The 72,089-nt window shown below is 35.2% G+C and overlaps 2 protein-coding genes across 3 annotated transcripts; both read left to right on the forward strand.

Annotated features, from left to right (window-relative positions):
- The first annotated feature begins 2,022 nt into the window (after positions 1–2,022).
- On the forward strand, positions 2,023–3,143 carry LOC149796747 (uncharacterized). The gene is made up of 2 exons (XM_089960269.1): positions 2,023–2,969; positions 3,041–3,143. Exon 1 carries the CDS (start codon positions 2,180–2,182, stop codon positions 2,642–2,644), a length of 465 nt encoding a protein of 154 aa, XP_089816395.1. The 5' UTR covers positions 2,023–2,179; the 3' UTR covers positions 2,645–2,969; positions 3,041–3,143.
- Positions 3,144–9,206: 6,063 nt separating this feature from the next.
- LOC149796748 (annexin A5-like) lies at positions 9,207–56,759 on the forward strand. Of its 2 annotated transcripts, none has more exons than XM_089961397.1 (9): positions 9,207–9,330; positions 20,318–20,396; positions 28,712–28,806; positions 38,913–39,026; positions 40,543–40,633; positions 50,575–50,723; positions 50,945–51,122; positions 51,452–51,564; positions 53,254–56,759. In XM_089961397.1, the coding sequence occupies exons 1-9, from the start codon at positions 9,328–9,330 to the stop codon at positions 53,371–53,373; spliced, it is 942 nt and encodes a 313-aa protein (XP_089817523.1). In that variant the 5' UTR covers positions 9,207–9,327; the 3' UTR covers positions 53,374–56,759. The 2 variants fall into 2 exon arrangements, with proteins under 2 accessions (XP_089817523.1, XP_089817524.1); XM_089961398.1 differs by lacking the exon at positions 9,207–9,330 and adding an exon at positions 10,361–10,512.
- Positions 56,760–72,089: the final 15,330 nt, after the last annotated feature.

Below are 72,089 nucleotides of genomic sequence, written 5' to 3' on the forward strand. Positions count from 1 at the left end.
GAAGTCGAGATGGCCAGAACAAGAAGCCCAATTAGTCTCCTGTTTTGCCAAACACTTGGTCGAAAAAATGATGGAATTGATCAAGAAAAATTGTTATGGATGTCAAAACGATCATCCCAGTCAAATTCAACACGATAAATGCCTGATGTTAAGTCAAGAAGAAAAATTGGACGAGTATCTGGACGAAGCTTGGAGTCTCATCTCGAACAAAGACGTGTTGCACCAGTGGTATAAAGACTTGCGTGAACATTCTTGTCCACCATTAACCACTCAAGAGATCCATCCTATCGAAGCTCTCCTGAATCAGAGTGAGGAAACAGAACGAATAACCGTTTATTCGTCAGACATTTTCAAGCAAAAAGTCAGGATCGAATTGACGACTTATTATTACCTGTGAAGAAGAAGAATAAAACACAAAACAATGGATACCTGGGAACTTCATTACCTTTTGAACCACAGTTCGTATACGGCTTCATGGAATCCTGTCGTCTGTGCTAAAGATGAACTCCCTCATCGCAAACCTAAAGACCATCAAGCTTACGTGATCAACACGGACGACAGTCATCTCCCAGGAACCCACTGGGTAGCCGTCTACTTTCCTCAAGAAGGATGTGTGGAATATTTCGATTCGTACGGATTACCCCCTTTGGAAGACGATATCATTGACTTTATGAGAAGAAATGCTCAGATCACCCGTTTCAATAATGTGAAATTACAAGGCACAGATTCCTTGGTGTGTGGACAGTACTGTGTGTATTTTCTGCATCATCGCAGCCTGGGCTATTCCTTAGAACATTTAGTGACTCATTTCGATCCTCGTTCTTCTGCTAGAAATGATGTGAAAGTAGATCAATGGTTTTGTGACCATTATGCTTATCTTTTGTCTCAAGCTAGGAAACGTAGTGTCCATCAATGGCCTAATGATTTCCAACAGTGGAAATCACGATTTCATTCACAACGTTGTCAGCCTTGTTTAAAGTAGATTGTAAATTGAGAAAAAAATGTTAGTGATTTGAAAAAAATTGTTTGATGTTATAGTGTTGGATTATTGTTAAAAAATGTTAGAGTTGTTGTTAAGTGTTAAGTGATTTTTGAATAAAAAAATGTTGTGTTTTGAAAAAAATGCCTTTGTGGTTTGTTTAGCTATAAGAATGTTGGATTGATGCTCTTTTTTTCTTACTATCCCTCTCATGAACGTTGCGGCTCGAAAACCGTGTGGGGGATGTTTTCCTTCACGTCCGCGCTTTGACTTTAAGAACCGGTTTGTTCCCAGTCTAACCATCCATTGTCGACTCATCCTCCTACGAAGATGTGCTCCAAACTAGCTAAGCTCAACGAAGCCTACATGAATTTGCATAGGGTCAGACACAGTCTGATACCAAAGCCAGAAGAAATAGAGAATGTGAGAATGTTAAAAATCACTGAAGACCTAATAGAAGAGCTCTTCAGAGAAGAAGTGAACAGGGAAAAAGAAGAATGGACAGAGAAGTACAGACTTCAGAGACAGCAGCAACAGCAGCAACAACAGCAACAACAACAACAGCAGCAGCAACCTGAAGCTGACAGAGGCTTTGTCGATTGCCGTATCGACACCAAAGAGTTCTTCTTCTCTTTCCGAAGAAGCAGACCTATCGCCAGAAAGTCTATAATCAGAGGACATCGCATTCTTAGAAACTAAAAAAAGAATGCCATAGCAAACAAAAAAAACAGCCCTTTTCAGGGCTACCCCAATACTCTAGAAAAGAAATAACGATCGATTTGCCAATGTGTGTAGGTAGAGTAGTGTGAAAATAAACACTAACTCTTGCTTTTAAAAATGTGAGGGTATGTGTTGGTGTGTTAGTGTTAGTAAGTGATAAAGTAAGTTGGTATGGATAGTAGATTAAAATGATGTCTTTTTGGTGTTTGAGGTGTATATTTGGAGTTAGATTGGATTGCTTTGCGTATGTGGATAGTCGATTGAAGTGATTTATAAAAAATTTTAAAATAGTGATGGGTAGCATAAAAGTGAGTGAGTGTTTCTTTTAGGTCCGCGCGTTGTTGTTTTTTTGGTCATGATCTAGGTAAGATGAATTTTATGTTATTAGGGGGATGTTTTCCTTCACGTCCGCGCTTTCAGTATAAATTGAAACTCGTTCGGCAGTCCAGCTACCCTTGTTGATTGTTCAACACTAGAAAAATGAGCAGCAGACTGAGTAAATTGATGGAACTTCAGATGCATCTGGAGTATGCCAGATGCCTCCTGAATGAGCTGGCTGCAGAGGCCCTTGTGGAAGAAGCCAGGATAGAACAAGAGGAAGAAGAAAGAAAACTGAAAGAAGAGGAAGAAAAAAAGAGAGGGATAAGGTCTCACGTGTTGATGATAAAGAAATGTGAGGTGAAGCCCTGGGTGATGGAACCTCCACAGGCAATGACTGCACCACAGTTACAACCACAACAAGAGGTAATTGTTCATCCTCGAATGAGGAATAGAAGAGAAAGAAGACAAAGGGAAGAAGAAATGTTCACTATTCCGCAAACGGAGGAGTGGGATAGTGAAGCCACTCACCCCCCGTCAGCTCTTCCAACAACTTCAGTCAATTGGACCAATGACTGGAGTAGGCGTTGTGTCTGTGGTGCCAGACCCGGAAGGTGTCACCATTAGCCAGGTGCCTCTGAAGTTCCAAAAACAGTCCTTTTCAGGGCTACCCAATACTCTAGAAAAGAAATAACAATCCATTTGCCAATGTGTGTAGGTAGAGTAGTGTGATTATAAACACTAACTCTTTTTAAAAAAATGTGAGGGTATGTGTTTGTGTGTTTGTGTTTGTGTTTGTAAGAGCTCAGGTATGTTTGTGTGAATAGTAGATTATGGGTTTCTTTATTGTTTCTTAGAGTATGTGGAGAGTATAGTTTGGGTTTGATTATATGAAATGAGAAAAGTGGGGATGTTTTCCTTCACGTCCGCACGTTGTTGGGTTATGATCTAGGTAAGATCAATTTTATGTTTTTTAGGGGGATGTTTTCCATCACGTCCGCACGTTGTTGGGTTATGATCTAGGTAAGATCAATTTTATGTTTTTTAGGGGGATGTTTTCCATCACGTCCGCGCTTTAAGTATAAGAACCCACAGTATTCGTGGTTCAAACCATTCTGCAAAGAATAAAAAGAAGATGGCGTCAAACCAAATGGACAAAATACAAACCTTGCAAGACGTTTTAGACAACTTAGGAATAATGGAACAGATGCTATTAAGACTGGTTGAAGACCATTATTCCTATAGTCCCCATCGTGTGAAGATGGAAATTAATAACTTAAGGAAAGCAAAGGACAAGATTAGTGTTGTAATGAAAGAGATCAAGGAGGAGAAGGAGGATGAAGAGGAAAGAACAAGAATACGCAAATGGAACGAAAAAATTGAAAAAGAAGAAGAAAATGAAAAGAGGAAGAAAGAAGAGGAGGAAGAGAAGAAGAAAGAAGAGGAGGAGAAGAAAAAAAAGAAAGAGAAGAAGAGTGTAGGAGATAAAATAAGAACTTGGTGGAGGAAAAGAAGAAATTAGAAGAAGAAGAAAACCCAAAAGCCCTTTTCAGGGCCAGCCATATTTCTCGAAAAGAGATAGTCTTTCCATTGCTTACCCCTTCTTATATTTTATTTTTAAAAAAAAATAGAGACCCTCCCTGTTTCAATTTTACATAGACCCTATATAATCCCAGGGGTTTTTGGCTATGTTAAATTCCCATAGACCCTATATTGTCCCAGGGTGGTTAATGTTAAATTTACATAGACCCTATATAATCCCAGGGGTTTTTGGCTATGTTAAATTCCCATAGACCCTATATTGTCCCAGGGTGGTTAATGTTAAATTTACATAGACCCTATATAGTCCCAGGGTTTTTTGGCCATGTTATTTCCCATAGACCCTATATTGTCCCACGATTTTTCTCCATGTTAAATTTACATAGACCCTATATTGTCCCAGGGGTCTTTTTAATGATAAATCCCATAGACCCTATAGTATCCCACTTCACTACTCACAGTCCTAGAACAAAACAATGCATCACCCGTTGTAAGCCATTTCATTGGCTATACTTATTTTCTTACCGCGTTCGCTTCGAATTGACTCGAGTAGCTATTCAGACCGTGACGAGAATGGCCATGCTTTACTGGGTCTATCCTATAGGCGATTTATATAAAAAAAAATATTTTTTAAAAATTAAACTAATGCACGAACAATCGTACCATGGGCGATCCCATGGAAATTGTGTCCGTCTTATTGCAAAATACATCAACATTTAATTTAACCGTGCAGATCGCTAGAACAAACCTCTGATAATATGCATTTTGAAAAGTGTTGTGTGACACGGATCGCCATTGTCGCTTGGTGTCTGCTTTCTTGTTCGAAAAGAGATCGTTTCGTCTTGACTATAAAAATTTAACTTGACTAAGTTTTACGCACTACTTGAATTCATACATTTACGTTGTAGGTGTAAGCCGTCGTTCTCAGTTTTCTGGAAGTTCGTTTTTGCGTTTCTCAGATGTGATACTATTTTTTATGGACCGAACGAAATTTCTTTTGGCGTGAATCAGGACTCGTGGTTTTGTGGCAGGAATGGAGAGCATTGATTAAAGCTCAGTTATGTCGTCTTCGAAATCGCTGACACGGATTTGAACTAACACTTCAGGTTTTGTGTGAGGCGATACGGTACATCATTGCCTTTTACTTCCTCAATGAAATCGTTTCATCTTATTGCAAAATTACATTTGACTAGGTTTCATACGCAGCAGGTCCCTGTATATAAGGAGAGTGTCTTAGCGTCAGAGTATTCATTCCGCTCTCAAACGATCAAGAAGATGGAAGAGTCAGCACAGATCGACCTGCTGGTCAAATATTTGCTAAAAGTCATACGAAAGCATAATTCACATGCGAAAGTGGCAACAAAACTTACTCTTTTGGTCGTTGATTTGATGAGAGTCATACGAAAGTGTGTAAGTGCTAATGAAGTTTGCTATATCTGCAAAGGTAAATGGGTATTTGTCTCCAGAATACCTGCTTCGTCTAAGAAAGAGAGACAAAAGTCAAGATACCTAATATCGTTGTCAGGAGAAAGGACATTGGAATTCAGAGTGCCCTACGAGAAAAGAGAAGAAACAAAAAACAAGACGAAACAGAGAAGAGGGATTCAGAAGAAGAAGAAATTGAAGATGATGAAGAGCTTGTGCCAGTAAAGACATGGAAATGGAAAAATTGACAATGTGAGCCGATGCGTTGGCCCTGATGTGAAATTTCATACTACCTTCTAAAAGAGAATAGACCAGAAAGAAAACGTAAGTGTCTCTTGGTCTTGACATTGTATAATAAGGATGGCGTGTTTTGTTTTTACTCACACTTTATGAAATTGTGCTCTTTCACCTCTCTCTATCCCTCTGGATCATGTTTTAGTTAGAATTGAAATGGAAGGATGTTTTCCTTCACGCACGCTCTTTAGGCATGCAAGTCGGTAAACAATAGTCAGTCTATTCATCCATTATTTTGTGTCTTGATGTTTCCTAAATCACACACTGATGCCATAAAATAACGGGTTAAATGGGTTTTGTAGTGTTGGGAGTGGGGGTGGGGTGTAGGTGTTTGGCAGAGTTGGTCATTGCAGGTGAGGGCTTAGGTGCTTTCAAAAACCTTTTTCTTCTTCACTCTGTGTTGATGGAATATAATGGGTTATTTTCTTCACTCTCTGTTGATAGTATATATAAAGGGTAATTTCTTCACTCCGTGTGGATAGTGTATAATGGTTTTCTTCTTCTTCCCTCTGTGGTGTGCGTGTGTATGTGTGTGTGTGTGTGTGTTCGCGTACGTTGTGTAGATCGTATATTTGGTTGTTCATTTTTTTCTTCTTCCTCCAGAGTGTGGATAGTATATTTGGGGTTTGCATGCGTTAGCGACGTTGTGTGGATAGTATATTTGGGGTTTTTATGCGTTCGCGTACGTTTGTGTGGATAGTATATTTCGGGTTTGTACGTGTTAGCGACGTTGTGTGGATAGTATATTTGGGGTTTGTATGCGTTAGCGACGTTGTGTGGATAGTATATTTGGGAATTGTATGCGTTCGGGTACGTTTGTATGGAAAGTATATTTGGGGTTTGTAAGCGTTCGCGTACGTTTGTATGGATAGTATATTTGGGGTTTGTATGCGTTTGAGTACGTTTGTGTGGATAGTATATTTGGGGTTTGTATGAGTTAGCGACGTTGTGTGGAAAGTATATTTGGGGTTTGTATTATCTCCCTTCTGTGTTGATAGTATATCTGGGGTTTGTTTTTTCCTCTTCCCTGTGTGTGTATGTGTGTGTGTGTGTGCGTATGTCTGCGCGCGTACGTTGTGTGTGTGTGTGTGTGTGTGTGTGTGTGTGTGTGTATGTATTGGTCTCTGTTTGTCCCTATAAAACTCACTTTATCCCTATCAGATACACTTTACCTACCTACCTGCAGTATTCAGGTCAGCCACTTGCAACACTGTTGACATGTATCCCCTAGTGTTCAGTACAGTGACGTCACTGACGCTGGAAATTTCGAGACTATAAATATGGACTTGGGGATTTCCACAGGTTGTAGCTATACATATGTACTAGAGTTCATAAACAGGAACGTCACTCAAGATGAGGCTATAAAAAGATAGTGGGGTTTTCCAAAGGAATAACCCACAAGTTGTAGTATAAGTAGATAGTGGGATTTCATAGGAATTTTAGCTGATTATAGCTATAAATAGATACATGGGTGTTTATCCACGATCGTCACACAAGTTGATATTGTAAGTAGTTACTAATTTTATCCATTTTAGTCTAAACCATTGTAACTTAATTTTCGGGATATGTTTATTTTCCTTTAAATTCTGGGACAATTTCGTTATTTTAGCGTTACTTTTAGTCACATCCATTTTGTCGTTGAACATTTCCTTGATTATAGCTATTTATAGCATCATTACAATTATGCAAATTTTTGAACACCCCAGCAAGATTTCAGGTCTTGGTAATGCTTTATATATAAATCTCACGCTTGTACTAGTGTATGTATGTCTCTGTCTCTGTTGTGTTTGACCCTCTACCATCATTGTCCCTAGACAATCCCACCATGTTCAATTCCCCTTGATGCTATACAGACCCACCATGTTCAATTTCCATATGTTAAATTCCCCTTGACGCTAGACAGTCCCACGATTTATTCCCATGTTAAATTCCCCTTGTCCCTAGACAGACCCAAACTCTATTCCCCATGTTCAATTCCCCTTGAGGCTAGAGTGACCCAAGACTTTTTCCCCATGTTCAATTCCCCTTGAGGCTAGAGTGACCCAAGACTTTTTCCCATGTTAAATTCCCCTTGAGGCTATATTGTCCCACTTCACTACTTACATGAAATTCAAATCTCTACAAGGACAATGAAAATTTCAAAACAAAATTTTAAAGACAGTTGTTTAATATCTCTGAATTTTTTAAAAAAATAATATCCCCGTCGAGCCGCCGTTTTATGTTACGAACCTTTGCTCTTAAATGAAATATTATGTATATTTGATTTAATTTATATTTGATTTAATTTAATTGTTTGTTTTTTAGTTTTTAATTTTTTAAATTTTATTACATGCTATTGTAATGTAACTTTATTTACTGGATTTGATATTGCCCAGAATAGAGTTAAGTTCTGACTGATATTTTTTTTTATTGTTGACGTAAAGAACTTTATAAAGACATTGTATCTAATGCTGACCTATTTTCTGACCTTGATTCAGAACCAATGTTTTTGGTAAACACTTGGAAAAAAATGTATATTCTTTCCCAGAGTAAATGCCATTGATTTCAGTTAAGGCTATACTGGGAGTACGTGTTCCGAATGAATTCCAATACTTAATGTGCTGATGTACCAATAATCTTGAATAGGTTGAAATACCAGCAGTCTTGACGTATCACAATGATATAATCCAGAATGTCTTTGAATGAATTCACAATAATCACAAAGTAATGTTATTGTCCAAAATGTCAATGTTAATGAACCCTTTGTAATTCCAATGAATATTTTTTAAATAGATGATTCCTCTCAAATTATATTTGAACACACCTAAAATCTTTGATTATTGATTCAGAAAGACTAATATTAAAAGCAGGAGTGGATAATTTTGATAACTTACGTTATATAAAAGATAAAACAGATAAAATTAACAGGATGTCCATCACTCGTTCGCTTGCAGAACATTCTAAGTTTGTAAATGAGGCAAAACTTGAACTAAAATTTCAGTAAACAACTCGTTTGTGACACAAGAACATGACAAAATAACATGAGAATAGTCGGGTAGGCCAAACCGCTACCCTCGTTTGAAGACAAAGTCAAGCACATAATGCAAATTATATATATATATATATATATATATATATATATATATATATATATATATATATATATATATATATATATATATATATATATATATATAAGGTTAAGAAAATAAAAACAACCCGCTCAGAACAAAGTTTGAAGTGTGTCTTTCTCTCATATATAGAAGAAAAAAAATCGTTTTATATCGATGATATTAGTCCAGAGACATATTGTTATATAAATTTAATTTGTATTGTTTGTTAGTTTTTTCCTCCATGATTATATGTTATTTAATTATATAATCTTATTTGCCTGAAAAATTATCAATTCTTTCAACATCTTTAGCAGAATCATTCTTATTGTTGTGATCAATATCTGATGTGGGTGAATTAATTTATTCAAATTATAATTCACTAGAATACAAAGTGCTCATCAGTAATATTCTAGGACTGGACCATTGATTTGGAATCATAGTGAATTCAGACAAGAATATTTTGGGATTATATTTTTGTGATACATCAAAAGACCGTTAGCACATCATCACAATCCAGGCCACATGTACATTAGCCTATTCGAGACCGCAGGCACATAAATACATTCAATATTGAAGTATTTGTGGAATAACATTGGAAATCAGTTGGAACTTCATATATTTCGACTTGTGATACATATTTTAGGACTATTTCGGACTTAATTAACAATACCGTAAGTTCTTTTTAAGTTTTGACTTGTATTGTAGGCTATAAATTATTTGTTAAATTTAACAAAACTTGTTAGTTTTCGCTATTTTCTGTGACCTAGTTTTAGACCATACGGTCGTATAATATATAACACAGGGATTCCTAGCTTGTGCAGAGAACAAAAGGAACCCCCGAATTCTCGTGGGTGCGTTAACTGAGACGTGATCCTCAGACTGCGTGGTGGATTCGCTACACGAGTTCGTGACTATTCTTTTAGCAGTTCGATTTTTCTGTGCGCTGTTTAATAATCCGTCATGGTATGATTCTTTATGTTCCCTTCTTTGATATTGTACTGCCACCTGCATTGTTTGCTCACTGTATATAGTACGATGGCTTAAATAATAAGCAAGCAGATGGGTTGGGCAGCCTATGCGACAACCTCTTAGCGAGGGTACGACTTGTCTTTGTTAGTTCTGCGCTATATCATAATGACATTTTTGCATTGCATGACAATTCTAGTTGCAATTCTTTATATTTCTTTACTTGATAGAGAAAAGCCATTTTCATTGTAGGCTTAAGGTATATAGTTTAATGGGTCACACGATAAGCAAACAGATCGGGTAGGCGGCCAACATGACAACTTAGCGAGGCACGAATTTTCTTGCCTTGTCTTTGTTAGGCCTATTTCAGTGCCAATTCAAAATGACATTAATGCACCGGGCAACGTCAGCCTTTACAACAAGAACTTATTTTGGTGAAAATGTGTCCATACCAATTATGAACAGTTTTTAATTTGATTTTCTGATGATTCGGCAGATGTGATTAATATATGTGGTAACGAATTCCAGTCTTTGGTAGTTTCGGTAGGGAAAAGCTGAATGTAGCTATCCTTGAAAATGAAAGCGATAAATTGATTGGCTTACAATATTAGATCAACAATCACATCCAGTGAAAAGCGCCGTTAGATAGCTTATTCGTCACAAGATTAGTATATAGAGGCTTGGCTACCTGTAAATATGTATGTAACAGAGCTTTTCATTGGATGCGACAGTAGCTCTTGAATATTTGAAGTTAATTCCCTTATTAGCAATACTTAAATAATAATGATGATAATAATAATAATAATAGTGTCGCCAGGTAGACCAGCAAGTAGATATCTGTTTTTTTTTTCTGGCATTAAATTATATTATTTTATACTATATATATGATTGAGTTGAATTGTAAGCAGCGATATGAGTCCCAGTGGTTCGTTCCACGCAGAACCGCACAGTTTATCCCATTTGCAACTCAGTAACTCGGGTCAGCGTCATTAAATGTAGCTAAAAGTACCTAATTCGTTGTAAATACTTCGTGTGAAACGAACTGGTCACTCTTAGCTACATTTAATGACCCGGGCCTGAAAATTCGCTGAGGATAAACTTCGTGATAATTTGTAGAAGGAACTAAGCAGGGAGAAAAAAGTGTGCGAGACAAATCAGATAAAAAGAGGAAATACTGTGGTAAATGCCTCAATTATCTTATATGGTAGGCACATGATTCCGACAAATGAAACATGCAGTTTGTGTATAAAATATAAAAATTAAAATTCTCTGACTGAACAAAACACCAACTTCAAAACTATACTATAGTTCGTTGGACGATATCCGCGTCTGTTTCTCACTGAATTTTCAACTCGGCGTATAGGAATTCGCTTAAGTTACCGAATTCGTTTCGAGCATTTATGATTTAAACATATTTTATTGGGGGTGGGGGTAGCATACAGCTCATTGCTATTCATTTGGTACATGCTGGAAAAGAGTGGGCCGTGTACATGTAATCTGCTATGTTCGTCCTTCGTTGTGGAAGATTCCATATTTGATACAGTTCTGAGCATTGTAGGAACCGCCGCGTGCTACATAAACAAACATTACCTGCATCGTGTTTAATTAGCATTCTACATTCATGTCAAATACTCATAACATAAAACAAATAAACAACTAAAGAAAACTTTGACTGAAAATGAATGTAATCAGCATCTGAATAGATAGAAATGCACAGTAGCAGCTTTGAATAATAATAATAATAAGAACAGTTACAATAATGGAAATATTTCTAGCTGAACTATTTTGCTTGTTCCAGATGTTATCTTTGGTACTATTTTAAATAATTGCTGAATAGTATACTGTACAATAGTGTATTATTTGTGATTTTGTCAAATAAATTATTTATTTGAATCCATATATTTATTTTCAGCACCCAAATCTAAGTTACATCAGTCAAAGGTCCCTTTTGTTTTATTACACAAGTCCATGGTTATCAATGGCTGCCTTAATCTCTAGAGTTATTATCAAATCCTACATTCAATTTCTTTCTTAAGCAAAGTAAAACAGTATTTCTAAAAAAATATGAAAGAAGAAACATTTTTCACTTGTTTTAATGTGAATAACCCTGTTGGTTATTTGGAGAATTATGTAGTATCACCAACAGCAGATGTTCTGTCCATTTGTACATTGTTTTTCATTTTAAAGATAACATAATTTTGCAAGTCTAGCTATAAATATTATGAATTTTGTATGGAAACAAATCCATGCTATAGTTGGAGGAAATTCTACTGTCTGGATTGGGAGAAAAACTAAAAATACTTTTTAGCCAAGTAAATATGATTGTCACTGTCAGGGTTCAGTGGTTAAACATTTTTTTTTTTATCTTGGTACCTTCAATATATGAATAAGACCAGGATATGAATAAGGCCTGGATTTGAATAAGACCAGGATATGAAAAAGACCTGGATATGAATAAGACCTGGATATGAAAAAGACCTGGATATGAATAAGGCCTGGATATGAATAAGACCTGGATATGAATAAGGCCTGGATTTGAATAAGACCAGGATATGAAAAAGACCTGGATATGAATAAGACCTGGATATGAAAAAGACCTGGATATGAATAAGGCCTGGATATGAATAAGACCTGGATATGAATAAGGCCTGGATATGAATAAGACCAGGATATGAAAAAGACCTGGATGTGAATAAGACCTGGATATGGTGTTCTGTAACTACAGTATGTTAAAACATTGTAATACAGATTGGTTTTCAGTATGTTAAAACACTGTAATACAGACTGGTGTACAGTATGTTAAAACATTATAATACAGACAAGTGTACAGTATGTTAAAACATAATACAGACTGGTGTACAGTATGTTAAAACATTGTAATACAGACTGGCGTACAGTATGTTAAGACATTATACTACTGACTGGTGTACAGTATGCTAAAATGTAATACAGAGTGGTGTACAGTATGTTAAAACATTATAATACAGACTGTTGTACTGTATGTTAAAACATTGTGATACAGACTGGTTTTCAGTATGTTAAAACATTGTAATACAGACTGGTGTACAGTATGTTAAAACATTGTAATACAGACTGGTGTACAGGATGTTAAAACATTGTAATACAGACTGGTGTACAGTATGTTAAGACATTATAATACAGACTGGTGTACAGTATGCTAAAATGTAATACAGACTGGTGTACAGTATGTTAAAACATTATAATACAGACTGCTGTACTGTATGTTAAAACATTGTAATACAGAGTGGTGTACAGTATGTTAAAACTTTGTAATACAGACTAGTGTACAGTAAACTGTGTAATACAGACTAGTGTACAGCATAGCTACATTGCAAGAACAAATGGGTGAAAAGAAATTGCAAATATTTCACTCTTGCAAACTTTTGTGTGTGGCAATTTCAACTAAATTGAATATATAATTTATTTTATTAGATCATTATATCTCAATATAGTATGCACCTAGGTGCATATATATATATATATATATATATATATATATATATATATATATATATATATATATATCTGTGTGTGTGTGTGCACCGAAGTGCATACTATATCATATTTTGCATACATATATTATTTATGGTTTAAAACTTTTGTGAAAATTAAATATAATTTGATATTTGATTCAATATTGCTTTATTAAAACTTATTTAGCAGGGTAAGGGTCAGAAAAATAAAAATTAATGCAGTCTTAAAAAAAATTATGTCCTGACAATAATGCTATTTTGTTCATTAAAAATGATTATAACAAATTTATCTCAAATTCTCAGCTCTACTGGTCAGGGACCAGTAAAACATGTTTAAGTGCCATATTGTCTATCATCCATCCATTATGAAAGTTTTTTTCTACTCTGGGTACAGTTTGGTTCTAAACGAAGAAAGCTAGGACTGGACGTCCAGCTTGGTCATTTTGGTTATTTCCATGGCTAATAGAATGCCACTCTCTTAAAATGCTACAAGGAACTGCAACAGTTTTAACTTGATTCTATTATATTCTTTATTTATGGTAGGTTTATAAATATACAATAATGTTTCAAACATGTAACTTGCACTGCTTACCAGGCATGCACAGTATAAAAGATGTAAAATTTATTATTATATATTGTTATGTATATTTACATATGTATACAGTGTGTATCATCATTTAAGATTATAGTTAGGAAAGGTTATTTTATTAATAATATTATAAATACTATTTTCTTCTAGGAATGAGTTTGTACTCTTAGATGAGGTCATTGTATATCATGTATAGTGCATAGATTCATTCTTAAGTTCTAACCTTGAACTCTGGTAAACATTATGTGATGTGATTGTAGGTCATGGGTTTTTCTAATTCTTGATTAGTTAGTGTAGAGAACATGACCCTGTTTTACTTGTTCAGATCATCAAAGAACGAAGATGTTGACATCTGTGTAAGAGAATTAATACTTAGATTTAAGCATTTGTACTAGTATCACCAGTCTGGAAGAGTTATACTGAGAGAAATTCATTTATTGAATTTTATCATTTGTTGGAATTACAGTGTTACAAATATTCAGAATATTTGGAATAATAACTGCATGGAATTACCGTGAATTCAATTAAAGACTATTTGGATTTATAACTGTCATGAGATCAATATGAATTCATTTAAAGATATTTTGGTATTATATAATGGTGATTCTTCTGTAGTCTTGACACATTAGTACATTACTGACCATCATCTGGAATACCTTTAGAACGAACTCCTTCAGATTACTTGATAGAACTATTTAGGGCTTTAGGATTTCATTCACTATATTGTAAATTATTTTTATTTTACACTTTGCATTTTAGGAAAATAAATTATAATTTCAATTATTTAAAATGTATTGATTTTGCTTTTCTTGTTTCTTATATGCACTCAGTCAAAAGCCTTCTTTGTTATTATGTGCTCAATTTAGCTTATCTGTTTCATGTATCTCTCATCCCAGTTAGCTTTGTAGTTATGATTTTTAAAAAAATAGCAGTTTAGTTGATTTCCTCAACAAAAGCTTTAACTTCAAACAAAGAATTAAATAAATCTAGTATGGGGAATTGTACTTTGAGTGTTCTCTTCCTTTATATATATATAACAGAATGAAGCAAACCAAGTTTTGTAAAACTTAACAAACAATTTAATTATCAATGTTTTTAATCAATATTAAAGATAAACTTAATAGTATTATGAATTGAATCCAAAACAATTCCCAAAAAAGTTGTATTCAAGTCTGCAAGAGTGAAATATTCCATATAAGTTTCAGATCCAAGAATATACTGGTCCACCAAAAGTCCTGATGTGTTAAGGTGGCATTGTCCAGAACACAGTAGTTCCAAAATTATAATATAGTCCATTGAGCTTTTTCTGTTTCCACTGAATAATCCAAACAAATACGTTTCTTCTTATATAATATCTAAAAACATCAGAATAAGACGTGCAGACTTGATGTTACAACAACCCAAGAAACATGAATGAGAAAACTGTCCAGTCATGCTACTTATATACAGATGGAAAGGTAAAACACGCATACTGTCACGACTCATACGTGACAAATTGCAAATTTCCAACGGCATAGTACAACTGACATGATTTAAGCCATCCAGTGGGAATTAACTTAATTCTAATCTAAGATACCACCTGACCAATCTGGGAGAAAGCCCAAAACCTGTCAACATATTTACTACTGTTTTTCTTATCAGTAACTATCAAACTATATTTAAGCAATACACTGCCACACCAAGACTGAAATAATTGATGGGGTGTACTGGGTTGTATCAATGTACAGCCTCAAGCAACGCTGATTACCTCCTACTTGTAAGGGATATTTCAAGACTTACAAGTGCAAACTCAGTTTTTCCAAAGGAATTTTTGCTAGACTGAGAGTCAAAAATCCACTTAGTGTCTGAATGGGAGTGGGGGGGGGTGCAAATTAAAAATCAGGTGTGGTCTCTGATGCACAAATGAGGGTAATAGGAAACACTATCAACCAGCATATCTGTGTTAATATGATTTGGAGAGTTCAGTCTCATTTTTTACATGTGAACAAAAATACTAGTCAGAGTGACCTAATTAGGAGTAAAGCCTTGTATTTTGGTATTATGTGTTATGAAGTAATGAAGTATAACTTTTATAACTATTCACTCATTGATAGGGTGATTTGTTTTATTTTTTGCTATAACCAAAGAAGCATAATGCAGAAAAGATGGACATTAAACTTTTCATCTGGTATAAAAAGTAAAACACAGAATTATCCCAGAGAAATTAAATTAGATTGACTCATTTTTACTCGTTCAAGCTTGTTAGCAGAAGTACTTGTCGGCATCTGTTAAATCATTGACAACACTTTGCTCACAATGATTTCATCATGTTTTTAATAATAATGCAACAACATTGTCAAGATTTCTTACTGCTTATTACAATTGCAACTATATTATGGAAAATAATGATAAATATAATTTATGAGTTGATAATGAACTATGTCTTGGACAATTAATTGATAACTAACAACAAACTGGATTTTTATTTTAAATTTGAACATAAACATAGAAGCTAACACTAAAACGTGGCCTCCATTTTTCAGCTGCTCATCATAATTACATGTTTTCAATGTTACATTACCTCCCTTGCCACATTATAGTATCATCATAATGTGATATACCTCAGTTCAATTCAGTTTATGTTTAGAAAACTTTTAAATGACCATCAGCAGGTTATTTGTGGAAAATTGGTGTATTAATTACATTAAACACCTATTTACACAATCTAAAATATATGGAATGGTGGACAGGTGGATCGTATGTACCTCTAGCTGGACTGACTGATAGGTGAACTGCACATATGATATTAAAGCATTAGAAGAACTAATAGAGAGGTAGTCTCAAACTCTTTAATCAACAACTATTTATCATTATAAAACAGTACATAAGTATACATCTTTGCTAATGCAAAATGACAATCTACTGTACCTAGAAGTATTTTACCATCCTCACTGTAAGAAGTATGCCATGTAGTTAACAATATACTAAATCTAGGGGTACAGACATGCTGTGTGAGTACTAAATCTAGGGGTACAGACATGCTGTGTGAGTACTAATTCTTGGGGTACAGACATGCTGTGTGAGTACTAAATCTAGGGGTACAGACATGCTGTGTGAGTACTAAATCTAGGGGTACAGGCATGCTGTGTGAGTACTAAATCTAGGGGTACAGACATGCTGTGTGAGTACTAAATCTAGGGGTACAGACATGCTATGTAAGTACTAAGTCTAGGGGTACAAACATGCTATGTAAGTACTAAGTCTAGGGGTACAGACAAGCTGTATGAGTACTAAATCTAGGGGTACAGACATGCTGTGTGAGTACTAAATCTAGGGGTACAGACATGCTGTGTGAGTACTAATTCTTGGGGTACAGACATGCTGTGTGAGTACTAAATCTAGGGGTACAGACATGCTATGTAAGTACTAAGTCTAGGGGTACAGACAAGCTGTGTGAGAACTAAATCTAGGGGTACAGATGTGCTGTGTGAGTGGTTAAGGTTGTAACATATAGGATTTTTTTTCTTCATATCAAATGAGGAAAATTTCATCACAAGGACTCTTTAAGAATCATTGCTTCTTGAAACAACTGACCTGAAACAGTTTTATATGCAGTCAGTTTAACCCAGACAGGAATATTGTTCTTTGAATTCTCTCCAGACTGTTAACAATGTATACACATCTCAATATTTATATACTTTTAGATAAAATATATAACAAGGCTGATAAAAAGTTCACAAAACAATAGATGACCATGGATCAAAATTGTTATCAAGTAAGCACTGACAAAAGATGACCTTTATATTCTGAATTATGGAACTGCTTTTTTTCAAACCCTCTATAGTACAGGCCTTCTTTGGATAAATAGTAAAGAATTAAGAAATAACAAAACTTTCATATTTTTAGACATATGTTATCATGAAGCATCTGACATGTAATAATTAGTACAAAAAGTAATTTGTCAGGGAAACAAGTACATTAATAAGGTCCATTGTTTTATATCCATTAACACAATCTAACCATAATCTTCAGAGTCCATTGTTTTATATCCATTGACACAATCTAACCATAATCTTCAGAGGTATGAGCTGAAGATTCACAAAACTATTTTGGTGACCATTTAAAATATTTTGGTGACCATTTAAAATATTTTGGCAGTATCATGGTGATCATAATTTTGAACTTTTGGTCCTGTTGCTGTTTTTTTTCTTAGCCGAATTTGTTTATATTATAGTCTCTGTTAAAATAATGCTAGAATGTAATTAGTAAACATTAAAAATGATACAGAATATAAATAGTAAACATTAAAAATGATATAGAATATAAATAGTAAACATTAAAAATGATACAAAATATAAATAGTAAACATTAAAAATGATACAAAATATAAATAGTAAACATTAAAAAGGATATAGAATATAAATAGTAAACATTAAAAAGAATACAGAATATAAATAGTAAACATTAAAAAGGATATAGAATATAAATAGTAAACATTAAAAATGATACAAAATATAAATAGTAAACATTAAAAATGATACAAAATATAAATAGTAAACATTAAAAAGGATATAGAATATAAATAGTAAACATTAAAAATGATACAGAAGGTTATACTGATTTGTTTCAAAGCATATTTTTCATTAATATGGAACCAGTCAGTATAAATTCTGTAACAATTTGTCTTCAAGCTAAATTGCTATACTGTCTGAATACTTCTGTAATATTCTAAAGGATTGCTGTGGTCATGTATGGCCTTTAAAATAAGTTACTGCCTGTAAACATTGAATTTAAATGAAATATGTCCTTGAAATAAAAATTAACAAATATGAAACTATTTAATATTTTTATTTACCAGTAATGTCTGTTTATGCTGTGATTTGTCTGATGAAAAAAAATTTTTTTTGGGACAAATAAAATGATTTGCTGTCAGAAATATATCTGACATAATTGAAATACATGTACATGTATCAGGATGTAACTGCAGAGAATCACAAGGGAGGCAACTTTATAATGACTGAAGATAGCTGAATAGGAAACCTAATCACTCCTTAATAAATAAATATATTCTTCGACAGATCATTGCGGCTTCCAAGAATTTCATGTAAACAGACCACCCAATTTCAGGATGTATTCATTTAAATGTGTTATGCTGTTATGTTGATTCGATTGGTGTTGATATGTTGATTTGATTGGTGTTGATATGTTGATTTGATTGGTGTTGAAATACTTCATGCACAAAATGAGTAAGATACTTTTAACTACATGTAATGATGCTGGTCTGAAAATTCACTGAGCTACAGGTGCATATGTCATAAGTGATACTGCATGGAATGCACCAAAGTTACTGATCTGGCATACAGAAAGGGTGTTGTGACAAAAGGGTGAGTCATTTAGAATACGCGACAAAAGGTGAGTGGACAAAAAACTTGCAAGTGACAAAAGAGCAGTTAGAGAAAAGTACAAATGTATTAAGAAGCCCACTCAACCAATCATGAGTAGACAAAAAAGTTTGTTGATAAATAGCTTGAACAGAGAAGAAAGGTATGGGTATTAACTAAAACAGTGGCTTCCAACCTGGGAGTACATGTACAACTATTAACATGTGTCATGTGGGGGTCTGCACAATCATAGGAAGGGGTCCTCATACTGGGAAAAGTTGGGAACCTTTTGAAATAAATGGCGCATTCTAACTACTATAAAAGTGTACCATGCCAAAAGTAAAAATTCAGTTGAATGTTATATCATGACACTGGAAAGTATCAAGGGTCAGAAAGGTCAGGATTTACTAGTTTTGGATGGATGCACATTTTGGGAGGAAAAACAAATTAAGGAAAAGACAACATGAAAATGTACAGAATACAGAAAGGCATAATGTACAGCTTGTTCAGTCATATGGAAGATGGAATAGTCATCAAGAAGTTGCCACATAACTACGTGCCCGATATCACAGAGATTAAAGTTTAATAAGTTATAGAAGTCCTCAAAGAGCCACAACATCCCAGAATCAATTCATGAAATCAGTTCAACAGCAACAGCAACTGTCAGTGCTTCAATCACTGGGCCAATACCAGTAATTCATAATATGAAAGAACTATACATAGAACAAGACTAGAACATCATACTCCATTACCAAATCCAACCAATCTGCAAGAATTAGTGATTCCAGAATAAAACAAGACTTTGAGAGGCAATACTTTCTTGATGTAAAGGAGTCACCAGTCTTCAAAAGAACACTGATTTTTTAAACACAACTTTATCTGATGTATTAACAGAATCTGAGCTCACTGATATGTAGTTGGAGCATTGAAATCTGCTCCACCATTCTTTGAGCAAATTTACAGCATCCAGACTGGAAAGTACAATGCAGTGATCTCAGTTGCTCTTTTCACTAATAATCAATTCACATCAAAACTCTGTATTGCCTTTTCGCTATTGGCTCATATCAAAACTATGTATGGCCTTTTTGCTATGGGCTCACATCAAAATCATGTATGGCCTTTTTGCTATTGGCTCACATCAAATCTGTGCATGGTCTTTCTGCTATTGGCTCACATCAAAACTCTGTATTGCCTTTTCACTATTGGCTCACATCAAAACTATGTATGTTTTTTTTGCTATTGCCTCACATCAAAACTCTATTGCCTTTTTGCTATTGGCTCACATCAAAACTATGTATGGCCTTTTTGCTATGGGCTCACATCAAAACTATGTATGGCCTTTTTGCTATTGGCTCACATCAAAACTATGTATGGCCTTTTTGCGATTGGCTCACATTAAAACTATGTATTGCCTTTTTGCTATTGATTCACATCAGAACTCTTTTCGTTATCAATTCACATCAAAACTTTACAACTTGTTGTTTTTATTCTTGATTACTCTTGATGATTTTTTATACAAATCTCTGTTTGTTTTCTTTCAGGCCACAGTCAGACCAGCAGGGGCAAATTTTAGCCCTGACAAAACTGTCAGGCTACTGCAGAAGGCAATGAAAGGCCTAGGTATGTTTATTCTCATAAAGACTGTACATATTCGTCTCTGGTGCATGTGCACTCATTAATGTATTTGCATGCATGCATGCATTTGAATGTGCTGGTGGTTGGAATATAAATCTTGCAATCAAAGGTTCAGAAACTGCGTACAAGCTGTTTCAAAACAAAAGTATACTACGTGTACCCAGTTAAAAATATAGATCTCAGTTTAATTCCTTGAACTTTATTCCATACTATTAACTGAGATTTGAACTTCTTAGAGTCCAGAACGGTCAAATGTTAATGCAGGCCAAATATATTTCCCAGTCTGAATGCCCAGTCAGGTAGCCCCAAAAATATATATAAAATGATTGTGTTCAAAATGGAATTTTTTGCAACAGGATGTAGTTGACCATTCAGTTATCCTTCTAGGTATCTTGGGAGTTGGCAGAGTGCCTAAATTATCCTTCTAGGTACCTGGGAGTTGGCAGGGTGCCTAAATTATCCTTCTAAGTACACTGTACCTGGGAGTTGACAGGGTGCCTAAATTATCCTTCTAGGTACCTTGGGAGTTGATAGTGTGCCTAAATTATCCTTCTAGGTACCTTGGGAGTTGACAGGGTGCCTAAATTATCTTTCTAGGTACCTTGGGAGTTGACAGGTTGGCTAAATTATCTCCACATAATTGTTGCATATGAGACAAGTCCAACTGCAAACTGCACAAACCCAGATCTGATAGATCTGGGTCTGTGCAGTTTGTAAGGATTAATCAGTAGATCAGACATCATAAACCCAGATCTGTTGGCACATTATGATATGGCAGATCAGGATCTATGTTGTTTACCATTTGACTTGACTTATAAGCAAGTATATATGGTATATTGTACTTGATCAATCAGATTCATAACTTTCCAGTCATATCACTACAATGTATGCAGAGTGGCATTTTATAGTGATGTCAAGCACTGGGGCATCACACTGCAGACATGTAGATTCATGTCCCACCCAGTCACATTATCCTGACACCAGGCAGACCAGTTCAAACACTAACCTCTTAATGCTGAGTGCCAAGCAAGGCAGCTGCTAGTATCATTTATTAAAGTATTTGTTATGACTCTGCCAGGGTTCGAACCCATGACTTCCTGAATCTGATGCAGACACTCTAACCACTGAAGCCACTGGAGCAGTCATATAATGAAACATGGTCAGGATGACCAACCAGCTGATCAGAACAACAAGGTACCAAGTCTGGTTACCCATAAATTCCTTTACAGGTTTGGGGACTAATCGTTAGACTACAAAACATCATCAGAAAACAAAAGGAAATTGTTCAATTATCTTTTATTTTCTGATCTCAAAAAGATTTTAAAAAATGTGTCAACATGTGCGACACTTGCCATTATCAGGACTAATGGTGATTCTGTGTATTCTATGCTATTAATATATATGATAATGTTATGTATATTTAATTTAATTGTTTGTTTGTTAGCTTTAAAAGAACATATTTTATTACATGCTAGTGTAATTTAACATTGTATGCTGGACTTGACCTTGTCCACAATTGAGCTCATTTCTGCTTGACCTGATTAACTTTTTTTATTTTTTTTATAACATTTTATGTCAACAACTAAAACATAGCTAAATTATTCTCAGTGTTAATAAACGTAGAGAATAATTATGACCTTTATTAATAGAAGAAGGAAATGTGTTGATCTGAGTCATGGTTTGGACTTTCCTAAGTGAATTTTACAGGTTCTGATTTTGTAAACATCAGGATCATTCTAGAGGGTTATTTTCCATTAGGTAATGTTTTTTTATATATAGAAAATGCTAATTGTGACCTGAGGTCAAGTAGAGAACTATATAATCTTGTGATTGTGAGGACTTGGTTATTCGTGCTTTAACTTCTAGCACTTTTTAATTTGTATTATATGTTGTGACCAAGAGTTTTCGGCTGGAATCTTTTTCTGTTCAAATTACTGAATTCAAATGATTATTTTCTCTGGAAATACAAAAGTGCTCTGATAAAACTCTTGGATAAAGACATTCACTGGAATTTATAGTATATTCAAACCTGGAATTATATTTCTGTGATTCAAAAAAGACTGATGACACATCAACACTTCAATAGCTACCACAGACACATCATCAACCTTGGTTTTGGGATTTTTTCTGGACTTTTACTGAATTTTATTCAAGACTTTAAATTACTAGGATTTGTGTCTGTAATTCTTGGATTATTTTGGGATTTAATTCACAATACTGTAAGTTGTTTTTTCTCATTTTCACTTTGTATTCAAGGGAAATAAATACATTTGTTAAATTTTACAAAGCTTGTTGTCTTTTACTCTTTTCTGCTACTCATTTTAAGAGCAAAGACTCGTAACAATAAAACAAAACTGACACATTTTTATCACAGCAGTATCATGCTGTTGCAGTATTTACTGGACAACCAGAAAAATTGGCTAGGCAAACAATTTTTCAGAGTTGGTTGCCAAGAGACGCTCAAGAAATTTCACAATTTTTCTATCTCTAGAATGTATTTTACCTCATCTTTTTGCCTTACTACTTGTATTAATGTGCAATGCTGGTCCCAGGTACTACTGGTATTAATGTGTAATGCTGGTCCCAGGTACAACTGGTAATAATGTTTGATGCTAGTCCCAGGTACTTCTGGTATTAATGTGCATTGCTAGTCCCAGGTACTACTTGTATTAATGTGCATTGCTAGTCCCAGGTACTTCTGGTATTAATGTGCAATGCTAGTCCCTGGTACTTCTGGTATTACTGTGCAATGCTAGTCCAAGGTACTACTTGTATTAATGTGTTATGCTGGTCTCAGGTACTACTGGTATTAATGTGTAATGCTAGTCCAAGGTACTACTGGTATTAATGTGCAATGCTAATCCCTGGTACTTCTGGTATTAATGTGCAATGCTAATCCCTGGTACTTCTGGTATTAATGTGCAATGCTAGTCCAAGGTACTACTGGTATTAATGTGTGATGCTAGTCCCTGGTACTTCTGGTATTAATGTGCAATGCTAGTCCAAGGTACTACTGGTATTAATGTGCAATGCTAGTCCCAGGTACTTCTGGTATTAATGTGCAATGCTAGTCCCAGGTACTACTGGTATTAATGTGCAATGCTAGTCCAAGGTACAACTGGTATTAATGTGCAATGCTAGTCCAAGGTACTACTGGTATTAATGTGCAATGCTAGTCCCAGGTACTACTGGTATTAATGTGCAATGCTAGTCCCAGGTACTACTGGTATTAATGTGCAGTGCTAGTCCCAGGTACTACTGGTATTAATGTGCAATGCTAGTCCCAGGTACTTCTGGTATTAATGTGTAATGCTAGTCCAAGGTACTACTGGTATTAATGTGCAATGCTAGTCCAAGGTACTACTTGTATTAATGTGTAATGCTAGCCCAAGGTACTACTTGTATTAATGTGCAATGCTAGTCCAAGGTACTTCTGGTATTAATGTGTAATGCTAGTCCCAGGTACTACTGGTATTAATGTGCAATGCTAGTCCCAGGTACTTCTGGTATTAATGTGTAATGCTAGTCCAAGGTACTACTGGTATTAATGTGCAATGCTAGTCCAAGGTACTACTGGTATTAATGTGCAATGCTAGTCCCAGGTACTACTGGTATTAATGTGCAATGTTAGTCCCAGGTACTTCTGGTATTAATGTGCAATGCTAGTCCCAGGTACTACTGGTATTAATGTGCATTGCTAGTCCCAGGTACTTCTGGTATTAATGTGTAATGCTAGTCCAAGGTACTACTGGTATTAATGTGCAATGCTAGTCCAAGGTACTTCTGGTATTAATGTGCAATGCTAGTCCCAGGTACTACTGGTATTAATGTGCAATGCTAGTCCCAGGTACTACTGGTATTAATGTGCAATGCTAGTCCCAGGTACTTCTGGTATTAATGTGTAATGCTAGTCCAAGGTACTACTGGTATTAATGTGCAATGCTAGTCCCAGGTACTACTGGTATTAATGTGCAATGTTAGTCCCAGGTACTTCTGGTATTAATGTGTAATGCTAGTCCCAGGTACTACTGGTATTAATGTGCATTGCTAGTCCCAGGTACTTCTGGTATTAATGTGTAATGCTAGTCTAAGGTACTACTGGTATTAATGTGCAATGCTAGTCCAAGGTACTACTGGTATTAATGTGCAATGCTAGTCCCAGGTACTACTGGTATTAATGTGCAATGCTAGTCCCAGGTACTTCTGGTATTAATGTGCAATGCTAGTCCCAGGTACTACTGGTATTAATGTGCAATGCTAGTCCAAGGTACTACTGGTATTAATGTGCAATGCTAGCCCAAGGTACTACTGGTATTAATGTGCAATGCTAGTCCCAGGTACTACTGGTATTAATGTGCAATGCTAGTCCCAGGTACTACTGGTATTAATGTGCAATGCTAGTCCCAGGTACTACTGGTATTAATGTGCAATGCTAGTCCCAGGTACTTCTGGTATTAATGTGCAATGCTAGTCCAAGGTACTACTTGTATTAATGTGTAATGCTAGTCCAAGGTACTACTTGTATTAATGTGCAATGTTAGTCCCAGGTACTTCTGGTATTAATGTGCAATGCTAGTCCCAGGTACTTCTGGTATTACTGTGCAATGCTAGTCCAAGGTACTAGTTTTATTAATGTGCAATGCTAGTCCCAGGCACTACTTGTATTAATGTGTAATGCTACCTCCAGGTATTAATGGTAATTTAAGACCTTTGAACAGTAGAGATTTAATGGAGTGGGATGAAACTCTTCAGTTCTCATATTTTACAAAGATAGGTATTATTTATTTGTGTATTGAAATAGGCTGTATATTTAAATGTGGTGTTTTAAAACAGGTATATAATAATTCACAGTCAAAACTTTGCCAGACAGGGCTGTTGAAATCTTGGGAAACTTAAATTGATACTAATACAGACTCCTTTTTTAAAATTATTTAGAAATGCTTATCTTCTCCCATAATCATTTTGTTGACTTAGATTTATTTAAAGATTAGTATTAGATGATCATAATATATTCTTTTGCAAGCACTGCTGTCACTACAAACACTATAATGAAATTATCTAGAGAAATAATTTATGTGCATTAAAATATTGTATGTTTCAGCAGTTCTGCCTGATCTAAGCTGATGAGCCAGTGTTGTATTAAACTACATTACGTTATTATAAGTACAGTAGGTAAAATTATTTAAAAAGCTGCCACCTGAAAAATTTGTTTTTAGTTTTCAGAATGTCACAAAGTTTACTAAGCCCACAATATTGAGATTCATTTTTTAATTCATCCTTCAAAATGTTGAGTTGAGACTACACATTGGTAATGTCGGTGACCAGTATGGTTTGACCACACTATAGCATAAATAGACCTGTGCATGTGCTGCTGTGTAAAGTTTTGACCATTTGTCATAGAGCATAAGAGCTAAGTATGGGATGGCCTTTGTCCATTGTCAGTGGTCAGACATCCAGTATCTTAAAACCTTGTTAATGATATTCCTCCTGAATGTATCCAGTCATATCAACATGGACTTTCACTAAAAAGACCTTTAATGAAGTCTAGTAAATTCTAAATGAAGTCTAGTCAATCCTAAATGAAGTCTATTTAGTTCTTAATGAAGTCTAGTCAATCCTAAATGAAAATGGTGCCAATCTGACTTCCAGTAAGTACGCCTTCACTTCTCTTACTTACATATGTTGAATTAACGATGTTTTCATCCAACAAGGGCATGTACATCGGTTTTATTCCTGCACAGCAGGATGTTTAAATACTCCTGGAGAAGGAATTAGTGCCTCATCCCCCAGGCATTTATGTGTTCACAGAACACTGTTTAATTCAGCGGTCAGGTCATAGGACTGTTTTTAAGTCCCCAATGACCTGAATGAACGGCACTCCATTAGTGGGAATGAACCCAACAAGCACTCATGTTAAGTAATGAATTTCAGTCTGCCATGACTGAGCATAGGTGTCAACCAAAGTAGTATGTGACGCAAGAGACGATTAATGGTCACCACTATGACTTCACATTGGGACACCTGGCTTTAGACAGATGGAAATTGTTACACATCTCCATCAAATGTATGTATGTCTGAGAGACACGGGAGGCAAGGAACTCAGCAAGCAGGCCACGGATGTTGTGTATGCCCCGAAAAAGCCAGCACGTACTTATTTCAAATCTAGTCCAGTTTTACTAATGGATGATTAAAAAATGCCAATAATGTTTTAGCTGCTTGTGCAATTGTTCAAATTGGTTGTCAGAAATTTTGAAAATTATTTATTCTGAATTTAGTATACAGAGTGTACGTTCAATATACTAATTAAATACCAATCGGTAAAGTCAAAATGACTTATGAATAGTTTGTATCACGCTTAATAAAAATTAGAGAATAAAAATTTTGATGGTGGTAACCAAATGGATCAAATTAGGATACTAAAAAATAGAGATATTATCAAAAGCATTTTGCAGCCAAAATGGAAACTGCATAATTCACTTAGGCAATTGTGGCAGGTAGCTCGACCATTTCCATATGGAGATTCCAGAGGTCATCAGAAGGTAAGGCAGCACCTGGTTTACAGTGCTGCTATTGTCAGTCCACATGAGTAAATCAGTATCACTCTTTAGCCTGAGGGTCCACCCATCCATTGGACTGCTAACATCCCAGCTGGTAGTTTGCTTGCATACTGAAGTGTAATTAGTTTCCTTTTAACATCAGCAGTACCCTCCTCTATTATTCAATAGCAGGAGACTTGTTGATATGCAGGTATTACTAGTCTTCTGTGTTTCTTCTTCCACAATTATGTGGATCCCTGTGTCCGCACATGTATCATGTTTCACATGCACCCACATACCACTCCGTCAAGATACCAGTCAAGGCTCTTATGTTACTCACTCAAGGTCGCCAAAGTGAATGATTCAGCAAAGGCAGCTTTCCAGCAAAATTATTCTGCACTACACCTGGTCATCCCAGGCAAACATATCAGTCCATGTTTGGCTGGTGGCTCATCATTTCATCAGTCTTCATGATATAATACATAGCTGCCATGCAGACGTCAAGATGCAGTGCTCCCTGATGATAACTGGTTAATGTTCTCTTGCTGAATGAAATGACTGAGAGTCTCCTTAAGTTCATGGGATTTGAAGTCAGGACCATTGCTACATCATGGTCTATCTGACTCATTCATTGTTTGGGGCCATTGGTACATCATGGTCTATCTGACTCATTCAAATTGTTTAGGGCCATTGCTACATCATGGTCTATCTGACTCATTCATTGTTTAGGGCCATTGCTACATCATGGTCTACCTGACTCATTCATTGTTGGAGAGCCACATTTTTGTGATCAAATTGTACTACTTTCTCCTTCTTCAGCCTTTGCTCTGGTGCATAACAGAGCAAAGACATTTTTCCACCGAGTCCAGCAGTTATGGCACAGAAAGTGGCCCAATCTGCCAACTTACAGTAGTTGACAATGCTACCATTAGGGTGCGTTTATCTATATTTTTTAATCCAGTTTTGAGGCCATCATTCTCACTACAAACAGGCAAATTCAGCAAGGCACTATGTGACAGGTAATGTATTACTGCTATTGTGTTTTTTTTGAGGGGGGTAACAACATTTTTGATAATGTTACCTGTCACTATTGAAAAACTTGCTTCTCCTTCCACTCTTGTGTCCCACAAGCAATCGGGGTCCAAGAAAGAGAGGATGCTACTGTGCATGTGCCTATGACGGGAATCAGACTTGGGCTGTGTTCTTTCTGTTCTAGACCTCTAGAACATTCCTTCTATGGGAGGATGAAATTTTATAATGTAGATGAGGAATTCCATCCTGGAAAAGGTAAATAAGGCAATTGTGGTTGATACTTATTACATTAATAAAATTACCCCCACTCATTTTCTTTGCAGTATAAGCAGAATTAAAGATATTAGAATTTTACACATAAATAGCATTTTTTGACTTATTCAGTATTTGATTGGATATCTTAGTTTTATTTCATATTTATCAGAGCTTTATTCCATATTTATTTTAGTTTTATTATACACCATATATACTTGTGTAAAGGAACCAGTCCAACTGAAAACTGCACAGACCCAGATCTGTCATCACATAATGCTCCAGCAGATTTGGGTCTGTGCATTTTATTAGGAGTAATCAGTAGAACAAACAACATAGACCCTGATCTGCAGTCTTATTATGCTATGGCAGATCAGGATCTTTGTTGTTTGCAGTTTGACTCGATTTACAAGCAAGTATATATGCTATACAAAGACATAGAGAACTTGTGTCTAATCATCTCCACTGTAAATGCTGTAGGCACGGATGAAAAGGCCATCATTGACATCCTGGCCGGACACAGCAATCGTGAGAGGCAGGAGTTGAAGACTATGTACAAGACATGCTTTGGTCGCGTAAGTCTCAAAGCTTTTTCTAACAGGATATATGGATCACACATGGTTTTCTGTGTACAAACATTTTCTGGGGCCCAAGGATTTGAAGTGGTTCCAAAGTGTTACGTTTACACACAGCAAACAGACTGTGACTGGTAATTTTGCATCATCAGTTACACATACTTTGTACATAATTGATATATATATAAAGAAAGGGTTTTTAAAACTGACACAAATTATATACTCAAGCAGAATGTGCAATTCTGATGTTTGAGTTTGGCTAACATTGTGTGAAGCCTGGTATCACATGCATTGCACATCGTGTGGAACTGTCCAGATGTTTGAGTTTGGCTAATGTTACAAATATTGTGTGAAGCCTGCTATCACATGCATCGCACATCATGTAGAACTGTCCTGATATTTGAGTTTGGCTAATGTTACAAAATCTTGTGTGAAGCCTGCTATCACATGCATCACACATCATGTAGAACTGTCTTGATGTTTGAGTTTGTCTAATGTTACAAAATCTTGTGTGAAGCCTGCTATCACATGCATCACACATCATGTAGAACTGTCTTGATGTTTGAGTTTGGCTAATGTTACAAAATCTTGTGTGAAGCCTGCTATCACATGCATCACACATCATGTAGAACTGTCTTGATGTTTGAGTTTGGCTAACATAACAAAATCTTGTGAAGCCTGCTATCACATACATCATACATCATGTAGAACTGTCTTGATGTTTGAGTTTGGCTAATGTTACAAAATCTTGTGTGAAGCCTGCTATCACATGCATCACACATCATGTAGAACTGTCTTGATGTTTGAGTTTGGCTAACATAACAAAATCTTGTGTGAAGCCTGCTATCACATGCATCACACATCATGTAGAACTGTCCAGATGTTTGAGTTTGGCTAATGTTACAAAATCTTGTGTGAAGCCTGCTATCACATGCATCACACATCATGTAGAACTGTCTTGATGTTTGAGTTTGGCTAACATAACAAAATCTTGTGAAGCCTGCTATCACATACATCACACATCATGTAGAACTGTCTTGATGTTTGAGTTTGGCTAATGTTACAAAATCTTGTGTGAAGCCTGCTATCACATGCATCACACATCATGTAGAACTGTCTTGATGTTTGAGTTTGGCTAACATAACAAAATCTTGTGTGAAGCCTGCTATCACATGCATCACACATCATGTAGAACTGTCCAGATGTTTGAGTTTGGCTAATGTTACAAAATCTTGTGTGAAGCCTGCTATCACATGCATCACACATCATGTAGAACTGTCTTGATGTTTGAGTTTGGCTAATGTTACAAAATCTTGTGTGATTCAGCCTGCTATCTATCACATATATCATACATCATGTAGAACTGTCTTGATGTTTGAGTTTGGCTAATGTTACAAAATCTTGTGTGAAGCCTGCTGTCACATGTATCACACAAGTAGAACTGTCCTGATGCAGGAATGATTCCAACAATAAAATCTGGAGGACCCAATTTGAAGACTTGGGAATTTTTCATCATGTACTCTGCACTTGGGGGAAATTTTAACACACCAATTTATGGTTTCTAATCAGCTAAACCTAGTCACACATAATTTTTGTTCCATTTTTTTTTCTCAGATGCACCTTTGAGCAGATAACAACATTAATTGATTATAAACCAAATTACATGCAGTTATATTTTTTAAACAGATGTGGTGGCAAAAGTTGCTGTTGTTGCATTTTTGGTTTAAGCAATTTTTTTTATAACAAGTCATTAATATGAAACAAATGTGTCTGGTTATTGATCTAACATAATATAAACTAAAGCTATATTATTATAATTCTCTTTGTTACCTACATGTGTTATTAGAATAAAGTACCATATAATCATTAGGCATAATTAGTTTCACATTGAATTAATGTTTATGTTTTAAAGGAAACTCATCTCTGCAGCATATTTACCAGGCAGACACAAAAGTCAACAAACTGGAATATTTAACACAGTTTTGAATTCCATATATTCAATTTTCAATTTTTAAAACAATGTATGATATAGAATGTCATAAAACATGATTTGGTTCGTTAGAAGTAAAGTAGTTGAAAAATCTTTGAGCATCACACACTAGACAAAGCACACACTTGACCAAGCATCACACACTAGACCAAGCATCACACTAGACAAAACATCACACACTAGACCAAGCATCACACTAGACAAAGCATCACACACTAGACCAAGCATCACATTAGACAAAGCATCACACACTAGACCAAGCATCACACACTAGACAAAGTATCACACACTAGACCAAGCATCACACACTAGACAAAGCATCACACACTAGACCAAGCATCACACTAGATAAAGCATCACATACTGGACCAAGCATCACACACTAGACCAAGCATCACATTAGACAAAGCATCACACACTAGACCAAGCATCACACTAGATAAAGCATCACATACTGGACCAAGCATCACACACTAGACCAAGCATCACATTAGACAAAGCATCACACACTAGGCCAAGCATCACACACTAGACAAAGTATCACACACTAGACCAAGCATCACACACTAGACAAAGCATCACACACTAGACCAAGCATCACACTAGACAAAGCATCACACACTAGACCAAGCATCACACTAGATAAAGCATCACATACTGGACCAAGCATCACACACTAGACCAAGCATCACATTAGACAAAGCATCACACACTAGGCCAAGCATCACACACTAGACAAAGCATCACACACTAGACCAAGCATCACACTAGACAAAGCATCACACACTAGACCAAGCATCACACTAGACAAAGCATCACACTCTAGACCAAGCATCACACTAGACAAAGCATCACACTCTAGACCAAGCATCACACACTAGATCAAGCATCACACACTAGACAAAGCATCACACACCGGACAAAGCATCACACATGACAAAGTGTCACACACTAGACAAAGCATCACAAACTAGATCAAGCATCACACACTAGACAAAGCCTCACACACTAGACAAAGCGTGACACACTAAACCAAGCATCACACACTAGACCAAGCATCACACACTAGACATAGCATCACACACTAGACCCAACATCACACACGACAAGGCATAACACACTAGACAAAGCATCACACGCTAAACCAAGCATCACACTAGACAAAGCCTCACACTAGACCAAGCATCACACACTAAAAAATGCATCACATCCTAGACCAAGAACCACGCTAGACAAGGCATAACACACTGGACCAAGCATCACACACTAGACCAAGCATCACACTAGGCAAAGCATCACACACTAGACCAAGCATCACACTAGACAAAACATCACACTGGATCAAGCATCACACACTAGATCAAGCATCAGACACTAGACAAAGCATCACACACTGGACAAAGCATCACACATGACAAAGTATCACACACGAGACAAAGCATCACATACTAGACAAAGCATCAGACACTAGACAAAGCATCACAAACTAAACTAAGCATCACACACTAGACAAAGCATCACACACTAGACAAAGAATCACAAACTAGATCAAGCATCACAAACTAGACAAAGCGTAAGTAAATATCACTAGACAAATCATGACACACTAGATAAAGCATCACACTAGAGCAAACTTCACACTACACTAAGCATCACACACTAGTCCAAAGCATTATGCACTAGACCAAACATCACACACTACACCAAGCATTACACACTAGATAAATCATAACACACTAGACAAAGCATCACACACTAGACCAAGCATCACACTAGACAAAGCATCACACACTAGATCAAGCATCACACTAGACAAAGCATCACACACTAGACCAAGCATCACACTAGACAAAGCATCACACACTAGCAAAACAGCACACACTGGACAAAGCATCACACACTAGATCAAGCATCACACACTAGACCAAGCATGACACACTAGACCAAGCATCAAACTCGACAAAGTATCACAAACTATACCAAGCATCACACTGGACTAAGCATCACACACTAGACCAAGCATCACATTAGACAAAGCATCACACACTGGACAAAACAGCACACACTGGACAAAGCATCACACACTAGACAAAACCTCACACACTAGACCAAATATCACATTAGATAAAGCATCACACACTAAACCAAGAATCACACACACTAGATCAAACTAGATCAAACATCACACACTAGACCAAACTTCACACACTAAACAAAGTATCACACACTAGACCAATTATACATTGGTAGATGAATTTCATGTGATGTGCTGGATATTATCAATTCAAAGCACAAAAGGTATATACTGATCACTATCAACTATCCAGACCTCTAGTCAACAACATTGTCAGATTATGGAAAGAATAAAGATCTGTTGTTATGGCAATGGGGAGCTGACTGATCTCTTGTCAGCTTTTTGACAATGCATTTATGTTGGAGAATATCAGTACTTGATGGTCCATGCTGGCTAAATAGTCACCTTAGAGTCTGTCATTTCACCTAACAGGCCCAAAAGGCAGGTTATTCTGGCAAAATAGTCACCTTGGAGTCTGTCATTTCACCTAAACAGGCCCAAAAGGCAGGTTATTCTGATAAAATAGTCACCTTAAAATCTGTCATTTCACCTAAACAGGACCAAAAGGCAGAATTCCCTTTGCCTTGGATTGATTTCATGACATAAATCACATCCCATTTTCTTTGAACACAATGCATTATTAATTTAAGTGACTTTTGTGACAGTTATCTCCTCAAAGATTAATGTGGAATGATAGTAAAATAAGGATTATGTCCTGTGGTCAATTGTGGTGTTCATATGATTCTGTCTATGGAATTCTTGCTGAATATTTATACTGGAACCTCAAAAAACATTGAAAAATTACATTATACTATAGCATTATCCATCTGCCTATTCATTATTTTGACATTTCACCTGTTCAATAACATTTACTTGTTCAGTATGTAACTTTGTAACGGTTGGAGTGATCCTCATGAAACATGGCCCAAATAATCTGATGATGGAATGGTGTGTCCTATGCAAATAGTCAGGCCTTCCTGTCTCAATGTCAAGGTCACAATAAGAAATTGTAACAGTCTGTGATGTGTATCCATGTCCTGGGAACTTGAACAAAGTCAAGATATTGTAAGTTTTATGTTCCCACTTTGGAACACCAGAGTGGTCTTTACACCCTCTATTTGAGCCACTGACTTCGAATAATCACAGCAGAAACTATTACCTTGTGATTATTTCTGTTAGGAGTACCAATAATTAGATTCCATTAATCCAAAATATTTCAAATCTGTTTTTTGAAACATTAGCCTAATAAATGTGCAGGAGTGCACATGCACAGGTGTCTTCACACCAGAATTGTCATTTCTTCACATCTAAGTTGTCATGCCTTCACACCAAATTTGTCATGTCTTCACACCAAAGTGATCATCTCTTCATACCAAAATTGTCATGTCTTCACACCACAGTGATCATGTCTTCATATCACAGTGGTCATGTCTTCACACCAAAGTTGTTATATATTCACACCAAAGTGGTCATGTCTTCACACCAAAGGGATCATGTGTACACACCAGAGTTGTCATGTCTTCACACCAAAGTTGTCATGTCTTCACACCAAAGTTTTCATGTCTTCACACCAAATTGTCATGTCTTCACACCACGATGATCATGTCTTCACATCACAGTGTTCATGTCTTCACACCAAAGTTGTTATATATTCACACCGAAGTGGTCATGTCTTCACACCAAAGGAATCATGTGTACACAACAGTTGTCATGTCTTCACACCAAAGTGTTCATGTCTTCACACCAAAGTTTTCACGTCTTCACATCAAAATTGTCATCTATTCACACCAAAGTGGTCATGTCATCACACCACAGTGGTCATGTATTTACACCAAAGGAGTATTTACACCAAAGTGATCATGTCTTCACACCACTGAGATCATGTCTTCACACCACTAAGATCATGTATTCACACCATTGTGGATGTTTATTCAATTCATAATGATCACTGATGTTACAGGTGTGTAACTTCATTTTTACAACTGCATGCTTAAGTGGTTATTTTAAAAATGAATGTGAATGTATTGTTGAATTTTTGGAAAATGAAAAAAAATTCTTGTGGCATCCGACTAATATTTTTTATTACCAATTTTAATTATGGAGAGGATATTTGATTGAAATGAGTGAATAACAGATATACATTATTTCACTGAAATGAGTGAATAACAGGTATAATGTATTTCATTAAAATGAGTGAATAACAGATATAATGTATTTCATTAAAATGAGTCAAGGGCACAGCAAAAAGGGAAAGTAATTACATGACTTGTATTGATGTCCAAAGTAGATTTTGAACCACTGAAGATATTTTAATGACTGTTCAAATAAAATATTCTTGGGACCCAGGGAAGGCATTGTCATTGTGAAGTAGTCATCCATTGATGTAGTTTACAATTTTGTATCATTTTCATATTAACTATTAGATTAATGAGCATGGTATTACCGGTATACCAGTTTACCACAGTAGTGGTACATACTATGGTACTTTTTCACTGTACCAGTATGTTGGTAGTTTCCATCAGTAATGAAAATACAAAACTTTCCGAGTAGTCTTGTTACAATTTAGTGATATTTACATCATGTTTCCATTTTTCATAACAAAATAATTTAAAAGTTTAAAAAAAACAGTGGCATTGGTGACAAAATAATTTTAAATATGACAAATATAATATATATTTATGATTCTTTAATCAAATGTTTGACTCATATCACATATGACAACATTATATCTAAATGGGATGTTGTGGAAGATGTTCCTGGCTGTTGGAAAAGTTTTGGATTTAGCTTTAAAAAATTAAAAAATAATTCTTAGTTATTTACTAATGTCTGTCATTCTTTTATATACATGCATTCCTTTATATACATGCATTCCATTATATACATGCATTCCTTTAAATACATGCATTCCATTATATACATACATTCCTTTAACATGCATTCCTTTGTATACATGCATTCCTTTGTAAGACTGCAAATATACCTAAGATATTGAGGAGAACACTGTTTTCTGTCTCAGCACTTCCTATTTTGTCTTATCTCTCTAATGATAGCACCATGTTTTTCAGTGTTACAGCTTTGAGATTGCAACTTATACAACTATAATTTAACATACACATGGCAGATCCAATTCTACTGTTACATGATTTCACGGAGGAGGATGCAATTTTCTTTTGAGCTGAGATATTTTGTTCTTTTATTCTACCCGCCCCCCCCCCCACTCATCCAGGGCCTGGATAGGAGAAAAGTACAGTGTTTGGTTCAAATCAGTGTGATGTCCAGTCACCATGAAGTTAAACTGGTGTTACTTCAGATTATTGTAATTACTGAACACATCTATGTAATCACTGAACACATCTGTGTAATTACTGAACACATCTGTGTAATTACTGAACACATCTATGTAATCACTGAACACATCTGTGTAATTACTGAACACATCTATGTAATCACTGAACACATCTGTGTAATTACTGAACACATCTATGTAATCACTGAACACATCTGTGTAATCTCCATCTTCCTGGTCTTATAAAGCCCCTTTCTTTGAGCAGATGCTACCCTGTGCCTCAAGGTCAAGGCCACAGAAAAGCAAAATCTTACTCATTGACCTCTACCCATGTATCAATATAACTTTTCAACTGAGTGAAAGTCTTTTAATGAAACTTTAGTCTGTTATATATATTTATGTGACAGTGTGATTTGTGCTTGCAGTCATGCCTTAGTCTCATGATCAGCCCGGTGAAAACAATGACTAATTCAAGTTGCTATGTTTCCTTATGAAGGCTATAACTTTTCAACTCGGTATATGTTTACTTATCATATAATGATCCAGGCTGAAAGGTGATGTCATTAACAGGATACAGTCGCATAATGGGTCCTGTTATCTTGTGCTATTTGTGATATACTGTTGTCTTTTTCTCATGTTATTAAAAAATATTTTATAGTTGTGTGTGTTTGTGTGTATTTGTCATACTTAGATTGATATGCATGTGGCAGAGCACTTGCTAAGGACCTAAATTGAGGGCTTCATCTTGAGGTTCAAACACTTTTCTCATGCTCGGGCAAATATTTGCACATGGCAAATCATGTATATTCCGATTCGATTATCTCTATAAATCGGAAATTTTAATCAATCAATAATCTCAAAAAATAAAAAGAATTAACAAATTCTGTATATTTTTAATATAAATGTATGCAGTCAACATTAGTATGCATCATATTGTGACCTTTGACCCACTGGATTGCAATAATACACAAGACAGATGACAAACCAGGTACAAGGAAGCCAATCAGTTCAAAGTAAAGGAGGCAGATGGATTTGGATCACCAGTTAAAATCAATTGTTGGATATTAGAACATGTAATATATTTAGTTATAAAAATCTCATTCAGCAATTTATCTTTACTGGTCTTTATCATAAAAGAAAAGAAGAATCCCATAAAATATAGAATAACTGAACAAAGATGAATGGTAAAGTTAAAGTAAGTGATTTTACAAATGAAAATTATGTCTGTAATTATCTATTTCCCATGTAGTATCATTGCAAAATTACATTTTCTTTTGATTCCATAGATGAGGGGGCACTCTGGTAATGTTATGTGGTAAAATAATATATTTCTATCAGCATGTCTGCATGGGGTTTCCATCAGTCTTAATATTAAGGCCCATGCCTAATTTGTGGGAGGAATGGATAAACAGTTACAGTTTTAGTCATCCAGTCAGATCTTGATATTAAGGCCCATGCCTAATTCATGGGAGGAATGGATAAACAGTTACAGTTTTAGTCATCCAGTCAGATCTTGATATTAAGGCCCATGCCTAATTTGTGGGAGGAATGGATAAACAGTTACAGTTTTAGTCATCCAGTCAGATCTTGATATTAAGGCCCATGCCTAATTCGTGGGAGGAATGGATAAACAGTTACAGTTTTAGTCATCCAGTCAGATCTTGATATTAAGGCCCATGCCTAATTCGTGGGAGGAATGGATAAACAGTTACAGTTTTAGTCATCCAGTCAGATCTTGATATTAAGGCCCATGCCTAATTCGTGGGAGGAATGGATAAACAGTTACAGTTTTAGTCATCCAGTCAGATCTTGATATTAAGGCTCATGCCTAATTCGTGGGAGGAATGGATAAACAGTTACAGTTTTAGTCATCCAATCAGATCTTGATATTAAGGCCCATGCCTAATTCATGGGAGGAATGGATAAACAGTTAGTTTTAGTCATCCAGTCAGGTCTTGACCTTATATTATGGTCAGTATTGTATCTACAGTATAAAGAGAAACTTTTTGCATGACATAAAATTCATGCCAAAAAAAACAAAATTGTACAGGAAATATTTTAATTTTTTGTTTTTGTTGCTAAGACATGATTTCATTCCAAACAGTAATATTGAAGATTGTGATGGTCTATTAATATTCAACCTTATCCATGAGAAAGATTTTCAGAAATGTTTCATGTTAAAATTAATGTATGATTCTTTTTTATCAAACAGAACAGTAATCAACAGACTATAGCAAGTTGGTTGCTTAGTTGGTTACTTGGTTGCCATGCATGATGAACAAGAATAAGTTCTTGAGACTGACTTGCCTTGTATCAAAATATGGTTGTTGGCATTCCAACATAAAATGAGTGGCTGATATTGTAATACAGTAAAACCTGTCTTGAAAGACCACTGCTATGTGAGACCACCTGTCTTGAGAGATCATATTCTCAATGGACAGATTTATTGATTATACAGTGTTATGACCTGTTATGAGAGACCACCTGTCTTGAGAAACCATATCTTTTTTCCAGAATGGGTGGTCTTTCGGGACAGGTTTTACTGTACCCTGATTCCATATGGTCATCATTCTGAATACTTTCTTAGTTAACTTCTAATCACTGTGAGAGGGCATGATAAAAAAATATTATATGGTTGCATAATGGCTTCTCAGTACTTGAAATTAATCAGGACTCCACCTTCCACCATATTTTTACAATCACTACCACCTTTTGATGATAATTATTTTGATTAGCATGTTTATTTTTGTGTGCAGGACCTGGTGGAGGATTTAAAGAGTGAGACTGGGGGAAAGTTCCGGAGTCTGATAGAGTACCTGATGATGCCAAGCCGTGAGCTGGATGCCTGCAGTCTTAAGAAAGCAATGAAGGTGAATGTCCTAAATCTCTGTATTTGCCAGACATGTCCAGTCGATCAAAGGTTTTACTGGCACCTATCTGAGCAACTGGACATTGGTTATAGGAGTTCTCAGATATCATTATATCAATTTATCATAGTTTTTTTAATCCTTTAAACTGCTAAATAAACACCTTAGCAAAGTAAAGGTCAGAGGTGACTGTATCTAGTTTACAGATTGTTCATGTGTCAGACTTAAAGCTTAATTCAGAGGTAACCAGTTCAGGTTGATACATTCTTTCAGAGGTGACTAGTTCAAGATGATACATTCTTTTGGAGGTGACTAGTTCAGTTGATACATTCTTTCAGAGGTGACTAGTTCAAGTTGATACATTCTTTCAGAGGTGACTCGTTCAGTCGATACATTCTTTCGGAGTGACTAGTTCAAATTGAGACATTCTTTCAGAGGTGACTAGTTCAAGTTGATACATTCTTTCAGAGGTGACTAGTTCAAGTTGATACATTTTTTCAGAGGTGACTAGTTCAGTTGATACATTCTTTCGGAGTGACTAGTTCAAGTTGATACATTCTTTCAGAGGTGACTAGTTCAAGTTGATACATTCTTTTGGAGGTAACTAGTTCAAGTTGATACATTCTTTCAGAGGTGAATAGTTCAGGTTGATACATGTACATTCTTTCAGAGGTGACTAGTTAAAGTTGATACATTTTTTCAGAGGTGACTAGTTCAGATTGATACATTCTTTCAGAGGTGACTAGTTCAGATTGATACATTCTTTAACAGGTAACCAGTTCAAGTTGAGACATTCTTTCAATGTCAGACATTAATTTAAGTGTCATGGGGTTATGTTTTCCTCATTGTTTAAGCACTCTATAGTCACAAATCACAAGACAAATGAGGTGGAAAGCTTATCTCCTGAGCCAATCAAATACCCTATAATTGAAGGACTGGTCTGCACTATAGACATACATCAGTTCCTTCGACACTGCAGGGTATTTAACAATAATGTGTCAGCACATTACCCCTTTAGAATAAAATATGTCAATCTTGGGCCTAAATTAAGAATATAATATAGGAATCCCAGGCCTAAATTAGGACAAAAAGATGGATCAAATCTTTAGACAATTGAACAGTTCTAGTACAAACAAATTGCTTTTCTTTAATTCTGCGTCATTTTCATAGTTGAATTTTTCAATGCAGATTAATATTTTATATTTTATATATGTTTATGTGTTCACAGATGCCTGTGCATATATTCCAGGCTTGATACTTTGAATTTTAAAATCACTTAAATATTTAGTGTCAAGCCAGATTCTTCACATCATGTTGTATATACTGTAAATATTGTACATAACAGATAGAAGGCCTCAAGGTAGATTAGTTCTGTAACTAACTGAGTTACCTTCTCTAAATACCTTCTCTCTCTATATATATACACAACTTGCAAAATATTAAGCACCTGTCAGAATTAGTATTTGGTGGCAGTTTAAGTTTAGGGTGGTTTCATTTGCAGTTTTTGTCCATTTTTCAGGGAGTGGGGACAGATGAGAGGACCCTGATAGAGATACTGTGTTCAAAAACAAACAGTCAAGTAGCTGAAATAAAGGAGACATATAAGCAGTGTATGTAAATAGAATAAATTTTATATATATATATATATATATATATATATATATATATATATATATATATATATATATATATATATATATATATATATATATCAGACCTTCAGAATAAAGCATTGATCCTGATATGCATAAAGGGGTGGGGTTGATATCTTAGTGCGATGAACCATTGGAGTTGGATGACATGTTTTAATGTCAGTTAAACATGTTGACAATAATTATGGAAATAAACATTAATAATTACCTTGTTGTCAAAATACGTGAGTTTTAAGAGCACTCTGGAATGGAATGAGATCACAGTATTCTTGTGTCTAAGATCAGTGAGTAATTCCTTCCACATAGCTGTATCCTTGGTACACAAAAAAAAACAAAAAAGCATCGGTAATGACCACCACAGTAGCTACATTGGAAATCTTGTTATTACTACACCTCTTGTATAGATCACCATATTGTCATTGGTTTTCACTAAAAGATGAAAGACTTATTATGATGGCTAGTTGTTGATAAATGAAAATGGTGACACTTGCACACCCAATATGGCTGCCACTGCAGCCATTTTGAGAATCGTCTTATTGCTATCAGGTACTCCAGAATGTATGGTCATATTATCATGTTTTTTTTAATAATTAAACGGCTTCTCATAATGTCTAGTTTGTCCAAAAAGAAAATAGTGGCGCTAAAGTTAATCAGTGTCACTTCACCCTGATTACTTTACTCGGTGTGAAATCTTGGATCTATGACTTCATAACTCTTACACAAGAATATCCAGGAAATCGAGATATTCCTTTATCTGCTCAAGCAGTCACAATTACAGGAGTTTCATCCCACCCCATAGATTGCTGAACCTGCATGTCTGGATCATATTAAATACATCCTCAGGAACATGATGTTCTCACAAACAGTGGTGGAGAAATTGCTGGTGTGAGATGGCCCTCCACCTTAAAGGTGTACAAAGGCAATGGAATATATTTTCACAGTGGTGTACACAAGAACACATTATATACCACTCAGGCATCCATAATACATCAATAACTAACTGCCTGTGGCTTTTTGATAAGAAACAATTAATCACAATTAAAAACTACTGTTCCATGATCACTGGTTCACTGCATCTTCATGGAAGAGTCTAAGGATATTGGACATACCAAAGACTGTGTCCAATTTTGACATCCAGTAATGTTGCCCAAGTAATAACCTGATTGAACAAGACACCATTTGAATCGCTCTCAAGATCTTCATTGGTTCATCTCTCTTATAAGACTTCCTTCCTTGCAGCATTAATGAATGGCAGGCAGAAACAGCTAAATACATGTGCTATTAGTGGGCCCATCTACATCTCCGACAAGATAGGTTAGTATCAGTCATGATGGCCCCTGCTTTCTTTGCCAAGAACGGGCTCCCATTCATGTGAAATGAGAATTTTGTAATGAAATTCCTGTATATTCTGAACACTTCATGCCAAGGTCATCTGCATCCTACCCGGTTTGAGCTTTCAGGTGGTTCTTAAGAAACAACAAGCTGTGGCATTGAGGGAACTCACACATCTTCTTACCCCTCATAGAAGAAAATTACATATCAGTACAGACACTTTAGTCCTGGATAAAGTGGAGTATTTGTTCCACATATAGGAAAATAAGCCCAGACCAAATGAATTTGCGTCACATTCTAACTAACAAAATTAGGACAGTTACCACAAACATTGCATATGAGTGAAACTATTCTTTGTTATTATCATACCCTGGGATGGAGATCTGAGTACACTTTTCCAGCTTTTATCTCAAAGATCTTTCATTCTAAAAGCTCAACTTGATCTGCTAGGACCTATAGCCATGACTCATCAGGTTACCTTCCTGGCTCATTCAACAGCTTCATAAGGATACAACCTCAAAACTTCCATTGGGTTTGCAGGATGGAAATTTCTTATTTTGTTTAAAAAGCTGCTTCCCGACATATAAAACCTATTCTCCAGTCTGGTTATCAAGAAGCTGTCTCACATATCTTAGGGGACCAGAGGTGGTCTCTCCAAGGCAAAGGGAAATTTCCTAAATATTATGATTGAGGAATGCATTTGAAGAAGAAACTAATTTTTCTAGTAAAATAAGTTTCTTTGATAGTACTTACCTGATCATAATACACATACACCCTCCATAAAGAGAGCATGCCTTCCACTCTAGTACTAACTGAAAAATTCATCAGAGTTGGCTCCAATCTTGGTGGTATAAAAGGGAGATCACTCCATCTAACTGCAACCTATCTGGAGGGATCATGTTTAGCTTTTTAGCTAATATATTTTAGATGAAGGACTGGATTTTGTGAGGTAGTAGTTATCCTAAGGTATTATGATTAGATAAGTATTATTGAAGATGCATTTTACTAGAAAAACTTGGATTTGTTTGAACACCCTCTAGACACAAAAAACAAGACAAAAAGGGAGGCCGAGTGGTCAAAACTACTCACCTTACTGACCACTGCCATTTCATTTCTGTCCATGTGGGTTCGAGTCTCGGGCTGGACCTATGTGGGTATGTAATAAGACTTTCTAGTAGTTTCACGTGGGTTGGTGGTTCTTCCATAGGTCATTTTCATGGGTTATTCCTTTGCAACTTATACTGGCCACTATATATAGTCTATCATGTGCTGAAAAATGGCATTTAGTCCACAACAATGACAAGAGGACAAAATGGTGTGGAGGTTTGTCTTCTGGACCTCTGGAAAAAAAAAAGACAATAATATTTTTCTGCAGGGTGTGTGCTAGAGACATTACATTAGTCCATCACACAACATGCTTTTTACCTATATTGTGTTGTCATGTGTCAGCACATGATACCTTTGAAACAAAATATGTGAAGCCTTGGCCTGAATCAAGAACAAAATATGTGAAGCCTAAGCCTAAATTAAGAAGTAAGATGCTAGGAACAATAAGAAACTTGTATTATCATCTTCATAAACATATTTTTAGGACCTGATCCAATTAAATTTCACCGTCGACTTTACTGATGGACATGATGTTAGTTAGTTCTTGACATATTCTCAGTAATTAATTTTTAAAAACTGAAGAGTGGAATAAAATAGTTGTTTGTTTAAATATTTATTATAGTTTTCCAAAACAAAACTAGATTTTCATAAGTAATTAGCTTGAAAGAATACCAGCTAGTCATTGAATGATAATGCTAACACAAACCAGCAGCAAATCTGGAACCGAAATGCCAAATTTTCTGTTTTAAATAATTAGGATATAATGTTTTCTTTCTTGTCACAACTTGTTACATGTCCTTTTATGTTTTTTGTTAAATTTCATAAATATATGGTTACCATGTGAAGTTTTGGCAAAAGATGTCCAGCAAGGAGTATAGGGAAGAAGTGAATATTGGGGACCTCAAATGTCATAGAATGAAGAATTCATTGCTGGTTTTTCTCCAGTAAGGCCAAAATAAATATGAGTTTCTGGTTGGCCAACCATCCCAGTTTCTCATTGCCAGCCCTAGCACTTTTTCCCCCCATGAAAAATCACAAAAATTCACATTAAATATATATAATGTTTAAAGAAAAGACATTTTTACCCTAATTTTAAAACCACTGTAATTTGAACACATGCATATTTTTTTTCCCTAACCGATATTATGTACAACAATAGAAATTCTTAATTGTTGATGATTGTAGATTGGTGGGGGGGATAAGCCCCATACATGTGTGAGTTTCACAGTAAAGATGGAAAGAAAAAAAAACTTGCAACATACACCGCTCTCTCGATAACTCGCAATCCCGCTTATAACGCAGTGTCCGTCTTGGCTCCCAATTTTTTCCAGAGAAAATGTGTTTAAAATATCTTTAAAATATGCTAAACATGAAAAAATTACGATAAGAATTGATAAATTAAACCTTGATACATTGCTTGTTTTATCATCGAAAATGGTGATTAATGCCTGTAAAAATATAATCCATATTTTGAAATTTGCAAGTTCTAAATAAGAATTAATTTCAGAGATCTTGAAAACGCTTAATTACGCATATTTGGACGCCAATTTTTGATCTGGGATGCAGAAAATCACTGAAGCGGGAGTCCTCTGCACGCATGTAATAGGTGTGCGGGAAAATTCAAAGATTTGCCGGTCCTGTTTCAGCCACCTGCTTTGTGGGAAAATGTGTTGATCAGTTTACTGTGCTGATGTTTACAATGACAGAATTCAGTGACTGAAAGACTCTTTGATGTACATACATGTTGCCATTTTATAAGAGTACATTAAGAATAAAGAACATGATGCAATAGCTAGGCGGCTAGTTCAAAGGCTTTGACTGGCAGCCGGGTTAGAAAATGTACTGATATTTAGTGATTGAATTCAGAGGCAGAAAGACCCCGTTTTAAAATCCTAGCGAAACCTCAGTTTAAAGATATCATATATTATGTACGTTTTTATGATAAATAGTTGTCAGTATACTGTAAATAAACAGTCTGGTGAAATAGCGATCAATGAAAACTTCTGGTAAATGCTAACAGGTGGCAACAGAGAATGAAACAAACACCAATTAAACGTCTTCCTGTGTGAAAGTCACATTCTAATCCTTTAATTCCGTTTCAGTGTAAACATTATAATCACAACATATTCTGTTCATTGAAAACATGAAAAGAGTCAATCGACCATCACATCGAAACCTGTGAGTACTACTGTGAGAACCTAATTACATGCCGGCTTTGTTTTGATCAACAACTTAGGGAAGTGTTTGTTGCATTAAAAAAAAAAAATCGATTACAGACCTGGGGTGCTGGATTAAGGGTCTTGGAGCTGCCTTTGATGTAAAGCAAAACAGTAACAGAGACAGCAACGATGATAGTGACTTTGAAGGTTTCAGTGAAACTGATGTCATTAATGGCGAGGCTGTTTGGGAGAAATTCGTACAGACTCATGGTCCTGAGATGGGCGTTTCTCTTGATGATATGGAGGAGTGGATTTGTGCTGACAATGATTGCCCCACAGCCGAATACATGTCAGATGAAACAATAATTAATTCTATAATGAACAAATTTGCAACAGAAGACAATTCTAACTCGAGTAACACAAGTGTTGAAAGTGATGCAGACGCAGATGTTGCACCACCACCACCACCTCCTGCCACAAGGTGGCTGGAGACCCAAAATGTTGACTACGTAATGCAGTTGAGAAATTTGAGGGATTTTGCTCGGCGGCAGAGAAACAAAGGAGTAACACACAAAAAATTAACTGATTTTTTCAAAAGGTGAATTGATATTTGTCAAGCGTGGCATAAATGGCAAGTATTAACTTGTTCTAATTTACTTTGTTTTAAATTTGTAGACCAATTAAATATGTTAGTACTGATTAACCCTTGTTTTTTTTGTTTTCCATTTATTTCTATCGCATTCAAATATATATATCTATCTATCGTTCGATCGACACTGTTCTCGAAAAGAGTTGATCTTTTGTATATAAAAAAACGTCTAATTTGGATCAAACAATAAAACTAGAATGTATCCAATTCAACATAAAAATTAGTGACATAGTATACAATGTGTGAAGCGGTACACATGTTAAGCAAACGGAAACCACGTGGAATAATGTTTTCGATGATCACCTCAATATACTGTAATTTATCCTGAAATTAATGTTGCCCTATGAGGAAATAATAAAGTACACCATTATGAAGAGATATTTATTCACAGTTAATCTCAGCAAGATTATAAAGTGAGTATTGAACAGTATAATCTGCCTACCCCCCCCCCCCCTTTATTTTCCTTTATGTCGTCAATCACTTTATTGGTTTTGGGCTTATTTATAGGTCCCTCGATAACTCGCGCCTCACTTATAGTGCAGTCGATGTTTCTGGACCCCGATGTGCGCGAGTTATCAAGGGAGTGGTGTAGCTTGTTCTCTCATTTTCATCTCAATTTGTATTTTGTGGAAAATAAAAACCTGGCAACCATGCTTTATATAGACAAAAGCCTGACTTTCCATGGAAACAAAAAAGAGTGTGAGTGTGTGATTTTGATTTTTAACATAGTTTTAACAATTTATCGGTTATATCACCATGATGTCTGCAGTGTGGCAGTTCATAGTGATGTCTAGCACTGGGGCATCATGCTGCAGACACATAACATGATGTCCCACCCAGTCACATTATCCTGACACCAGGCTGACCAGTCCTAACACTAACCTCTAAATGTTGAGCACCTAGCGAGGCAGCTGTTAGTACCAATTGTATAAGTCTTTGGTTTGATCCCACATCTGAGGTGGATGCTCTAACCACTAGGCCACTGGAGTGGTATAAAACAAATAAAAAAACAAAACAAAAATGATGAACTCCTAATATATATTTCTGATGCTTGTTTCACATCTTGGCTGAAATAAACAAGAGTCTCTTACATAGACAGACACTTTACTGTCCTAACAGAATTTTCAGGAATTCAAGAAAAGACATTTTGACACTAAGACAGATTGACACCATTTTCAAATAGGGCTATTTGTTTCTTTTTAACTACTGTTTGTTGAAACCATCTAGAACAATTAGATTCTCAAATCAGCATGTTTGGCAGCCATACTGGATTTTCAAACTGGCACCATTTTCAATTAGGACAAACTAGATACCAGCAGAAGACTTTTGGTGAAAACCTCATTTTTATAAGGCATCCTTTATGGACAATAAGTGACAAGATTTTAAAAATGTTCACTGCAGCAGCCTTATTCAAGTCAGACTGGCATTATTTTCATCCAGGACTGTCTTGGGTCTCACTCACTGACAGATTGTCTGGTGAATTTTCATCCGACAATGACCTATTGCAGAAAAGTGAGAATAATTTTACACTGAAGATACAAATAAAAACAGACTAATGATTTTTGTAGAAAGCGTACATGTGCAATTCTGACTGTGGTGATCAGGTTAATTCCTTATACAACTGGTGGCTTTTATACTGAACCAACACTGTCACCAACCCCTCTTTTTTACATTCATTTTTGACAGGAAATAGCTATTTTGAATACTTTCTTGTGACAAGGCAGCTAAAAGAATCAGTGTGTGCCTTATGCATGAATCAGGTTTGCCAGTACTATAAGAAATTAGCATACTTTTCATCACCCCTCAACCATCTAGATTTTTAGATATTTACCTCTGTAGCAGACACATGTAAATACGTAAGCCAAGTCGGCTGCTCATTTGCAGCCCAAGTTACGCATTTGGTCTCCAATGCTCGTCTAACTGTGAAGGCAGTCACCAACAAGCCAACCCATTTCCAAGCCTAACTCAAAGTAAATCTCAACCACATTACAGATTTAGCTTCTGTGTGAATTTATAAATCCTAGGCTTGTGATAATTAGGTTCATGCCTTCTACCTTAAAAATTAGGGAGGTGTCAAAATACGAGACTATCCAGTGAGACCTTGAGGTCAGACTGGCATTATTTCCATCCAGTACCTACTAGTGGTCAGATTGACCTTATTTCCATCCAGGACTGACTTGATAAGATAATTAGTCTTGGTAAACAGACAAAAAGTTACATACTGTATTCGCCTGGTATCTGTTTGGTAAAACCCCATATCATGCCACTCTTCAGTTTTTATATACTTCTGTATTAGAGATAAATATAAGGTGAAGTTGTATGCATTGGCAAACTGCACAGTGGAGAAAATATTGGCATACCTCAATGCTACTTCCATGTACTGTGGCTGAAATTTGTTTATACAGTATGTCGTAATTCTGAACTCATGCACTATCTGAAGCAGAGTGTCAATACAATTGGCTGCTCAACAAGATTTTTAAGATGATTGCCATGGCAACCATACTGGATGTTACATTGACACCATTTTCTTCTACTAGCAACTAGACCTCACAAGTCTTTTGCTGAAAACCCAATGTTAATATCACTTTCCATTGATAGGATGGTGGCCATATTAGACATCGGCCATATTTACACCAATTACAAATAGGACCAGCTAGACATCATAAGAATTAGTCTTAGTGAAGCTCCATGTTGATAAGGTATCTAAAATAACTTACAAGATGCTCTCAACAGACTTCAAGTATGGTACAAGGAAAACAGTATGATCATAAATACAGAAAAAAAATAAAAGCTCTACTACATAGTTACAATGCAACAAAAATGAGCAAAGCTAGATAGCGACAAACTCCAGATTCTGTTTGACAATGTGAGCCTTAATATGACCTTTCAAGATAGAATTCTTGGTGTATTCATAGATAACAAAAATCTTACTTGGTCTATTTACATTAAACACATTTCAAAAAAGGTTAATTCTTATCTTTGGTTCCTGAGGAAAATTAAAACATACGTTTCTCTTCAGTATAGGGTCATCTTTAATAAAAATTATTTTCAGCCATATCTGGACTATTGTAATGTAATTTGGGGTAATACCTCTAATTCAAACATAACAACACTTTTAAGACTCCAAAAGAGGGCTTGCCATTTAATTCTAGATCAATGTATCGACAATTTTCAGGATGCAATGAATTATATAAAATTTTTAACAATACATGAAAGAATATTTCTTAGAAAGGCCAAATTGATGTATAAATTATCCAGAAAAGCCATTCCTGTCTATCTAAGCAATATCTTTCACCAAGGAGATGCTAATGGTACTCCAAATTTAAGGTCCATATGAAGTAAAAATTACTTTACACCAAAGCCAAAGAAGGAATTGTTTAAAAAAGTTTTCAATATACTGGTCTACTGGTATGGAACAAAATTCTTAGTGACATAAGGCAGGCTCCTAGCATTTCTTCTTTTCATAATCAGTGTCTCAAATGGATTAAATCTTTAGACAATTGAATAATTCTAGTACCAATAAATACTGCTGCTTTTCTGCAATTTTGTATCATTTCCATAGCTGAATTTTTCAATGCAGGGTGATATTTTATATTTTATATATGTTTATATGTTCACAGATGCCTGTGCATATGTTCCAGGCTTGATACTTTGATTTTTAAATTCACTTAATTATTTAGTGTCAAGCCAGATTCTTCCCATCATGTTGTATATGCATATGTACTGTTTAGCTGTATCTACTGATCAAAAACATTATTTACAGAATTCAAATGGTTCACAATATATGACAGGATAGATTTTCAAAAGGCAGTTCTTTTATATAAATGTTTACATGGAACTGCACCGGAGTATCTTCAGGATTTATTCAGGATTTTTTTCAGCACAATACCAGTTGAGATCAGTATCACATGGAAACCTTCTGGCACCAAAACTAAGAACAGAGCAATTTAAAAAGTGCTTCCAATACTCTCGTACAGTTCTGTGGAACAAGCTTCCACTACATGTAAAATCTGCTGCAAATATTAGAGTATTTAAGAAGAGATATCATGAGCATGTATATGTTTCTAATAGATAATGCAATTTAATATTTTAATACTAAACATGTTAAAATAAACAGTAATTATTACTATCTTCATATAATGTGCATTGTTATGCTCTCTTAAGAGGGTCTCAAGGGAGGATAGTCCCTGATTAATGAGTCACCCTCTATAAAAAACACATTATTATTATTATTATTATTATTATTATTATTATTATTATTATTATTATTATATATTGTACATAACAGATAGAAGGCCTCAAGATTAGTAGATTAGTTCTGTAACTAATTGAGTTACCTTCTCTAAATAAAGTCTTTATTATTATTATTATTTATTATTATTATTATTATTATTATTATAATTATTATATGACTAATATCCAGGTCTGAAAAGTATTTGTCCTTTAATGTTAAATATATACAGTTGTCTCACTTAATACTCATTCTTTCTTATGTCTTGTTATGAATATAGAAGTGACATATAGTGACATATAGTGACACCCCTATCCATCTGCATCCTTTCATAACACTGGGTTAAATTTTGCATCTAGGCTATACTGGTAGGATTTTGCAAGTCTAGTTTTTCATATGCATGTAACTGACATTTTTTTAGTATACAAAACGACACTGGAAGAAGATCTCCAGGGTGAATTGTCAGGAGATTTCAAGCTGCTCATGATCTCCATTAGCCAAGGTCACAGAGATGAAAATCCAAAAGTGGACAACAACCAGGTGCAAACAGATGTCAAAGAGCTATATGATGTAAGTTGAGATTATCTATGGATTAAATCCTACATCTGATTGGTTAATGTCCAACCAATGGCCAATCAGATGTAAACATTTTGAATCAGCTGACTTAATATGGGTAGTGATTCTATTTGCATATAAACAATCTTACAGTCAAAATTCAACACTTTTATGAGGACCAGAATTTACATTCTTTGATCAATATTTATACTTTTATTTCTTCACTTTTATGACAGGCAGGGCCTGGAAAGTTTGGTACGGATGAAGCAGTGTTTAACAGAATACTTGTCCGCCGCAGCATTGCACATCTTCAGGAGGTCTTCAAGGCATATAAACAAAAGCATGGCAAGGAAATGGAGGAAGTCGTTGATGTAGAAACTAGCGGGGATTTGAAGAAAGCATTTCTTGCCATCAGTAAGCATTCGTAACTTGCATGTTTTGTTTTCGACTGTAGGACAAAGAGCCATATAATGTATCAATGGTTTTTGTGTGAAAACTGTTGTTGTTGTTGTTATTGTTGTTGTTGTTATTGTTGCTACTTGGGCTACACTTAAATGATAATGATTGTTTGTCTTAAATTTACATATTGATGCACATAATTAATTGTTATTGTTCTTGTGTATGAATATAATTGTTATGGCTGTATCAAGTCAACACTATGCAATAATAATGATTATGATTGGTTCAAACACCAAGAACAAACTGTTATTACTGCTAGAGAGTTTTACTTCATACATTTTCAGTTCACTACATAAAAAATCCCAGGGACTATTTCGCAGAACTTCTAAACAAGACCATGAAAGGTGCAGGAACTGATGATGAGCGGCTGATGCAGCTGATAGTTTCCCATTCAGAAGTAAGTTTGAAGCCAGACCGTTGGGGCTCAGGAATTTTTGTCAAGACTCATCCCTGGGACGAGTGAGCTGCAAAATACTTACTTTTCCCTGTTCACATTATACTCAATACAGTACACTTCTCTATTACACTGCTGACACTTTTATCAAAGAACTACAGGTACCAGATGCTTTCTTGATAATAATGGGTATAGACTATGAAAATGTTATGTACTAATATATGGCCCCATAGATAAATATAAAATGTAACTCAAGAAATTACTCCTTGATTTCTTTGTACTATTTGCTTACTGTTATGCTTGTAGTAATCTAAAAGTCATTATAAATTGTCAATAAACTTTCCTTTTATGAAGCTATTACACATCTTTAAGAGTTAGATGTGAGCAAAGCTAAGAACAAATAATGGCAATATTGTATGCTTTTCATATGGCTACATATTGTTATGCTTGCTCGAGATCACTGATATTTTCTTAAGTTTGCAGCAGTTTTAATATGGTGGTCAGGCAGAGTGATCTCCCCTTGATACCGAGATTGATGCCAAAGGAAAGACGCAAGCAGATGTTTATGCAATGGTGTAATTACTTGTCACAAGAAAAATGTTGGTAACTTGCATTTGGAAGAAGAATTCCAACTGCGTTTTTACTAAATTATTCATTTTGCTCAAACCTCCATTCTAGAGAGTCTACTGAGTGTGTGCCATAAAAGGGAAGATTGCTGGTTGACCAAAAGAGTTAGAATATTGTTTCAGGTCACAACCCCAATTAAATTTCAACCAATCAATTGTTGTTTTGAATGTGCATTACAAATAGATTACAACAATATGCATTATGTGAAAGTGAGAATTGCATGAAGCACCTAAAATTATGATTTCTAATATAAGTTTGTTGACATTTTTAAGTGAAAAGTATTTGCACACTTGTAAACTAACTGCCAGTATTTTTCCTTTGGTGTGACATTGTATCTAAACTTTTGTCTTGAAACTAAGGCAGCCTGGACAAGTAACATTTCCTGACCAGATGAAAAATCATAAACTTCATAAGCATCAAAATGATGCCTAAATTACATATATGTGGCACTGAAAATGTCAATGGCATTATGAAATTGAGGGCTTTGTGTAAAACTGCAATATAATATAACTTCATCATAATATTTACCTATTTTAGTATCAAATTTACATCAGGTAAAAATAAAACAAAGTCAGCTTCCTTTGCAACATGTTCTAGACTGACAGGTGGGAGGCAAAAGTTATCTATAATTGACATGCTGAATGTTAACCAGACATTGAGCTTCAGCACCTGCTACAGGTAGAAAATACTGTCAGATTTATTTTCAAGGTGTGAATCTACTTGGCCCAGTTAGTTCTTCCATTGTCAAGACAACTGGATGAGTGGTATTCATGAGCATTTACTGTAACGCCATAGTTGTCATTTATTTGTAAATCAGTATTATTTCTCCATCAGTATTTAATGTGAGCAAACCATAATGAAAATTATAGTGATCCAAAAACCGTGGTTGTGTTGTTAAGTATTCATTCCACCATGACATGCTCATATCAATACAGTCGTCTCATCAAATTGTTTCCAAGAATCTGAATGTTACTCATCTTTATGTGATATAATTTATTCATGGTTTTTTTGTAAATCTAAATAAATTTGGATTTTAAACAATGTTACACATTCCTTTTATTTAAGATTGATCTAAAGGACATTTCCAAGGAGTACCTCAAGAAATATGGGTGGGAACTTACAAAGGACATCGCAGACGACACAAGTGGAGACTATGAGAAACTTCTTATTCGTCTTGCTACATAAGAATGGTCAAGGATGCAGACCATTTGTTGAAATGGCACAGCTATTGGATTCTTTGTAGTTTGCATAACCATAGCACTTTGCAAAGTAGTGTTTTTCATCACTTTTCTTTCTTGGATATACAGCCATTTTAATTGTTTGCTTTTCTTTCAGATCTAGATTATGAGATAATATTTTTTTGTATTGATGTCATAAAGAAGAATTTTAAAATTGTTAGTAGTTCATTAAAAAATATATGTGCTGTGCTCAAATGATTCAAAGATTATCATTTGTTTTTTCTGCCTACAAGTAGTCTTCTTGCTGTTGAATTTCTTTGACCTGTGTCAAGCACTTTCTTTGAGCAATCTTCAAATAAACTTAAGTTTGCTACAGAGTAAAAATATCAAGTGACTTATATTTTGATTGCCCCTTATCCCAATGGGTTTATCTAGAATTGTCTGCATGCATGCAGCCTTATTCACTCTTCTAAAATAAATTTTCAAAACTCAAATTCAATTAAATCATTATTAATTTTGAGAAAGAAAATTTTTAAGTGCATGGAAGTTGTTAAACAAAATTCAGTATAAGCAGGTTTTCAAAAACCAAAAAAACGGGGAAATTTTTACAACATATAGAAGAGACAATGGCTAATTCATGGATCATAAATTTGTGCTAATTCCTGCCAATTAAGACTTTAATCATGTCAAGCAGGTTTCATGGAATAACTGATCATGTGAACATTATTGAAAATTCATTACCCATTAACTGGCCCAGTGATTGCATAAAAATTGTAAGGTACAGCCATGTACAAGCCCATTCATGATGATAAAAAAATCTACATTTAACTACAGTTTTGAAATACTAGGTCCAACAAACAGTTGGAGTGAAACACAAGAAATAAATATAAGAAAAAATGCGGAGAGCTCTTATGAGAAATCCCAGTTACTTCAGTTTATTATGTAGAATTTATTCTAAGATTAGACAACTATGACTGAGCATTATAAAGTATCATTACATTGTTATCTCCTGTTATTGTTGTTAAGAAGTTATTTACATTTTTTATATTATCTGCTTTAATAGAATATCTTGTGTCCAGCATGTGAATCAGTGTGTTTTATTGTTCCTTTCAAGTCTCATTCATCATACTTTTATTTTATACTAATGAAACCGTAGTCAATTAAAATATTAAAAGCAGTGTTAAATGATATGGCAAATATTTGCAAGGTTAGCATAATTCAGTTTTTCATCTCATAACATGAATAGTCTGTTTGGAAGAGATAAAAACAAGATAGATAGATATGGTATTGCCAACAGAGATGCTTCCTAGAAGATTATGGGGCCTTCATCCATAGGATTGGGAATAATTTATCACAAAATACTTTTGGATATTTTTAGCACATAGATTTCTTGTGTAATTAACCTCTTATTCTTCATCCCTTGTATAATTTTTATTGTAATTTATATGCTCTCTTTATAGCTGATTACAAAATTCTTATGACATGTAATGTGTAAACCAAAAGTAGCTGTCATTTTTTTCTTGTTTTGTAAAACAAAATTTGTTGTTGAAGTAAGTTAGTTTGTTCTTTTGTATTAAAATTAGGTTTTTTAGAACAAGTCCTTAACATGAAACTGGGGGTCTGCAGTGTACATGTATATCAGTTTATTGATCATAATATAAATTTAGACTACATTGGTAATAATTTAGACTACACTGGTAATAAGTGAGACTACATTGGTAATAATTTAAACTACATTGGTAATAAGTGAGACTACATTGGTAATAATTTAAACTACATTGGTAATAAGTGAGACTACATTGGTAATAAGTGAGACTACATTGGTAATAAGTGAGACTACATTGGTAGTAAGCAAGATGACATTGGTAATAAGCAAGACTACATTGGTAGTAATTTAGACTACATTAGTAATAAGCAAGACTACATTGGTAATAAATGAGACTACATTGGCAATAAGCAAGACTACATTGGTAATAATTTATACTACATTGGTAATAATTTGTACTACATTGGTAATAATTTAGATTACACTGGTAATAATTTATACTACATTGGTAATAAGTGAGACTACATTGGTAATAATTTATACTACATTGGTAATAAGTGAGACTACATTGGTAATATTTTATACTACATTGGTAATAATTTAGACTACACTGGTAATAATTTAGACTACATCAGTAAGAAGTGAGACTATATTGATAATAAGTGAGACTACATTGGTAATAATTTAAACTACATTGGTAATAAGTGAGACTACATTGGTAATAATTTAAACTACATTGGTAATAAGTGAGACTACATTGTTAATAAGCAAGATGACATTGGTAATAAGCAAGACTGCATTGGTAATAAATGAGACTACACTGGCAATAAGCAAGACTACATTGGTAATAATTTATACTATATTGGTAATAATTTATACTACATTGGTAATAATTTAGAATACATTGGTAATAATTTATACTACATTGGTAATAAGTGAGACTACATTGGTAATAATTTATACTACATTGGTAATAATTTAAAATACATTGGTAATAATTTAGACTACATTGGTAATAAGTGAGACTACATTGGTAATAATTTATACTACATTGGTAATAATTTAGAATACATTGGTAATAAGTGAGACTACATTGGTAATAAGTGAGACTACATCGGTAATAAGCAAGACTACATTGGTAATAAGCAAGACTACATTGGTAATGAGCAAGACTACATTGGTAATAATTTAGAATACATTGGTAATAAGCAAGACTACATTGGTAATAAGCAAGACTACATTGGTAATGAGCAAGACTACATTGGTAATGAGCAAGACTACATTGGTAATAAGTGAGACTACATTGGTAATAATTTATACTACATTGGTAATAATTTAGACTACATTGGTAATAATTTATACTACATTGGTAATAATTTAGAATACATTGGTAATAATTTATACTACATTGGTAATAATTTAGAATACATTGGTAATATGTGAGACTACATTGGTAATAAGTGAGACTACATTGGTAATAATTTAGACTACATTGGTAATAATCTGATGATGCACATGTTGGATGATCCCAATACTTCTGGTGCCTAAAGCCACTTAAAAACAATGATCAAGATGGCCTTCCATATGGAAGAATGTAAAACTATGGTTTCCTTCTCCTATTATATGTTATGGGATTTAAATGGAATGAAGATACAATGACCTGCAAGATTTTTAAAATTTTCTGTTGGATTATTTCAAACTAAAACTTTGGTGCCACTATTGAAAGTTGGGGCAGCCTCAGTATTTTTGACTCATCCCTGCAGAAAACTTCATGCACGTGTGTGCCTTGATTGTAATTAATTTTACTTTTTTTGTATCATGAAATAAAGCACATCTTATCATATTCATTTTAGAAATTGTTTTCAGTAGTTTCTTGGAAACCCCCTTGCCTGTTATAAGCTTCTTTGAAGTGCATCAGTGCCAGTTTTCCAAATGGTTCCTAATGGACATAGATACATTAAGGGTGTGGCTAATGTTTATCAGGGTTTGTGGTTGGAGTATCATTGAGTAGAGTGTATGTCAGGGATTGTGGTTGGAGTATCATTAGAGTAGAGGGTATGTCAGGGATTGTGGTTGGAGTATCATTAGAGTAGAGATATGTCAGGGATTGTGGGTGGAGTATCATTAGAGTAGATGGTATGTCAGGGATTGTGGGTGGAGTATCATTAGAGTAGAGGGTATGTCAGGGATTGTGGTTGGAGTATCATTAGAGTAGACAGTATGTCTGGGATTGTGGATGGAGTATCATTAGAGTAGATGGTATGTCAGGGATTGTGGTTGGAGTATCATTAGAGTAAAGGGTATGTCAGGGCTTGTGGTTGGAGTATCATTAGAGTAGAGGGTTTGTCAGGGCTTGTGGTTGGAGTATCATTAGAGTAGAGAGTATGTCAGGGATTGTGGTTGGCATATCATTAGAGTAGAGAGTATATCAGGGATTATGGTTGGAGTATCATTAGAGTAGAGGGTATGTCAGGGATTGTGGTTAGAGTATCATTAGAGTAAGGGTATATCAGGGATTGTGTGTGGAGTATCATTAGAGTAGAGGGTATGTCAGAGATTGTGGTTGGATTATCATTAGAATAGAGGCTATGTCAGGGATTGTGGGTGGAGTTATCATTAGAGTAGATGGTATGTCAGGGATTGTGGGTGGAGTATCATTAGAGTAGAGGGTATGTCAGGGATTATGTATGGAGTATCATTAGAGTAGAGGGTATGTCAGGGATTGTGGATGGAGTATCATTATATATATATATATATATATATATATATATATATATATATATATATATATATATATATATAATGCTTTATTTAGAGAGGGTGACTCATTAGGCAAGGACTATTCTCCCTTGAGGCCCTCTTAAGGAAAGTATAAATCTTGTCAAGCTCAGATTTAGCACAGTTTCCCCTTACATTTGAACAATAATCCATTGTTGGAAGAATATCTGACTTATAGTATAGATTTCGAGTTTCCATAGGTAAATATTTTTTTATTCTGCTGAGTAGGGCAATTTTGGATGACAGTATTTTACAAAGTTTATCAATATGGTCATTCCATAATACATTATTATCTGTGGTCACACCTACAAGCTTTTCATGTAAGTTTGACATTTTCTAATGGATGATTATTGATTGCAAGAGACAGTTCTGGGTTCCCTAAGTTGTGTAGCTTTTGCAATGTCCCCAAAATCATTCATTTTGTTTTACCTTCATTAATTACCATCCTATTTTGCTGTGCCCAGTTTTGGATTCTAATAAGGTCTGAGTTTAATCTCATTTGGATAACTTTAGTATCAGAACTAGATGTATACAAGGTTGCATCATCTACAAACAAATCTGTATTTGTGGATTCATTATTTAATGGTAGATCATTGATATAGATAAGGAAGAGGAGAGGGCCCAAAACTGAGCCTGGAGGGACCCTGAATGAATTGTGTGAGTTTGAGAGCTAATATTGACAATGCTTACTTGTTGAGACCTTTGATTTAGGTATGATGTAAACCAGTTTAAAGAAGGATTCTCGAACCTGTAACAGTTCAACTTTTGCAGCAGAATTTCATGATCAACAAGATCAAATGCTTTCTTGAAGTCAAGGAAAACAATCCCAGTCATATGTCCATTATCCATTTCCTTCAGCCAAAGATCAATTAATTTGGTAAGTTCTGTTTGGCATAGAGTGGTACTTTCTAAATCCTGATTGCGCTTTATGAAACAGAGAGTGTGTTTCAGAAAATTTATAGACCTGAATGGCTACATGCTTTTCAAATAATTTTGACAATACAGGTAGAATTGATATTGGTCTGTAATTCCCTGGGTCCTCCTTTTCTCCTTTCTTAAAGATGGGTGTAACCTTTGCACATTTCAGTGTTTCTGGAAAATTACCACTCATTATAATACTTAAGTTTATGATATGTGTTAGTGACTTTGTTATTACTGGTGCAGCAATTTTAAGAATTCATGTACTAATCCCATCCAATCCAGAGGATTTATTAATATTCACCTTAATTAGCATATCAAAAACATCAGCTTCACTAACATTAGCTACTGAAAAATAATTATCATCAGGAATTTTAGCTCTTATAAATAACAGATGAGCATCAAGTTCAATTGGGCTGTTAGCATGGTTCTGAATACTGTTAGTGGAGATGCTTATGAAGAAATTGTTGAAGATTTCCACAATGTCTTGTACAGATGTTGTTATCATCAATTTCCTTAAGTCTAGGGGGAAGACAACTGTTCCTGGGTGGGTTCAGCTCTTTTAGATGCTTCCACAATGTCTTTGAAGTCTTACTTTCATCAATAGCCTGTTTATAATAGTTCTCTTGATGAAACAAGTAAGATTAACCTTACCACTAATGAGAGAGCCAAGTTATAGCATTTTGATGAAATTTTCATGTGAGATTCTGGATTTATCAAAATAACACTTTTTCAATTTATCATCCACTGTGATCTTTGTGTATTTGTCTTGTGATATTGGATTATAAAGATTATCAGCAGCATCAGAAAGTGAGTCTGTGACCCATGTAAGCTTACTAAAATAATCTGAATTTGTATGCGAACCAGAGACAGTTCTATCTTATTTCTGTTCTTGAAATTCACGCTGTACTTTTCATTGTCAAGCATAATCGTCATATGCTTACCACAGAAAAGAATTCTTTTCATCTTTAACTTGGTATCTTCCATTGTAATATCTTCCATTATTTTGTACATTTCACACAAAATTTTACTATCCTTATTTTCACACAAAATTTACTGCATATCATTTTTCGTATTTTGCAACTCTGTTTGGTATCGTATCTACAAGCAAATCATTTTTGACTGGCAGTTCCTGTATTTGATCTAACATTATAAACTTTTCACCTCTGAGATTAGCTCAAAGTTGATTAAGAATTTTAATATAAGTCACTATTGCTATTTTACAAGACATATTTTTATTCTTGTATTCTGGCACGATCTTTTTATTAACTGCTGATAAAACAATACCTATCCCCGGCACTATAAGGAATACTGGATTTAATGTCCTCCCACTGAAATAATTTCCACTAGTTGTTAATATTGTAGGAATATAATTAAGCACGCTTATTATATCACTATGAAATTTTCTATCTTGTCTGACACAGTAAAGTATTTTTTATGGTACCGGTAATATTTATAGTATTTGATTATCTCATCTCTATCTTTGTCTTGGAGACCTGATGAAATATGACTGAAGTATGTTATTTCATTTTTGGTCATAATAAAACTGTTTCTGTAATTCTTTCAATTGCAACAGTAAAAATATTTTCAGCTGAAACCTTATCGATCAGAGCGCAACAGTTTTTATTGGCAGGATTGGCAAGAAACTATATGTACTTATCATATACTTCAGATGAGTTATCATCGTATCTGATATCTGTTAAAACTGAGGATGAAAATGGAGGGTTGAAGTGTGTTGGTATTTCAGTACATGTAATATCATTAACTTGGTCGCGATGAATATCTTCTGTTTCGCCGACATTACTAACAACATAAGATAACTAACCCAGTTTAAAATGTTTAAGTACTAGATGCTGCCTGAGGATTACATAAGCTGTTGCAAAATTTAAAAGACCTTGAATATCAGCTTCCCCTATATTTATGACAGGTAGATTTAGGTATCCAGCAATCTGCTCTTTGACATTTTTGTATTTTGCTTCTGTCAGTAACTTTCCAGCTTCTTTTTTATAGTTTTTAAAAGCAATTTTGTTAGAACTATTATGTATTTCATAATCTTCATCAATGCTAGTCTTTACAGTTGTAATATCGTCAAACTCTTGATAAACTAATATGTTTCTTTCGACATCATATTATAACTCAATCCTATTCTCAATATCTGATACTGCGTTTAGTCCAGCATTAATGTGATATACGTTATACTTTTCTATATCACCGGTGAGAGAGTCTATCAAAACTAGATATGCTGTTGTTAGCAGGTTAGTGTCAGTACTGTTATCTACTATTTCTGACAGCGTCTTTTTATCAGAATAATCCATACCGAGTACACGAAATACTAGTCGTTTAGCAAATGTGTCCTTGAGCTTGCGATTTTTAAGAAGCTTGTTTTCTTGTTTCAGCTAGTTTGTCAAGCTCGTCGTGAATCTTCTGTAGTCACTCTTGCTCTGGTTTCCCACCACCATGAAATTTTGTTTTTACAAGGTTAGCTTTATCAAGCTCGAGCAGTGTATTTATCAAATATTTTTCAACCTTTAACCACCGTTCCTCATAGGCACTCACAGGACAGAATTAGCTAATTATATCAAAGTCTCTGATCGTGTATCTCAGCTGAGTGCCTCTCATACCTGAAACCCTAGCAAAGTTATTGCTGTTCTCGGTTAAACCAGGGGAATGTAAAGTTAAGTTTTACATTCAAGCAATTATGTTTCTAGCCCTTGCTTCCTCAATACTTTCTGGGTCTTGCAAAACAACATGCTATTTCGATCCCTATTTTCGACCTTAGTATAAAATTATGAAATTCTTTTGAGCTCTGATCAACGGAGGATCATTAGACATTATAGATTATAATTACATTAAAATTGCAATGACCTATACTAGGTCATCGAGTGTATATATCTGAAACATTGACAAACCTGGGTAAGGATCACCATCCCTCATGGTTAAAACATAAATCAAGAAATACGAGTACTTGCTTGTGGTTTTTTTCAGGATCAAGTGTATATTGATGAGAAAAATAATCACGACCAAACATTATATCAGCATAGTCCAGGTCAAATTATCATTTGATCCATGTAATTCAAAGTTATAATTTTCTCTGCAATTAGCATTTTTTTGACCTCGTAGTTGAAATTTTCATATTGCTATGGCCATTGGACACTTAATTTTGATCCAAAAGTCACTTGCTTCTCCATCTGAGATCCTCTCTAACCCGTCAGATAGTTGTTGTTGTTGTTGGGTTTGATGTCATTTTTCAGCACACGATAGGCTATGCATGGCGGCCAGTATTAATGGTGGAGGAAGAATCCGGGAAAACCCTGGGAAGAACCACCGACCCACAAGAAGCTACTGGCCAGCTTTCTCACCCCGTCAGATAAAGGGCTGTTAAACGCAAACACATAAACTGGTTTATTATCCGAGTAATAACTTGATGCACTTGCAACAAAACCCCAACAATTATTTATAGCATCAGCAAGATGTGTAATGTGACCACCAATCGCTTGCGATTTGGTAACACTATCCATGTACTGTTTATTGGTAAGATCGGATGTAGAAACCGGCACATATGTAGAAGTTATCTTATCGATTGCACCTGTAACTGTACCACCGAATTATTTACAATAATTAGCATATGCATAAGAAATTGCACTTTATGATGCTGAACTTATTTCAGCATCAACATGCAATTTTTTTGCTAGATCAAATGGGGATATTGATTTATAGGCCGTTGTTATTTTATTTGAGTCCATGCTGTCATAGTATCACCGGAATTCACTACTTGTGATGCAATTTTCGTTGCTATGTTATCGTCAACTTAATTTGTATTCGTTAAATCTGATACCGCTGATGGAATTGCCGTAGTTAATATCTTATTTGATCCCATGTCCAGATTTCCCACCATAGCATCACCGGATTTTGCTACTCGGGATACAATATTCGTTGGTATGTTATCGTCGACGTAATTTTTATTCTAAAATCATGTCCAGATTTCCCATCATAGTATCACCGTATTTTATTACAAAGTTGTCCTTGACAAATTTTATATTTGTTACAGAATCGTTATTGGTCAAAGTTGTGTTATCAAGTTGGGTATTAAATATTAATTTCCCACCCATATCTTTATTTCCAATCATTATCCCACCAAATAATGACAACTTAGAATTATCAATGGAGCTAAGTAGTGCGTAACTTACAGCCTGTGAATTATTTATGTTGGTGGGGTAATCAGTTTCAAGATTTACAATCTTTTTTTAAAAACTCATATTGATATTTCCAGTCATCTTTCCACCCGACAACAATAACTTACCATTACTGACCACACTAAGTTGTGCAAGGCTTACTGCCTGCGAGTTATCTGGGGTGATTGGTGGATATGTTGTCTCAAGGCCTAGCACTCGTTGACCTGACATACTTAAGTTACCTGTCATTGTAGCCCCCATATTTAAAAAAAATATATAATTTGTTAAATCTACACCAGCCGTAGTGGTTGTAGTTCCTGTTTTGTCGGTTAAGCTGTCAATTAACATACCTAATTTTGTGTAATAGCTCATTCTTACCGTGAGATAAAGTTTTGTGAATATCTGATATAGAATGAGCATAATCAGCTTTGACACGGAGAGATTAATCAAACACCAGCATAACCACGACCTACCGGACTGCCATTATCTGATAGCAGGATGAACTGGGTCGGGCAAAACTAACCTTCTTTTGGATCTGTTACTTAAGGACTTCTTCAACTTCGATCGAGTTTTTATCTACACAATAAATCCACAACAAGATAAATACGAACTGCTTAGCAAATATAACGAAAAGCTGAAAAATGAACTTCGCGTAGGTAGTGATATATTTATCATAAAACAACCCGAAGATTTGATTCCTATTACCGATCTAGACCCTGACGAACATAAAATAATTGTCTTTGATGACATTCCGCTCAGCAATGGAGAAATGAAAAAGATAAAATCGTAGTTTTCCCTATCCCGGAGCAGAAAATGTAATATAATCTACTTAGCCCATGGATTTTATAACGTGGACAGATTTATCAGGCGAAATACGAGCTGATTCATAATATTTGCAGGACTGGACAATATCAACGTACAAAACATAGCATGAGAACAATGCGGGGGTATATTAAAAGACAAATTTGCCGAGCTTTATCATAACGCTACTGGTGATGGCAGACAGTTTTTTTTTATTTGATAAGCTAACAAGAGATCAAAATAGTATGTTCAAATGTGGAATAGACCGGTTTTTGGACTGCGAACATTTATCTAATGGTAAATTGGACATACGTGCACAATCTAAAATAAGTCGAACAAAATAAATAAAACGAAAAATGGACGCAAAATGAATAGAGGTTCTAAAGAAATTTGTTGCAGCCAGAGCAGCTTTCAAAAAGAAGGTTGAGCAGGAACATCGAGATCTAGAGCAGACGGCAGAAACAGTACTGGCAAACAGCCAGATATTTATGCGGTGTCACCGGAAGATCTTAACAAATTATCAGAGGCGATGAGATATTCTTGAAGAGGAGCACAAAAAGGTTGCAGAGAAAATTATTGAGCGAATAGGAGAGATCACGTTGCACAACAGGCTGAGATTTTGCGAGAAATTGGAAGAGTAGAAGAAGAAAGATCAAAAGCGAAACGAGACTAAGAGCGACGAAAACGGGATAAACTTATTAGAAAAGAATAAAATCGATTAAGTGATATTGAAGAAGCAATAAAAATAATTAGTAACGATTTTACAGATAACGAAATTGTGGATTTGGAAGATGATGTATTTAAATCAGAAAAACTTATCACAGTAGGTTATATCAGAAAACTGGAAGATGCAGAGATTGATAGATATATCGAGTTATTAAATGATACAAAAAATTTGAATGAATCTGAATACTGTGATAATATCAATAATTCCAAAGACTTTTTTAGAAGCTCTTGTTCTTGTCGAAAAATACCGAACAAGTATTATCTCTGAAGCATATATGACTATTTTGGAAAATATAAAATATTCGACAGAAAAATATAATGGGAATTATAAATTACTTACATTATCAAAAAGTATAGTTCTGTAAGATTAGGTCGTGGAATTAAAATCTATAACTCGACCGCTGAAATAGTTGACTGGTTGATGTTATTAATAGTATTAAAGAAAGCCAGAAATACGAGCACAGAAATCGACAACGAAATTGTTGAAATTTAGATCATCTCAGATCAAACGGTTATCTAATATCGGGCGATTATTGTATCTTACATTGCGATTTAATTCGCTAACCGCAAAGCACAAACCGCTAGCAGTTCAGTTTAATCTATCAACTACATTATTGTTTGACTCATCACAGATCAAGGCGGACAGTGCAAACTTTTCTGTTATTTATAATCCACCAATCGAAAGTGCCACCTATAAAGAATATGAAATAGATTTAGTTTCAGCTCCTGCTTGGTATGCTATGGCGAATACAAGAACAAATTTGAATGACGATTTTACCTTTGAATCAATCGAGCCAGCTTGCCGGATTTGGACGTCTGTCAAGATACAGGAAGGCGCTTGTAACGTTACAGATCTAAAACAAAAACAAGCAAGAAAGTTATTAATTACAACTACGGTTGAATCTGCATCAAATAATTTTGAGCTCATTCCAAACTATAACAAACTGCGAGCCAGAATCACTTTGAAAAACGGTTTTAGTGTTGATTTCAGTACCGGAAATAGCATCGGACCGTTGTTAGGATTTTCTAGAAAACAATACTGTTCTGAATCACAAAGTACAGCAGTTTCGTACAATGGCGAGTCACGCGTGGACATAACAGAAGTAAATTCTATTTTAATAAACTGCTTTATTGGCAGCGGGTCGTACACGGCACGTGGTAGTACAAGTCAAACTATCGACAGCTTTTCTCATGACGTACCACCTGGATCTCTAAAGCAAGTAAATAATCTACTATCTTGTTAGTATCGAAAATCAAATATCTGCTTTCACGATGACACTGACTGATCAATCCAGCCGGTAGCTAAATCTCGATAACGAAATTGCAATATATTATCTGCCCTTGAGGTCAACGAGCTTTGCTCGCCACGGTTAACCGATCACAGCTAGCTCACCACAGCGATGCTGACACAGTCAAAGGAGGCGTAAGAACAGCAGCTGGTGCAGTAATGCCTGATGGTACACAAGTGACACTTGTTAATACAGGTTGTTAATAACGGTTGGAGTTCATTTAGAAGCGCTAGATATCAACTAGATAATCAAACAGTATAAGATATTTAAATGCACTTGCCAATTGCAAGTACTATTCTTAACATAGTTTCGTTCAGCGACGACTACTCACGATCTGTTGCAACAAATATGCTGTGGTTAAAAGATACTGGAACTGGAGATGTTATTTCAAAAGAATATAAGTATCGTAATGAAATTGCAGATGGCGCTGATGCTGCTGCTGATCTAGATTTAGTGGGAACTTTTCTTATCACAAACGCTTTATCTCTTGGAATTACTGCACCAGATGCAGACGTGAATGCAGATGCAACAAAGACTTCTCTGATAGGAGTTTGTAATTTTCTTAGAATTACTGCACCAGCTGCCGATACTACTGGAACCGCAATGTTAGCTATAGGAACAAGATAATAAATATGATAAATATTAGAAATGGAGCGTATAACGAAGGCTACGCTAAAACTACGAACATTTACAAATAGCTCCAATCAAATAATTATGATGCTGCCACTTAGCACACTATTCGGATTTTGTAGATACTAAAATAAGGTGTTTCGTGGAATAAATCATACACTTATACTTGACCGAGCTGATCAAAACGATTGTCTGATGCGAACTTGTGATGAAGCTCAGTCTATAATTTCACGACTAGCGTTGTGTATGCCACGTGTAGTTCCGTCTTTTGATAAAACAATAGAACTTGAGACGATGCTAACTGCATTCACAAAAAGAAACATTTTGTGCAAAACAAAGTTTATCAAACTGCTATGCCGATTTCTATCAATAACACATGGAGAATAACATCACCGTGCGAACAGCTACCAATGCATGTATTTATTGTGTTTCAACGACAGAATAGTTGTGGAAGTCAGCTTCAAAACAATTCTGTATTTGATAGTCCTGATATCAAACGAATATTTGTCAGAATAAATTCTAAGCAGTGTCCAGAACGAGCCATCGAATGTAACTTTGCAGCTAGAGCTGAATCACTATCTGACAGAGACGTATCTCGAGCCTACTTGTATCTTATGGAAGCTATGCAAACAAATATCAGGATGCTGACGTAGATCTCAAATTTCATTCAAATTTCATTATCTGATCGTGCACTTTAACGTCAGTAAACATGGCGAACGAGCTACCGGGTCGAATTCTGACATTTTAGTCACGTGGTCACTTGGAAAGGCTCCTGTTGCTTCAGATAATGTGTATTATGCTTACCCGCTAATTGTGTCCGACAGATTCTTAACGATAGATTCTACAAAGGGCAGAATGACAGTCCAAGTCTAAATGCCAAGTGTGAAGTACTTTGGGGATAACTTTTTTAAACAAGCGTACGGTGGGAATTTACTGATTTTCGGATTAAGAAACTGGTCCTCTGCGCTTGAAATGTTTTATCAGAATAGCAGGCGGAATGTATTGATCTTCTAACAAGTGGCGGAATTACTGCAATACAAATTTTATCAAGCAGAAGGAAAATAAATGCAGATTAAAATACATTATACAGGAAGTGAATTTATCGCCGGGAGAAGTAAAAAAAACTAACATAAGCTATTGTTAAACGATAGATTTTGGAACCAAAGGCGCAAGATCGCAGAGCGATCCACTGCCGGCAAATCAATAAAATACGACTGCAAAAACCTTTCATATTAAATTTATCGGCAGCACAAGTTACCACAATGTCTAGATCGCAAGCAATCCATGGTGGTTTTCTGGGACCTGCACTGACGAGTATTGCAAAAACGGTACTACCAAAATTGCGGTCAGTGTTGGGTACGTTGGGGATAGCTGCTGTCTCGGGTGCCATATCCGGTTCCATGAAAAAGCAGTTCCTGGCAATAAGAGTGAACAGTTAGTGTAGAATTTCACTTTTGTCTAACGATTGTTAAATAAAAAATGCCCAAAACACGAAGTGTTCAGAAATGTAAAACAGCAAAGAAACGTAAAAGGACTATAAAAAATTACAAACCGGAAAGCGATCCAAGGCAGATTCACAGGCCGTTGCTAGCAGGAATTGTGAGAAGTATACATCACAATCTGCTGGGAATAGGACGTTGGGGAGGATTAATGCTGCCAGGTACCAGGAGGTAGATATCTCTGCGAGCCATCTGTTAAGCATCTTTGAGATTCTAGATAAACTGAAAGGGGAGAAGCCGTACAATCATGTCGACGCAATCGCAGTGCGACATCATATATGTTACTGTGTCAACAAAAACGATAAATATGGTTGCGACCGTATTATGCTCAATGAGATAAGCGATATGAGACCGAAATGAATAAGGGATCGAATTGATCGTAAGCTAGTCCAATGTATTATGGGAGCGAAATATAAACAAGGGCTCGGAGAGTCTCGGCTTGAAAAGCCCGGACTCGGTATAAATGTACTTTATAATGATAGAGGACAGAGCGCTCTCGCATATAAACTTCACAAACCCAAAGAAAAGTTCCTCGACGAAACGTTGTCGCAAACTCCACTGATGATATATGGGCAATAGATCTAGCAGATATATTGCACATTGCTAATCATAGGGACAATAAAACGTACATGATGAATGTAGTTCATATGTTTAGTAAATATGCGTTTAGGGTACGTGTTACAGATAAGATAGGTAAAACCATAATCGATTCGTTGCGAGATATTATAATAACCACAGGAAGAAAACCGAGTAAGCTATGGACTGCTCACTGAGCGGAGTACTTTAATAAGCAATTCGAACAGTTTCTGGAACAAAATAACGTCACCAAATACATCACTGGAAACGAAGTGAAAAGTGTCGTCGTCGAGAGATTTAATCGTACGCTAAAAGAGAAGATCTACAAACAACTTACAGCCAAAAACACTAACAGATACAGTGACGATCTGCCAGAGATTATTTCAGGTTATAATAACACAAAACATAAAACAATTGGAATGTCACCAAATGAAGCTGTAAATAAACTAGTGTTAGCAAACGAGAATAAATAATTTTAACGTGGGTGATAGAGTTAGAATTTCACTATTGATAAAAAAACGTTTCAAAAAGATCTTTCTCCTAACTGATCCGAGGAAGTATTTATTGTGGATAAAATTTTAACAACAATACCTGTGACGTATAAGCTGAAAGATTGGGGGGGGGGAGAAATTATTGGAAATTATTGGAAGTTTCTACGAACAGGAGCTACAGCAGACAAAGCAGGATATAACAGGGAAAGGAAAGAAACGTTTGGTTAAATGGAGAGGCTATGGAGACAGTTTTAATAGTTGAATACCAACTAGTGAAATCAAAAATCTTCTATTAAATCGCTAGCAATCCAGCCGTTGTAAATATTTTCGTATTTTAAAAAGACAGACGTACATTTCACTGCCCTACACAACGATATCAAATATTGTCTTCGTCCTGTTGCTAGTGCGCACTCTTCCATCAAGTTAAAAATCTTAACAAATAGAAAGATCAAATTTTATATTTTTTCGACGGCCATAAATTTCTAAATCTCCGCGGTTCATAAACGGCCTTAACAACACCAATAAAAATTGATTCTCAGAGACAGTAAAATTAAACTTTGTATCTTCTTAGCGAGGTGATATAAGACATTGTAACACGATCGTGCTGCTACATAAACGTGCTCGTCTTGACGTACTATACCTGGCTCATCCACAAATTAATGCTCAACTATATGAAATAAATATGTTTCTAGATCACACTTGAGATGCTTTACATCTTGATGTTTTACATGGTGCCCGTTATTGGAATTTGTCAAATTCGGATTCGATGGCTGATGTTCTGTATCACGATCAATATCAATGTAAAGATCTTACAGTCTTTTCGCGAACAAGAAATGTGTTTGAGACATCTTGTACAGTAAGACTTTTGTCTAATTTACTGTAATAAAATGCTGGATGAAACAAGAAGAATCGTCGGAGCTAAAATCTTAAATCTGAACTTCTTATTCGACGCTGTCAAGCTGTTTACGAGTGATCAAAAAGCAGAAAAAGAATGTGAATTTTCTCGTCGAATACGATCCTCACTCAGCGTTTGATGTGCTACTGACAGATTCTGACGTATCAGAACTCGAGAAATATAAAAAGTACTTGTCTGATATGATAGAAACACTGTTTTTAAAATGGGCCCACTGCTGTTTAATCTAAAAAATATTATAAAAATTGATCTCTGAATAGCTCTGCTGTAGAGTGTTTTGCATTCTAATTTTGTATTAATTATTAAATATGGACAGATTTGTTATTCTAGCTAATATTATAAATCCCTTTCATCTGGAAGAGACTGTAAGAGATGTGTTTCGTGGTGATAATAACGTGGTAGCTCGCTTTGAAGTAGAAAGAGAAAAAAATAATTTGATTTTGTAAAGCAGTATAGAACTTGAACACATACTTCGACATGGAAAGATATTTGTCGAATACGACAAGGAAACCTTAAGCAAATATCTCACTTTATGCTTGACGAATAGCGACATCGCAAATATTTAAAATAGCAGGTGATTCGTGACGAAAGTAGATCGACGATAAATTTAATCGATTTTGAATGAATGCCAAAATATTTTGAAGCTGATGTAATAGAAGGAAACGACATTTCTTCACTTGTTAGTTAATACAACGGATCTATGATTTCTAAAATTATTAATCTTTCCAGCATTACTTAGTCGTGTGTTTTCTTTCGAAGTAACAAGTTTCAAATTCTCAAGTCTATTATAGACTTTATTTCGGTTTATGTGGTTCATGACAAAACCACTTGGGATAGGCCCATGAAAAACTTCGTAAGCAGTCCTGTGATATCTGCAACAAACTCGATTATTATTAGTTCCTCGAATGACGATTTGCAGCTATCCGGTATTTTCAATAACTTTGTTTGTCTTAATATATCTTATCATACCCCTGTAGTTGACCTAGTACAAGTTATATATTGGATGTGGTTGAAATTCGTCCTTTGATAATAGATTAGCGATATTATTGTCAGTAACACTCCCGTTGATATGATAAACTCTCATTTCGTCTGGAATCCCCTCAACGCTAAATAAAGTTCAGATAAAATCGTATAAAACCATCCCGGTATATTCGTTATCATTAACGCCTTTCACTTTCATCTCATAACCCGCCGGCGTTTGAATTTCAATTGCATTTTTTGTTTTTATGTTTATCACAACCCCAAAATCGTTACCAGCAAAAGGATTATATCTCTGGTGACACCAGAAAATCTCTTAAGATCGTTGACGATTATCGGCATCTCTTATACATTTTCCATAATATATTATTAGCTTTTACAAATCTCTAATTGACAATTTTCACAGAACGCGCAACTAAGGATATATAAAATGCTAAATATTTAATGTTGAAACTAGCTGATATAGCAAAGAAAAGTCTGTTCTTGACAGAAGATATCGATCTATAAAAATGCAACCTCATTTGCTGGTTTCGATGAGAGTTTTTGTTTCGATGATAAACATTGACTTAAAAACTTCTCTGACACAAACTTATATCATGTGTTTCAGCGAACAATCAAATCCCATCTAGCAGCAGAGAGGGTGAACAGACCACTTTCTATAAGGTTTATATTTGAAGAAGAAAGCTTTCTACGAAAGAAACAAAACTGGTCAATAACGTCAAACCGAAACCTCTAACAAAAACCGAGAGTTTCTCTAATTGGGTTAGTTTATTTTGTTACTCTATCTTTGTCGTTTGTGTTTTTCAAAAGTTGTATGTGGGGTTTTTTTTACCCACCGTGACACTCATTTGTGGTCGCACCCTCTCTGCTGCTATAATGTGTGAGTAATTCAATCATTATTATATCAATAATGGAATCTTATACTACTAGATTAGCTAGACAACGATTAGAAGCAATTAAAAAATATCTTCCTGTTTATAATTTTGTTATAAAAAAAAAAACTACAAGCTCGCCAGGAAGCACAAGCAGAATTTGCAGAAGGTCAGAACAATTATTTAAACATGTTACAAAATTTACTGAAAGAGTTCCAGAAACTACTGAAGATCTGTTTCCCACGGTGCAAGCCGCTAAAGATACTAGAAAAATAGCAGAAAGAACTAAGAAAACAAAAAGGATTCCACGAGAACTTCCCGGTGAAATAGCTGCTGTTCAGCCTCCTGGTAAAGAAGAACAAATACTTGAAGGTCTTGGCGAAATTAAAAAAGATCTTGCACTAAAACCCAAAGTAAGAAAAGAAATTACTGAATTGATTAAAAAGGTGTTGTATAAGATCTTAAAGAAAATGTTAAAGAGGAAAATTTACCTCGTGTTGCAGCGATGAGTTTTCTTCGAAAGTCCAAACTTTC

The sequence above is a fragment of the Sinohyriopsis cumingii genome, chromosome 6, assembly GCF_028554795.1.
Source record: "Sinohyriopsis cumingii isolate HCF-2022 chromosome 6, ASM2855479v2, whole genome shotgun sequence".
Classification (NCBI taxonomy): Eukaryota; Metazoa; Mollusca; class Bivalvia; order Unionida; family Unionidae; genus Sinohyriopsis; species Sinohyriopsis cumingii.

Coding starts and splice junctions, on each gene's coding strand:
- LOC149796747 (XM_089960269.1), top strand. CDS start 2,180: ATGAGCAGCAGACTGAGTAAATTGATGGAACTTCAGATGCATCTGGAG.
- LOC149796748 (XM_089961397.1), top strand. Junction 20,397..28,711: donor GAAGGCAATGAAAGGCCTAG/GTATGTTTATTC, acceptor TAAATGCTGTAG/GCACGGATGAAAAGGCCATC. Junction 28,807..38,912: donor ACAAGACATGCTTTGGTCGC/GTAAGTCTCAAA, acceptor TTTTGTGTGCAG/GACCTGGTGGAGGATTTAAA.